The sequence below is a fragment of the Coturnix japonica genome, chromosome 7, assembly GCF_054131305.1.
Source record: "Coturnix japonica strain WE chromosome 7, WE-NBRP24, whole genome shotgun sequence".
Lineage (NCBI taxonomy): Eukaryota > Metazoa > Chordata > Aves > Galliformes > Phasianidae > Coturnix > Coturnix japonica.
In genome coordinates, this window is record NC_140669.1 from 18257032 (window position 1) to 18317979 (window position 60948).

General features: G+C 39.9%; 1 protein-coding gene and 1 long non-coding RNA gene across 6 annotated transcripts; one reads left to right on the forward strand and one right to left on the reverse strand.

Moving 5' to 3' along the window:
- Positions 1-29090: 29090 nt before the first annotated feature.
- SP3 (Sp3 transcription factor) lies at positions 29091-59249 on the reverse strand. 5 transcript variants are annotated; one of them, XM_015868444.3, is made up of 7 exons: positions 59043-59249; positions 58574-58698; positions 47494-47584; positions 46222-47388; positions 37875-38067; positions 31518-31714; positions 29091-30900 (listed from the first exon to the last, which is right to left on the reverse strand). In XM_015868444.3, the coding sequence occupies exons 1-7, from the start codon at positions 59047-59049 to the stop codon at positions 30584-30586; spliced, it is 2097 nt and encodes a 698-aa protein (XP_015723930.1). In that variant the 5' UTR covers positions 59050-59249; the 3' UTR covers positions 29091-30583. The 5 variants fall into 5 exon arrangements, with proteins under 5 accessions (XP_015723930.1, XP_015723927.1, XP_015723929.1 ...); XM_015868441.3 differs by adding an exon at positions 58270-58386 and having other exon boundaries at positions 46222-47584; XM_015868443.3 differs by having other exon boundaries at positions 46222-47584.
- LOC146760098 (uncharacterized) lies at positions 58993-60487 on the forward strand. Its single transcript, XR_014947981.1, has 2 exons — positions 58993-59030; positions 60373-60487. It is a non-coding gene; the product is annotated as an uncharacterized LOC146760098 (long non-coding RNA).
- Positions 60488-60948: the final 461 nt, after the last annotated feature.

The window sequence follows — 60948 nt, forward strand, 5'->3', positions numbered from 1 at the left end:
AGTCATTCTATGGCTCTATATTAAGTTTTACAGAGAAATCCAACACGTCTGCAGGATTCTTGGGATGCTGTTTCCATCAGCAAGATGACATCCAACTAAGACATTTTCTATGTTTCTGCAGCAGAGGCTGCAACACTCCCAGTCTGTACTCACTCAACTAATGACAATAGTTTTGTCATCACACATCTCTGAGAGTTGGACTAAAATCACCAACTGATTTTATTCTGGTTCCTAAAAGCCAGTTTGTTCAGCCCACTAAGATAAGTTTCATCATCTGTTCCCAGTGTTATAAACCACTTGTCATAGATGATGAAACTTAGCACAGCATTAGCATTAATACCATTGTAAGCCACTTATGCTTGATATCATAAATTTCCTGATGGGAGGAATTAGTTCTGTCCACACATTTCCAAAATAATGTATTAAGAGTCACTTTTCAAAGAAAAACATGCATACACTCAGTAAGACTACAGTGTATGATTAACTACAAACTACAGAGTAACAGCAGACAAGGTATTCAGAAAAACAGCTGAATACAGATAGATACTGATTTAGTTGAAGATTTGAAGAGATTATTTATGGGTACGTCAATTTTCTAGCACGTCTTTATGTTCACACACAACTGTCAAAAATCTCCCTTATTTACCTTCCTATTTACCTTATTTACCTTATAAAGTCTTCTCAGAATACAAGAACACTGAAACAGCTTTGTGTTAGAAGGATATTTTTAAAATCAAGATATTCCTTCCCTTGCAATAACAGCAGAAAACTGCAGAATCACAAACATTCTGTCATTCAGAAAAAGGCAATCAGACACTAAGAACCACATTGTGAGTAAATCCTGTGTAATTTGCTGAAGCAGAATTTTCATCAGCCTTCTGACAGCAAGAGCATGAAGGTTTTACCATCAGTATTCTGTTCTGCTCACTTCCTGTAGCTCCCACATATAATATCCTCCTATAAAATGAAATCAAAATGGCATTTATCTTCATAGAATGGCCTGGGTTGAAAAGGACCACAATGATCATCTATTTTCAACCCCCCTGGCATTGGCAGGGTCACCAACCACCAGACCAGGTTGCCCAGAGCCACATCCAGCCTGGCCTTGAATGCACCCAGAAATGAGGCATCCAGATCCTCTTTGGGCAACCTGTTCCAGTGTGTCGCCACCCTCTGAGTGAAAAACCTGAATCTCTGATGTTTCTCAGGGGACAGGTATAGTACAAATACATGACCCCCTTACACTTTCTTGTACTGAAATCAAAAACTGATACTTATCTCTAGAGTAAAATAATAATAATAAGAAGAAGAATTTTGAACACAAAAGAAGGAAGAAGGTAATTGCTAAAACAATTAAAAACAATCCCAAATATAAAATAAAAAGACTGACTGCTGTGCTACTTCAGATTAAAATTGTGTCACACAGTCCAAACTCCAGAGAATGACTACACTGAGGCCCAGTGTACAGAGAAGGTGTGGATACTGTGTAGGAATTAATCTGTTCCACTGCTCTCTCACATTTTGCACGCCTTGCTTCCACTATCTCCAAAATTCTACTGAAACAAAAGAGATTTCACCTCAATGTCATTCTAAGTACACAGCACAGCTATAACTTCAGGAAGTGCCTGAAGTGTTTTAAGCCCCATTGTACAATGTTTTACAGCAATACTTATGGATGATTGATGCACTTAAACTGTGTTCTGTGCCTGAGAAGCCTCTCATAACTCCTGAGACTATTTTAAACTATTTGAAGTCACTGGCATGATTTTATGAAGGGCATCACATCCATTCCTTAACTTAAATAAACAGAAACATTTATGGTGATAGACTGTCAGTTTTACCAGTGTATAAGCTTCACATAAACACAAATCTGCTCTCACTGACCAAGGAGCAGCAGCTTCCCATCCAAAATCCTCTAAGCCTCACGAAAATTCCCAAGGGCTCCAATAGGGCAACTTACACTGGGTGCTGGTGATTTCAGGTGCCCCAGGAGGGTGCTTTCATCTTCCTCACTCTGTGAAACATCGATTGCTCTGGGAGTAATGAGGCTTTCCGCTGGCTGCAGCCAAGCCCAGTTCCTGCATACAAATCTCAATGGCTTTTCTGGCAGGCCACAGAACATAAGCCTGGAGACTTGCAGGGTGTTCCTGGGGCAGAACTCTGGCAATAAATGGATGACACTGCAGCAGAGTGAGCTACAGACACAAATGAAGGCATTGCTGCATAGTCACAACAACTATTAAGAGGACATATCTACAAGAGCTCCTTTGTTTTGTCACCGCACAGGCCTGTGACACTTACTTTAGGATCACCCAGTAATCTGGTTAACTGCCAAGATGGCCAATTACTCTTTCTTTAGATTTTTCATGCAGAGAACACGTTCCTTCACATTTTACGATGAAGTTTCTCCCTCTTTGACAGTAACCCAGCTGAAATCAGACAAACTGGGAAAAATAAAATCAGTAAGAAGGACAGTTTTAAGTATGAACATGGAACAGTTTATAAAAATCAAGGAGTCTCCTGCGAGACTTTATGAGCATGTGAATATGCACAGATCTGAGGTTTTAGAGACAGGAAAAAGACCCAAAACGTGCTGGTTTCTGTCAGCCTTCCTGTACATCTAGACAGTGTCTGATGGAATTATTTTCCACTGGGATTCTAAAGAACTAGATATGGCCAATTGAATTGTTGTGTAATTCCATTTTAATCTTTACTAAGAATAGTTACCTCAAGATCTGTGTCTGTGACAACATGTTTTGCTCTCACAGAATTTCATCAGAAGGTAATTTAGTTGTGGAAGAAATTAAGAATTCTAAGCACTTGCAAATTCATTTTAAAGTAGAGGTTCAACTTAATTTGAATTTCAATGAAATAAAAAGAAAAAGGGTTCAGATTTCAAGTTCTTTTAAACTTGTGCACATTTCAGCAGCCTCCAGGCCTTGAGGTTTGGTTCATCTGCCTTTAAAATCCCATTTCCTGCTACTATCGCTACTCTGTTACATTTCTCCTTCTCCAGATCGTAACATGGAGTGAAATAATCTGCCTTACATGCAATTCCAACTTTTATTTCTCCTTAGGCAATAGGTACTGTTAGAAGCTTGATCAGTAGAGTGAATTTCAGAATACCTTAGTAATTGCTGGCTTGCAAGTGAAGATGCTGTTCTTAACATATTTATCTTTCTTTCAAGAAAGGAAAGGATTTTTTGGAAGGAAAAGGAAAGATTATTTCTATCGACAACTCATTAAGATGAGCAGGAAAAATGTTGCTTCTTTTGTTAGGAACAAGCATATACCTGCAGAATAGATGTATTACTAAAAACACTGCACAGCAGAAAACAAAAGAAGCCATTGGAACAAGGTTCCTTTGAATATATGGCATTTAAGAGAGAAATTCAGTAGGTATAATTAAGAAAACAGCCAAATAAAATTATTGTGTTCTGAGATTATATATGAAATGATAAAGACCATCAAAAAACACTAAAGGAAAATAGCTAATTAACTATTTGAAACTTTTGCCAGCATCACTGCAAATAAAAAAATCTCTCTGAGCAAAAATAATTGATAATAAGTTACATCAATTAATAACAAAATTGAGAGGACAACAATTAATAATAAAACTAAAATATTGATTAAAATATTAACTAAAACTAAATTAATAAAAGAGGCGGAATTTCCCTGAGTGTCTGTTTTTTATATTCAGAGATGTCTTTGTAGTAGGTAATCTGGTCATCAAGCACAGACAGAAAAAAAGCAAAATTGGGATAAAACATGGAAGCGATAGCAAGCCTGTCCAGTAAAATATCAAATATCTGCAAATCTGTAGAAAATTCATTGAAAAATAAATAAAAGAACTGCTATTTAATTTTCACCTATGTTACTCTAAAATCTGCATTTTTCCCAGGGAAGATTGCTTTACAAATAATATTTTGTTCAAGTAGCTTCTTACTATCTTACTGATTACTTTTTTCCCCCTTTTTTGGCTTCAAAAGTAAAGCATAAATTGCATTAAGAATCTGTGTAGAATTCTATTTTGCATTTATCCTTCCATGCAAGATTAATGGGTTGCGTGAAACATCATGGCTTGAAGGCCAGGGGAGGAGATTATTAAGAACTGAATGATGGGCACAATAATAAAGCTAATATAAAAACTAAGAAAAATACAATATAGGGAAACAGTAGTATTAGTTGAAGAAAAATGAACACACACACAAAAAAAATCAGATCTGTTAATTTATACATAAATATGCGTATGAATTATTTATATAAGAAAATATTAGAATCAGCTTTTTGTTTGCTTGATTTGTAGGAGTGGTTCTGTGGTACAGTTAAGAATGGCAGATGGAATAGCACTGTGAAAAATCCATATCTCACACTTCCAAGAAATCAGACTACACAACACACCCCCAAAATCCCTGTGAGAAGGCATGAGGTTCTTGAGGAAAGAATGGAAAAAGTCTCTTAAGTTGCACAAACCAGTGTAGACCTATTCCAAACTGCATGACACTGGAATAGTCATCTGTACATGAGAGGAAACACTGTGCTGTGGTCTCACGAGCAGCTGTGGCCAAGAATTAATGCTTTCTTAAATTTTGTCTTCGCTAGCTCTTTTGCTGCAAGAGTAGGTCAAAAAGCCAGCAGCACAGAGCCCTGAGGAAGCACTTCTGGCTGAAAAGAGGATATATATACTAAAGCATTGCACACAGTTTCCACCCACATCCAAATTATTCCAGAGATCTCAAGGAATTGGGACAGTAGAAACTATTCTCCTTCTTACCTGGTTGGCCTTGATAAGAAGCTATTAGGAGGTATTCCTAGAAATTCCTGTTGTGCACCTGCTCACTCTGTCGGCAACAATCCAGCTTGCTCGTTATTGTGTTCATGTTGTTGTTGCTCTTGTGATTGTGGGAAATGGCACTGAAGCTTCAAAAGCCAGTATATCCATTCTGCAACAGACAAATTGCAGATGCCTTGTGGACAAATTCAGGAAATGCAACCAAAAAGTTTACAGTGCGATTTCATATCATTTTTCCCAATAATATGTTTGCTGAATTTGAATATGTATTACCAGCAGCAGCCTCCATTTCTGGCAGTTTGTGGTTAAATATCCCATAAACGCTAACTCACTTCTTCTATTCTGAACTCACTACAGTCATGCTGACAGACCAAATTACAGTATTTTATTATATTGCATCTTCACTGTGTATTTTATTTATCTCTGTTGTGTCTTCTAGTTTTTGGCATCTATTCAAAACCTTTACTTACATCCTCCTGCTGTTTGTCCTTCTGGCAAACTGTTCCGTTTCTGTTCTATTCCGCAGGTTTTTTGTTACTGCAGTTTTGTTTCTTTTTTTTATTATTTTGTATTCAGACCAAAATCTTTTACTTCTGTAAGCTACAAAGTTCATTTATTTCACAAGCTTAGGAAGACTCAGTAGCATCAAACTGTTTCCGAAATCCTAGACAGCTGCAAAGATAGCCCATATATTAAATCAACAATTTTGACAACCTCTGAAACACTGCTTATAAATATGCTCTTTGTGGCATAAAGACAGCTTCATTCAGTAGTTAAATTTTGAAGTCCATAATTTTAAATATGTACATTGACTATATGCAATTCACAGTTCAACTGGTTTGTATGCTGTCCATTTGCTGTTTGTTGCAACTTTATGTCTTGGCTTTGTGTGGCTCATCACAGGTTCTAATAATTTGGCATCCATAAAAACTGGAAATTTTTGTTGTATATTTAAGTTTCCTGCCTAATTTGACATCTACACTGGCTTCACTGTTTCTGAATTTCCTTGAAATAGGACCATTCTTCCTAGATCAGAAAAGCCTTAACAATTAATGCTTTCATTTGGCAATATGTTATATAGCGTAGCTCCTAAAACTAAGTACATAGTCTTAAATTAGTTTGGATTTTCCTTTACAGACTGAGACAGAACCCAAAATCACCACAGGAATGGAAAAAAACTTACTCCAGTTGTTTCATAAATATTATATAATGATATAACATTATAATATATATAATAATAATAAAATATATATAATAATATAATGTATATATTATACAATCATTGAGCTTAACTAGGTAATATTTAGTTATCAGTCTTCACATCCATTACAAAACCTTGTCTTACTTTAGTGCTTCCAAACAGACAACTCTTTCCTTATTTGCTTGCCTCTCTGGAAGATGATTTCCAGACATCAGCTTTTTGAGGAGAGAGATTTTACACATTTTAGTTTAGGCAAGGTTTAAGAACTTTAAGCGCCTGAGTCAAGAAAGAAGAATGTTGGTAGCAACAACCCTCTGTTTCTTCTGAAACTTCCAGCCACACGCTTGGAAACTTAAGTAACAGAAGTGTATTATACAGACCTTGTTCAATCAACAACTCGTATCACAGAAAGCCCTATGCTTTGCTGTAATTGTTTTTATGGGACTACTGAGTTTACAGAACATACTTGGTTGATAAATTGCATTGCTTGTGGAAAGCTAGTTTCTCCCTGTGCCAGTAAAAGGTGATGACAAGCTGATAGTATGATTTTAATCAGAATCACTCCCTCATGGAGAGAGTCATATTCTCAGCCATATTCTGTCAATCATCTCCTTTGCTCCTCAACAGCAGCACAATGTCCATTTTCTCTCACGTTTTCCTGTTTTTCCCTCAGTTATCTCTCTGCTCCATCATTTCTATGTTATACAGGGCATGTCTGAATGCATACACAAACTCCTCCTATCTCTTGATTTCATTATATATCTGCTTTTTTGTTTGTTGTACTCTTTGGAATATAGTGCTGTATGGAGAACAGTGCTGATGGTAAACTTGTCCAGTCTCAGCAGGAAGCTGTTCCTTACAGCAATTATACCTGATGACTTCCTTTCCATTTTCCTTTAGCTTCTCATGAAATTGTATTTTCTGAAACCCTGTGAATTCTCCCTTAGAGTCCTACATAACTCAATGCATTCAACCATCTCTTTTCCAACCATCGTCTGTTTTCCATCATCTTTTTCATTTTGCTTGATATTTGGCTCATTTACTCATATATTACCTACTCCACTACTTTATATTTTTCCTCACTATTTTGATTGTCATTTTCTTCAAAATTTCCAGGGTTTACACAAGATCAAGGTTCACAACTCCCACTGATTTTAATAACTCCCATAGACTTTTTTGTGAGTTTTCAGCTAACTCCCTGGCAACTCAGCAAATACAGGGTCTGGGTACCATTTATATTTTGTACTTTCTTTCAACAGGAGTTTAGAATCACTTCTTTAAAGGAACAATCTTTTTAAAGCTTTTCTGTTTTAGTGATCTGACATTACTCTGACTTTTAATAGCCAAGGGACCAAAGACATTTTCTTCGAAGTTAGAGAAATGGAGTCCTGCATATCCAGATTCAGAACAAATTAAGAAAGATTAGTCATTTGCCCTTGAGTCACAACCAAATTTTGCCCTTTCTTTTTATCATTGCAGTCTATGGTGGTCTTCTTTCTTCTACTGCAGATGAGCACATCTTGAATAATGAATTACTCTGCCATCAGAAATATGCAAATCTCGCTCTTCATTAAAATATTTGGACATATCTATTTCAATTTCCTAAATCCTCTCTTCTAACTTGAGCTGTAAATGATGCTAAGACAATTATCTAACTCTACGAAATTGCCTATTGTTTGTTCAATAGAAACTCTTATTTCTATCGGAACGTCAAACTATTCCTGTGATTTTTTCACCTATCATTTCCTTAAACTTGCATGGTGTTTCTGAATCTTAGTAATAACCAAGGTGCCTACAGTTATAGAAGAAGGATACTTTGCCATAGTAAGTAATCTACCCTAACAGACCACCTGATATAAATAATAAAAAGTGGGCTGTTAGGCTCATAGTCCCTTCATCTATACCTCAGTTGTTGTATTCCTTCCAACAAGACTCCAATCTACTAGCAGTTGCGTTTGTTGGTTTTTTTTCCTTCCACCTTAACCATGCATCTCCTGAAGCATTTTCTCCAAACCTGGCTGTTTTTGTACATGTTTCATTCCAGACATCAAGCTGTCTCTCACACAGCTACAAGCACTGGTGAAATTGCAGACAGTCAGTTTATCCTACCCAGCAGCTTACAAAATATGAACACTAGAAATACCTAGTACAAATGAGAACTTCTATACAAGGCCAGACTGTGATTATCCTTTATGTAATTTCAAGGGAAAAAGCAAATGGAAGGATTTAAAATCATAATAAACTGGCAGCCAATATGTCTGCTGTGATTCTTGAGTACTCCCCATGGAGCATGTTGGCAGAGCCATGAGTCACCTTCTTGAGACTAGCGATGAAGCTGGCCACAGAGGAAAGATTTCAGAATCCAAAAATACCCTGACACTTGGATGAGAAAACAGTTTTACATCCCCATTTCATCAACATAATCTATATAGTTTCACTTACTGTGAGCAAACAGGATTACTTACATTTGCTGCCTACCATTGCTTCAAAGTCAAATAAGCCACGATACTGGAGTTACCCTGCACATAAAGTGACTTACAACCACAATGACAGATGCAACACACAACTTGTCTTCAAACTACAGCAAGGCTGTGTTTTAAATGGATTTTCACCTATAAGCATTGATTGTGATTGGAGCTGAAGATACCTGTCTCATTTGTCCACATTTTTCAGTTTTTTCCACACCATTTTACAACTTTCTTTCTCTCTCTGCAACATTTAGTCTACATGAAAGAAAACTTTACTTTAAAATTTCAGAGCACTGAAGAAGGAACGTTTGCCAAAGTTAAGCATTTCCCAACATTTTCTATTCAGCTACAGGAAGTCTAAAAGCAGCACAATCAAACAAAAAGAGCTGCATAGCTAGATAAAGAAAGCAAACATTGTAGGTGTAGAAAACAGATTGGCTGCAGTGTGCTTTATTTTCATTCTATAACTCTCGTTCATATTATGTTAAAACTTAACTTTCAGTCCTGAAAATTAGTCCAGGCAGCTAAGTTTTTATTGGAGGTTTGCCTGGAGCAGTTTTTCAGGATCAGGGCCTGCCTCATCAGGTGGTCCCAACATGAATTACACCAGATCAAAGCATATTTCTAATACAAATTTATCACAGCATGCCCTCAAATATTTATCAAATGTTTCTTAGCATGGTAATTAGGTTAGCAATTCTCAGACAACAGAATTTTAAGATATAATAGATTAAAAGTTTCACCTAAAGAGCAGGTTCCAGTCCTAGCAACTCTTAAAATACAGGATTTAACATGGTTCTGAAATAGCAATCATTTGCCTACCAAGTGAATCCCACTTAATGACAGAGATTCCTATGTTACAAACGTACAGAAAGTCCTCAGAATTCAATTACAAATATCAATATTTGCTATTCAGAGCAACGGTTCCAAAATAAAGCTCTTTAATTTCAGATTATAATTGAAAGTGTAACCAAATTATTGCACCCTGTCACTTCTGGCACCGCTGACAAACACGGGAACTAATCCTGTACCTGTTACTCACATTAACATAAATGCGAGTAATCCCTTTCAAATTAAGAACATGTAAATAAAGATTACCAGTGTAAGTAAAAATGACAAGATAGGGTGGATAAATCCCCTGAAATTGAATGATACAGTCCATTTAGTTTCTTTCTCTAAGACATGTGGTTTCACATGCCTGGCTGAAACTAGAAGTATGTGAGAACATAAGACCCTAAACAACAGACACTGCATAAAGTGCAGTCACCCAGCCCCAATAATGTTCAGTTTATGTAAAAAGCAGTTCCTGAGATCTCTCTGCATCCCTTTCAGTTCACATTCTCCCTCACAGAAGGCGCCTGACTGAAACACACTCCCTAATCTGTAACATCACTCTCCGAAGAGTAAGTATTTTTATACAATTTGTTTAAAAAAAAATAAGCAAGCCATAACTAGATTGAGCACATGCTTTCTGTATGATAGTAATAACCACATTTCACCAAAAATTGAATAAGTCTATCGTGCAAATGAAAGACTCCCTAAGCACACATTAGCAAGAGAGACTGTAGTAATTTATCATTTCAATGATCCCTGAACAACAGGATCTGTAAGTAACTTTGATAGAATAAATTGTGACAGCTTCATAGGAATTACCACAAGTTGTAGAGACAAAAAGCTGTAGGAGTCAAAATAGGCTGCAGACTGTTGTGTCAGTTCATGTATGATCAAGCACTGAAACTAACCTTGCTAAAATCAGTGAGAAGATTCACTAGAACAAAAAGGTAAAGTGACAGTACAGGAATGAATGAATTGGCCCTTGTGAGATAACCATACTGAGAAAAACAAATGAAGATTTTGTTGTTACATGAAAATATAACTACAACAAAGTCTTCATCTTCCTGAAAAAAGGGGAAAAAAAAAACCAAATCTGAACACTATACTCCTCATCGTGCAACTACTGTTAAAAACAGGGCACACATACATTCATAAACTTGAATTAACCCTGAAAGAACAGAGAGGTCCAGATTTATTATTATTATTATTTAAAAGAATAAATGCATGGCATATTCTGGTATAGAAGGAAATAGGTGTGTTAGCATTATCTGGGGCATAAACCTTTTACCCCTTATCTCCTGCATGTCTTCTTATGCTGAGATAATCAGAAGAAATATGCCAGGCAAGACAATGTTAGAAAACTGCACTAATCTTCTCCTTGAGGAGGGATTCTGGTTTTAAGAAAATAATTCCAGATTTTACAGAACTCTCAATAATTCACTTACAGTGAAATACATCAAAGATAGTGACAGCAGACAGTAAAAGTTGTTATTCTCCCCTTGACTTCTCAGCAGAAGAGCTAAAAAGTTACTGTCTGTGAAAGTGAATTAGTAGAATTTATCTGCCAGGCCCTACTCACGGATAGTCAGAGAGGAAATAATTTAAAAGAGTTTAGATATTCTTGTCTACAATTAAACAATTTGCCCTTCATGTCAATACTTAATTTACTGTTAGCATTGATGCACCCCATAATTAGAAAGCTGTTTATATATTTGCAGTTTCACATGAGTGAAAAACAAAACCAGAAAGTTAAAAAGGAAGAGTCAAAAGAAAGAATAGTTTGTTTGTCAGTGCAAAAGGCCAGTTCTGCACTTGCAGTATGCTGTCTATATGTTGGCATCCTCGTGTTAAATAAACAGTCCACTTCCTCTCCTCTGCTTACAGATCACTCCATACGTTACAAACCAAAGCAATTCAGAATGACACAGATCATTTCAGAATCTCACTGAGCTTGACAAGAACCATTAAGCGAGCCTTCCTCTTCCTCCTACTAAGTTCAGCAAGAGCTTTGCTACATAGTTCATGGAAATTAAAGGTGCCCCAACTTCCAGCACTGTCATAAGGTACAGGTATGGTCTACAACTTCAACATATTATTGGAGATCCAGTCCACAAGATGTTAATCCAAATGTAAATTGAAACCAAAACCACCAAATCCCAAAGCGCATTGATAATGGCTGATTGATGTAAGCCACACAAACTCTATTCTACATTTGTTTGAAATTTTGATCTTCCTTAGTGCTATTAGTTAACAACGTCAAACAACTTTCATATGTAAAGCAAACTGAAAACAAAGAAAGGCACATGCCTTCGTAAAATATGATGCATTGCATTTAAGAGATCCCTGTGCAGGAAGAACACTGTGAAAATGTTGTAATGTTTGCATTAACCAACCTGTTCTAATTCAATACACTGTGCTTTCACAAGTTTCCTCTCCCACTCCCATGAAATTCATCACTCACACACTGATCTTCCAAAGTGAACATCCTCCCTATCTTACTCCCTAACTATTTTCTCCAAATGTGGTCACTACCTGGTATGAAAAAGCTTTAAGAAGCAACAGAGAGTTTGAGGCAATGCTGCTTTATCCTCTTTCACCTATGAAACGCTCTGTTTTGGTGACTTCATTTCTCTAGTTTATGTGGTCCCCGATACATTTATAAAACTAATTGCAATTAAAATACAAAATTAAAAGCTGGATACTGTTGAATACAAATCTCTAATGTAGTGACTCCATCCCTCCAGAACAAGGATTACTGGCGCCAGGTCATGAACCCAGTGCAGCCACAGAAGAGAGACCACAGCAGTGGGGTCAGGCTCAAGAATTTAAGTCCTTGCTGAAAAGCCTTCTATGAAAATCCAATTGTTTTGATTTCCACATACAAGTTCTGCTTTCTGCTCCAGGGCAGTCACATGCAAGGTAGCTTTGGTCCGAAAACTCCATATTGTCACAGTACATATAAGCTCAGGAAAAGAGAAGCGCTTAAACAGCTATAGAGCTTTTAGACTGAAGTTGCTTTCTACACAGAGCAAAGCACAGAAGTTGTGTTGGTTAAAATCAGCCTGCTCAGGCAGGATAGCCTGTCTCACAGGCTGACAGTTGAATGTTCATCTCCCCTGATAAGTGCACTGAAATCTATTTCAATGCACTAGATCTAATTTTGCAGCAACAAAGTTAACCAAATTACAACTGTTGAAAACAAACTCTTTTCAAAAGTAAAGCCTGACTCCCCAACTACTGCTAATTACAGCCAAAAAATCCTTGCTTTCTTAGTCTGAAGCTGTTTAGTCTGGAGAAAAGGAAGCTGAGAAGAGACCTTACTGCACTCTTTCAATACCTGAAAGGTGTTTAAAGAGAGAGCAGGATTAGTCTCTTCTCACTGGTGACAGTACAAGACAAAATGGCCATCACAAAACTGCCCAGAGATGTATGCGCATTACTGAGACAGCCAGTGCACATACTTGTTGGTGTCAAGGAGATCGGTGGTGGACACACACACACACACATTTGGAGCAGGAAGGGAGGCAGAAACAGCAGCATTCTGAGCTCCGAGGAGGGTCTCTTGAATTAAAAAAATATGGATGTATTTTATTTCAGTATTTTATTTCATTCAGAAGATTCTTTATCCTTTTTTTCCCCCTGAATAAATGAAAAACGTCACGCCAAAAACCCCAAACCTCAGAAATCTTTTTGTTTTTAAATTCTCAAAGACCAATTTTTCTTTCCCAAAAAATAAATGTTGTTAAATACTCAGTATCAAATGTTCCTCTTCACTTTTCAACTTGCTTTCATTTTTTTCTGAGAAAATCATTTGCCAGCTTTGAGTCAAAGTTCAGGGTGGTGCCAGTTGTTCAAAGATCCTTTTCCTGACTAGTACACCGGGAACAATGAAAAGCACCATCTAGGTCAATGTAGCAAATATTTACATCTTCATACTTTACTCCCCTGCATAATGATATGGTGCCATACTTGCACTGTCTTCATCTAAAGCCTCTGTAATTCATTAATGATTCTAAGACACACTAAGAAGCTCACTTCGAAGCCTATCAGAAACAGCTTTTCCAAAGAGCATCACTAACGCTGTTAGAATCAAATGCTTCCAGAAGGTACAATTAAATTCATCCACATTTCCTCTTGAACATTAGAGAGAATGATACTGAAAGCTTTTAAATCAACAAAAATGCACTGTTACCTACACTTAAATACAGCAAAGAGCATTTAGTAATGATTCTATTTTTAACATATTGTATATGTAATCTGGAAGCCACATATCAGGATTGAATTAATCCAATCCTTACAAGACAACTGAGGGTTAACATCTGCATCTCTGCTTTGCTCCTGTGCCAAGGTGCAACAAAGAGGCCTAGCTCCAGGTGATTCTCTGTGCCGTATGTGCTGCATTTCCTGCACACACTAGGAGCTGAGAACAGCATTTCCAGGTTTACAGCTAGTTTGTCTCACTTTTTATCAGTTTAAGCCTGCCCCCTCCTGTTGTTCAGATATTTTATTTAGTTTGCGTCTTGCGATGTCTTCACACCAAGTCCCATTAACAGCGTGCCCCCAGAAAAGCTCAGGAGGAATGGAAGTATTCTGTGAGAGGTTTACAGCCAAATTCAGCCCTTTGGAGAATCTGCTCACAGAAGCGTGAAATTTTCAGATGTCTGCATAGTGCAAGGGTAGCACAGCCAGCTTCTGCTGCTGCCCTTGCTATTCAACAGATTTTTTTGTGTGGGTCTGGATTGGAGGTCAGGAGAGAGCTCCTCTTCTACACCATTTCAAAACATGAGCCAGCATGGTCACTATAAATGGGGGAAAATACTTAACACACTGACCTCCCTCCCACATGCTGAGCCTCGGCTTCTCCAAGTGGTCCAGCTGATTGTGAAGTCCCTTCTTCATTCATATCTGAAAGGTACAGCATTTGGTATGACCCCAATTTTATGATTTTAAGAGGTACGGCCAAGCTTTTCTGAAGCAACTCAGACTGATGAACCCATACTGAGCTCAGCTGTGGAAAGGCAACAATGAGCACAGGAGGAAGAGGGGCTGTAGACCATGCTGCAACCATGTTCTACGAGAGCTTCCACAGCACTGATGCTTGTATGGGAAACAAAAGAACAGGGCAGCAAGATCAGGCTAAACTTCCATCACAGATTCATTCCTAGATGACAGCTATTATCATAACTACCATATACTATATCTTCTAGTGCAAGTACAGCCTGCATACAGAGAGTAGTTCCTCACGGAGCAGTCAGACTCATGGAACAAGCGATATTTACCAAGGTTTGCAGAGGCAAAGATGTGACTCACTGGCAGCAACAGTCCCCCAGCTACAACTTCCCCTTGGAATTTGGTGCAATGATGGCCTAAGCAGTGCCATAAACATTAGAATATGATAAATCCAGTGCTGCAGGCTAATCTGTTCTAAAACTACTTTGGAAGCTAAGGGTCTACAGAAGCAACTGGCACTGGTAAATATTTTGTACGTTACCAGTATTGTGAACCACATTTCTGCCCCTCCAAACATATTTACCCAAATCTCCCAAATACACTTTCAACTAAAGCCCATGCATAAGTCTATTTCTAGGAATTAAGTTACGCATCTTCAGGATCATGGCTCAAAGTCAACAGTGCTAATCCAAAACCTACAGCTTCTTGCAGAACAACATACTTTACATAACAGACCCGTACTATTTCACTTCCACACTCTGGTCAACGAGACCATTTTCTGAACCCTTTTAGGTAATTAAATAACATTGAACCTCTTTTAAAGCCTAATACCCATTTCACAAGCATTGACAGCAAAGTTGTCAGCTGAAGTTTGGAATCTATCACACACTATTTATATCTAGCCTGCTAAAACACAATAAGACTTTTTTTCTTTTATTAACCACCAGAAAAAGATCTGGCAACATACATCTGTTTCACAGTAAAAACAAGATATTAATACTACCCAGTAGTTCAGCTGCTTCCCAGCCTTTGGGCAAACTTCAGTGCAATGAGCAGACTCCATTTTCATACTTGTAAATTCCTTAAGAGGAAGCTGGTAGAATTAACATGAGAACGTATTCATTTTCATCTAAGTTCAACTGTGTGGGTTTTTTTTCCCCCAAATAGTTTTCCCGAGTAATAAATATAAACGTTGTAAAACCATACCCCACACTATGAGTTAGGAGTTGAGTGTATGTTCATTAATGATAATGCAGTAACTGAATATTATAATGGCACAAAATGGAATCCAGATACAATTCAAGCAGGTTACACAGAATGCTGATCACAGGGGAAAGAACTCTTCCAGAGAGCACATTAGTAACTCACAGCAGCACTGGGAAAATTAATAAAATATACAGTGTTTTTTGTACTGAATATATTGATGTCCAAATGAAGAGGAAAAACTTCCTTGTTACACAAATTTACTCTGCTGCAGGAAATATACCTTCTGTTGATTATTTTCTGCTTCCCCTGGGAAAGCTCTTATCAAGGCAGGGACTTGGTAGGAAGCTATTTAACATACAAGTCTTATTGATCATTTCTGCTTTTGGAGTGAAACTGTCTTCAGTTGCCTTGATTTCAGCCACTCGTGGCTCCCCTTCTACCACTCCCCAACTGCTCTTCCAGATATCAGCACAGGTCAGACAAACATACTCTAAAAGCACTATTTCTGCAATTTAGAATGGACTAAACAAACCCTAATGCAACACCTCTGTACTTCCAGGACACTGGGAAAGGGCTTTCTGAAATACAAGTCTTGAAATTATAGCCTAGGGAAGACTTAGCACAGAGAACTTTGGTGTATCCTCCATAGGCATCTTCAAACTACAGCTGTACTCCGAACATGCTGCTCACTGTGCACAGCATTCAGAGCTAACCCTGCCTGAGAAGACAGCTGTTGCAAGCTCCTAGTCAAGAATTTGGGAGCAACTGAAACAGCAACAGATCCTGAGAGCCACAAACTCATTTGTGATTTTCATCCACTCAACTGAACTCTTTGTACCTAGGACCACGTGTAACATAACACACTAGTTGTTCCCCCCTTCCCCTCCAAAAGAGTAGTGCTCTTCCTTAAACAGGTGAGCTCATACAACCACAAACAAAAGGCAAAAGACTGTGTGTGAGATGTTCTGGGACACAAAGAGTTAATTCTTCAACTATAAATTCTATCACTGTTCAGAGATGATCTACATAGTTCAGGATATAATCTAACATGCTGCTCTTAAAGGAAGTTGTCAGTGTCTGATGGGTTTTTATTACAATTGCTCACTATAAAACGCACTATTTAATTACTGGCATGAAAGTGATTCTAGCATAAAGTAAGAAGGGGAAAACGAGACCTCTCCACCTTTTTAACAGTTAATGCACATGCGCACATAAAAATACAATGCTTTTTCATATGTATTTTTAATGATGCACTGCATTTCCTTAGATATAGGGATATATTTTCTATGTTTATCTCCTTAGATAAGATGCTGTATCAAAAGCGATATTACGATCACAATATATAATTTAAATAAATCTAAAATTGTTGAGATATAGGTCAAGAAGAGATTAGTGATTTCGTGGGCAACGTAACAGCCCATTAAATGGCACACGGTTAAGTGCTCAGCTTCTAAAATACATTATCTTTCCTAAGGCATTTCAAGTTGAACTTCTTCTAAGATAAGGTATCTATTCCTAAACTGCTGAATTAGCACTTCTGCAACGTCACGTATAACCTAGAACTTGATATTTTTTTAAACCAGTAAACCAGATTACAGAGCATCCACTCTGCAAGAACATACAGATATTGTAATATAGTCAAAATAAACTAACACAGAACATAGTAACAGGAAATACAGATATTTTTAGGAGCTGTTTTTTCAACAAAGCAGAGCATGAGTCAGAGTTTGACAGAATTTTCTTGGTGTGCATTCAGAGCCTATAAACTGCATGTGTATGTGGCTGGAAAGTATTTGTATTCATTACTTAAGAAAGGACTGAAGATGATGTAGATTGTCTTAACCCTACCGAAAACTCTCGTTCCAGTACAGATCTATTGGGAAAGCAGCATTGTTTGGAAAGAGGCCAGATCAGACAGATGGCACAGAAAAGGGGATCAGGGAAATGTTCAGTGGTGGGAAGTTTCAGTGGCAATGTAACACTTAAAGGACAAAGAAAGCGGTCAGTATCTTGAGCTCCTGATATTGACAAAAAAAAAAAAAAAAGTATGGACAAACAAGACATTTTTCTAAGTTACACCCCATAAATATGATCACTTACGTTTCTGAGAAAGAAATCTGAAATGTTTATTGGCAGTATAAAAACGCACAATTAATCTTAATATACGATCAGAAATGTGTTACTGCTTTCCAAATTAGTACAATATATATATTAAAAAAAACCTTCTTCTTTATTTTTTTCATTATTTTCAAATGATGAAGTAATGTGATTCCTACTATTTTCATGAGCTTCCATAACTTTGTTCTTTTTAAAAGTGATAAGAATATTAAACAGATTCAGTTCAGGAGCACAATCAATAAAGTATGCATTTCACATCATTCTTATTTCACGTAATGCTGCTCACAAAAACCTGAGATAAACAGACACAGCCTCATTTTTCACACACTGAGTTTATGGATGTTCAGTGAAACCCTAACGTAAAGATTTAATCAGATGCAATCAAGCTATCAAAAAAATGAGTCAAGCAGACTGAGTTTTGTTGCCAGCAACACAAAAAATGCTGATGTGGCTCCACTGCCCAGCCACTTTGATTCCCAATTTGAGAGGCTCAAGGAGATGGATGAATCTGAGAAAGAAGTGCTGGGACTCATCCATGCTGCTCTGGGAGATGGGTGGCAGTCAGCCACATGACAGACATCTGCTGAGACATCAGTGAGAACACAGCCAAACTACAGTGAAAGCAATTATCTTTTGCAGACACTCTGAACAGTTTAGGAGAAATATTTCAGAGGTCCTTGCTACCAGGACTCCCACAAATATTTCCATATTAAACCCAAGTCATGTGTATGTACATAGTTTCTGTGCTGGATCCTATCCAGCTCAAATGTGTTGGTAATACAGATCCCGCTGCACCAGTCATCATGACCCACAATTACTTTCATTTGTGCTGCCACAGATAAAGAATTAAAAACGGAAAATGATACCTCCAATATGAAATCCAGCTTTTATTGTTAAGAATATTTCCTTGTCCAGTGACATAAGATCAGTATACTAGCAGGTGGGAAAAAAAACAACTAAAAAGCTTCTCAGAACATAACAGTCATCTCACACAACAAAACTAATGCTGCAACCAAATGCACCACCCTCATCAAAAAGGTAATTGGACAGGGATTTCTTCTGAGCAAATTGTGACAATTTATCCATGTCAGAGTTTATTACCTTACTGTCATGAAACTCTGGTGTAGACTGCCAGGTCATTATCAATACACTAGTTTAAAGCAGTATTTTCCTTCATCAGAAATGCCAAGAAACTTATTGTTTTAATATTTACCAATATTATTTTGTAACAGGTCAGCATTGCTTGTTTTTCTCTTAGAAAGCACTCCGTGCTGAAACCTTTCCTAAAATATTAGGTAACCAGGGTATCAACTGGATTCATACAGCTTCACTACTGTAACATAGATGAAATGGATTGCATCCTGGTTGGGGGGGGGCAGGAGGGAAGAGCTAGTAGTAATGAAAATAAATAGCAACTCTTAACTGTATTTTCTCTTACAGAGTTTTCTAAGATCCCAGATGGTTCTTTTGTCCATTTACAAGAACAGAAATCTGTTTTTGAAATGTGGCTTTATTGTTAACAAAACAACTCATAAACACGGAGCCTCAGTACAAATCTGAACATTCTACATCCTACTGGGTGCCAGCAAGAAAGACAACAAAATAAAACAATGTGGAAACAGCGTTGCAGCACAGAGCACAAGACAAAGTTTTCCCATCTATGCATATTGAGAAGTCTCCAGGCTCTCATCATCTCACAACTTGGTTATTCCAGTGCATTTCTTCCAATTCTGCTAAACTTGGACCATGTTAGATGGTCAAATAGCTTTACTCTACACTGCACCTCAAGCTGGGGAGGAGTATCTGTTTAGTACACTTCAAATTCTTCCTTCGAACTGTCCTCTACCACTAAGCCAATGAAAAGCTGAAAAAACTGCTGTGCTCCCAGACCATGTTGTCTCATGTCTTTCTGCTCCCCTATCTGTGTCCATCTGTCACCTCTCATCTTACACTATGCAAATTCTGAGGGCCACGGATGGCCTCTTGGCACCAACCAAAGTAAAGCCCTCTGAAAGACTAGGACTCCTTAGAACAGAGAAAAGCACCACAGACCACAGCAAAGTACAGCTGTTGTAAGAGCAGCTGTCTTTGTCAGCTTAACTTCCCTTACTGTAGAAGGGAGAAAAACCCCACCCAGCCTTTCTTTCTACACGTGCCTGCTTACATCCTTTCTTAATGAAACAGCATCACCTTGACTGTGGACATTCCAAAGTACACATCAGTGTCTCACAAAAAGCCTGTCTAACACTCAATCAGTTTTTCCTTCTCATCAGAGAAATAACAAGGTAAAGCTTTAAGAGATCTTGCAAAAACAAACAAACAAAGAGAAAAGAGTCAAAACAACCACTGAGCTGATCCAGAGCCTTACATTCAAAGGAAACACTACATTTACTGTAACAAACTTTGATAAAAGTCTGATGTCACAAAGAAAAACAGGCTTTTGCTGAAATTAGTCAAGTCACCACAGTAAGAGACAGAGCACTCCTCCAGTCCCACCACTGAGTTATTCAGCCATTCCCAGCCACCTGCTGGCAGTTCACACTCCCTCTCCAGCTGCCTTCCTGGAAACCTAACATATTCCAGCTGTTCTGCAGTCCCAGGCCTTAACCCTTGTATCCCCACACAGAGCTAAAGTATTTAAAAGTACTTAAAGTACTCTGACGCACCTTCACTTTTCCTAGGTGCAATGCTGTAACATGATGGAAAGTGCTGCAATAACAGCAGAGTATCAAAGTCCTGGGCTTCAGCAACTCAGGACTTGCTCAAACACAACAGCTGTGAGCAAAGAAATAAAGGAAAAAGAAGAAGGAAAAAATAAAATAAAATAAAATAAAATTTAAAAAGCTGCTTACCTTCAGAAGGCTTCAGGCACGCAGGGAACTCCAGCAAGATACCCTTGCCTCCACTGCCAACCCCAAAATGAGGTCTGGGAAGGGCTGGATCCTGGCTGCACCCCTTCCAGTCACTCAGGGGCATTGCTTACACCTGAGCTCCCTTGGGTTGGTCCTGCCTTCCCACCAGGTGCTCAATCACTGCTTCAGGCCATGACTAAGCATTTCTGCTGCACAGGTGATTTCATGTCACACTCGCCATGCATCTCTAGAGAAGGCCTGAGGTGATCCATGAAGACCACAGAGCAAAAGGAAACAGACAGACAGTACCCATTTGGTATTTTAATTCTAACATAAAAATAAATGATAATAGTGTTTTTAGCATTGTCCTTTCTAATTTATCTCTTAGAGAACGAGATTAATCCTTGCTACTCAAAATATATTTTTAAACAAACATACAAACATACATATACATATATATGCACGTGTACACACATATTGGAAAATGACACCAGTGTATTTCCAATTAAGTTAAGATGGCACTTGCATGGAGTTTTGGAATATGCCTCATTTGAAAAACCTAACATTGTTTTCTCTTCCACGGGAGAACTCCAGAAGCATTGATTTAAACCCTGAATTACAAACTTCTTCTTTACTAAACTTGATATGCTCATAAATCGATCTTAAATTGCCAGATTCATAAAATGGGTGCAAGTCTGAGGCATAGGGATACAGAGCAAGAGACATAACTGTATCTGCTTATCTTCTTGAACAACTGCTGACCATACAATCAGGCAGCTTATGGTGACACATCCTACCAATATACTGTTCAACAATGAAGTTTAACAGAGTTGCTTTACCACGTTCCAGAAAATCACTGTCTCAACTCCCAAGAGCAGAATCTGGTCTTTAAAAGGTGCTAAGTAAGGCACCTAGAGGTACCCAGAAGATCTGCTCTCTGAGTTAGCTGGCAATTTTCTGAATATATTTTCTATTATTTTATTTTTCTTATTCAAATGGCTTCAAATGGTGATTTGGGCAGCTGGAACCTAGGGGCATATTTGCTTCATTACATATATTATTTAGTCAGCTGGAGCTGATTTTTTGTTAATATACAGATGGACACAGAAAACCTTCAAAGACCTTACAAATGTATTTTGTTTTAAATGTAAATACCACGCTGGTATCATTAATAGCCAAACTAGCTTGTTTCTATTAGCACTGTATGCCTGATATGCCAATAATCTCCAGGCTTTATTTTTCGTGATATAAATTTTCATTAAGCCCAAGGAGGGCCCTTTCTGTCTTTCCTGACTGATTCGGGTTTAATTGGCCTCTAAGGATAGTAAGCTGCTTGGGGGTTCTTTTAGAATCTGTGTGCCTCTGCTGCTTTGCCAAATATTTTTTTTATTATTATTTCATCCAGTAATTTGTTTCCATCAGCTTCTTTTCTCCATTTTCCCTGCCAGAGACAAAGCTGCTACATTTTTATCTCATCATATTTCATAAACACCCATCAGTGTTCTCTAAAGACACCTTATTTTTCAGGTAGCTCCGCCTTTTCTTTCCAAGTCTCTTCTGTTATGTCCTAAAAAATGTTTAGTTAAAAGACCTTTGCACATCGTCTCCACCACAGTCTACCTGAACATCCATAATAGATGTGTGGGCTGACCACACTATTTAACCTCTTTCCAGCAAGGCCAAGCTGAGTATAAAATAGTTGGAAAAAAACTGAGATGAATCTATAAGGAACTCAAAGAATTTCATTATAACTGTGCAATTTCCTGATTTTTTATTCTCTTCAGTGTGGGTACAGAAGCCTCTATTTCAGCTACACATTTCCATGAGCACTACTAAATCTGTTATTTGCCTGCTGTATTTCTAACTGTGCTTCCATCATTTCAGAAATAGTGCCATTCTTCCACAGCAATTAGCAGTTTTTTAAGCTGCTAGCTCCCACTTTGCTTCATCAGGCTCTATTTGCAGCCTGTAGTCCTCTACTCATCTTTTTTCTATTCTCAAGGTGCATTTCCAACCATAAAGTTTGCAGCCATCTACTCACAGGCAAACATCCAAATCAATGGCCATTCCAATGACTGAGTACTCTGAGAGCCAAGCTTTGCCTAAGAGAGCTTGTGATCTGTTACAGGTGATATTCAGGTTTTCAGCAGTGTAAACTACAGACTTTAAGCCACAACATTCTCAAAGAAGCTGTGGGCTGCCACGATCATGTCATTATTTTTATGTTCAACAGCCTTTAAAATGGAAGACGCGGCTCTTGTAGGATTTGGTGAAGTTCTAAATAACAGTAACACAAACAATAGTAGGACTGGTGCAAAATCAATAAATTATTGCACAACATTTTTTATTTCAGAGAACTTAGGTATGCACAGGAAGGATAAAAATATATATAATTTGTACCTGCTGTATCAGAGACTGAAGACAGAAGAATGGATTCCAGAGAGATAAAAAGAGAAGGGATCGAGCGAGAAAAAGTGTCAAGATGGACTCAGAGAGAGCTGACAGAAGCTGTCTGCTTCTGACTCAGATGTAGAAGACATTTCCCATTAAAACAGCTGTCTCAAATTAACACCCTGAATGAAATTCTGTATCCTCTGAACATCAATGAAAACAAAATTCCTTGGGGAAAGAAAACCCTATAATCCTTAAACTAAAACCAAATAACTGGATGGGTGTTTAAGGCTGCCATTGGAAGACTTTCTGTAGGCTTTCTTGAAATGGAGAAAAACTTTGGAGTAGATAAATGCAAGTTTAACTAGTTCATGCAAACATTTATGCTTAGCTCGCTGATTAGAAGCAGGAGAGCACGGTCTCCTAGTTCACATACCTATAACCAAATTTGGACCTTTTCACTACCCTCATCTTTTTTAGAATGCACAGTTTTCACGTTCCAAGAAGTGTAAATCCATCATAACAAGGAGTAATATTTCATGGCCTTGGTAGATTTACATATACAAAGATAAATCAAAAGACACAAGATCTCTTTTATAAGCTCAGTGAGCATCAAATACTGTACCTGTGTGTCAGACTGTTTCTGAAGTCTTGGCTTGACAGGACCACACTTTGCTCATCTGCTATGCAGTCTCTTCAGCACACACTCAATTGACAGACTGCAAGCTGTGCTGCCAAACACAAAGCAAGGAAAGAGCAGAAAACTTTTGGCTTCAATGGTCTTATCCAGCTGTTGCTGCTTCAAGTGCCCCTTAGATTAAGCACAGGTTAAATTATACTCAAAAGGAAATGTCATTTCAAATCGCAGGGATCACTAATATGTACTAACAATGCACAAATCACATTATGCATGCGTTCACCGGTCCTTAAGCGTTCAGCCTGCAAAGTGTTTACATTCAATATGTCAAATGTGAGGGGTTTTTTGTTTTTTTTGTTTGTTTTTAAATTAGGTAACTTTATAATTATTTTTTAAATGCAATGTAACGTTTTACGATTGTTTACATGCTCTGACTCCATAATCTACCGTCCTTTCCTAACATACCTGGTGCTGAACTTGAAAACCAGCCTGTTTCTAAGCTATGGAAAAGGTTATGACCACCAGGACACAATTTAGAGCCCTTGCTCATAATAACAAAGTTTCATTCAACGCTTCCATAGTCTAACACTAAAGGGAGCTTTGCTATGTAAATCCCTTACTACTGTCATAAACGTAGATGTGAGCCTAACTCCTTAATGAAAACATAAAACTTGTTTGCCATCAATAAATTATGAGTGCACATATTTAATTACACTTTTTAATGAAAATTATGGTTTTGCTTACTTGTGTAGGCTTTACGGTATGAAGTTATAAAGACTGGGTAATCTAACTTTGTGCTGCTTTTAAAACCTATGCAGTGACTGAACACAGCTATCCAGAAATAGCTCTTCTACCTTATTTAACCTCACAGAGGTAAAGGCTGCTCACAGTGACGTTGGACCACAGCTAATTCCTGGCTCCCTTTTCAATTTGTTTTCACACCTGGCCTCTTACACACAGACGAGAACAAAGCTTTGACCGCTTTTACCCCAAAGCTTTCTGTCTACCACAGATAAACGAGGCTGACAGACAGGAGGCACCTGCTGCTCTTATTCGAGAAGGCAAGAGGGCCAAGAGGCTTCTCAGAAACATGGAGAACTATGGAGAGGCAGTGAGAGGGCTGAGGCTGGGAGGTGACAGTTCACCCCCTGTAACTGATCCTGAAGCCAGAGTGAAGACGCTTCTGTACTGATACCTGGTATCATGCACACTGAGAGGAAAAAGCAGTAAAATATGCCAGGTCCTGCTATTTTAATCCTTCATATAAATATCAAATGGGGGAGATCGTGGTTTTCTTTTTTCTTCTTTTCTTTTTCCTTAAGGAAATACAAGAGAAGTCCTGAAATGTCTTAAGTATTGATATCTTTTTAAAAGGTGTGTTATTTATAGAAGAGACTTGAGTAGCTCCTTTGGAAGCATTTCAAGTTGTTAAATAATTATGTATTTAGGACACACTATATTTAGAAAAAAACCATCTATGAATGTACACGGCAAAATTACTACTAAATCCTGTTATCTCAGGCAGAAACTCTGGCATAAATAATCACAGAATTATAGACTTTTTTTTTTTTTCTTTCTCTTCCTTTTTTTTTTTTTTTTTTTTCTTCTCCCTGGGAGTTCAGCTAAGAAAGGAAGATCTGGGCCTGCGTGCGACGGTGCTCACATCTGCAGCATCCCTCACATGGCCCCAAAACTATGTCAGACACCACATACCTGTAAACCCAGCCCACACTGCTCTCAGCCCCTGCTGGACCCCAAACACCCCTACAGAGGAAAGGGTGGAAGGAAGAGGCTCTGTGGGCCACAGAGCCTGTCCTAACACTAGACTGTGGGGTCCCCCCCACAGGGCCTGGACCTTTACTCAGAAGCAGGACCTGGTGCTTAATTTTCAATCCAGGTCCTAAACCCTGCTGTTCTTGTCTTTAAAATGAAGTGATGGGATTCAACTAAGGCACCTCTCAAGTGACATTCCACAATTCAATCATTAATTCATATCTATCTTCTTACATTGTCAAAGCCTTCAGTAATACAAACTTATCATGAGGCTAAAAGTCCTCAACCTATAATGCATTTGTATGGCAAACCTCAGTCTAGCACACACTGTCGTGGCTTGTGGTACCATCTGAAGGGGCAAGCGAGCTGGCAGGAGAATCATTTAAGGGGAAAAGCAGTACACAATGCAGCAAAGAACCAAAAGGGAGTAAGGAGTGCTTTGAAAGCATCATAAATGCTGGAAAGCTTTATGTGGAATACAGATGTAGTACTGCAATACAGCCCTGCTTCAGCCACACCAAAACAATGAATGCTTATTTATGTTAAATCCATAGCAGAGGTCCCTGCTGTGATCCAAGGCTTACAGAGTAAGAGATGCAGGCAGTGCCAAGTCAGCTTAGGCTGAACACCTCTGAAACAGATGAAGAACATGACCATAAAGAGTAGAGGCTCGGAGAAGTGGAAGGACTGGAGAAATAGAGAGAGAAGCAAGTTTTTTATCTGTAGACATGCCACCAGTATGTCTAAGATTGAAGCTGCCAGTCCTTTCAGAAGAGATGAGAACGCTGTAACACTGAGTCTTGCTCTGGAACTTCCCTTAGTGGTGTCTATCTCATGTTAAGTTCAAAATCAATGCCAAGTGGGCCTTTTCAGCTGGAAAGGAATCATAGCAGAGAGCAGAAGGCTGTTTCCTTGCCGACAACTTCCACAGCATTATTTCGCCCATTTGGTAACGTTTGCCTTTGAGAATACGTACCCCAACTTACCCTGACAGACTCAGTCAGACGCAAACCAGCAGTACCCACCAGTGTGCAATATGGATTCAACTCCTAATAGCGATGCTGAAGGTGGCACAGGGTCTTTGTCTGACAGGCGTTCAGAGAAGAACAGCTGTATTTAATTTAGTTTGCAGACTTTGCTTTTTGTTTTCATTGATTTCAAAGCATGCAAACCTTGAACTTCCCTTGTATGGGCAATTTCAAGTCCCAAAGACCAATAAACTACAGGAGCCAGCGTACAAAATTTGCCACTAGCTATCACCATGACAGATCAAAAACTACCACTCAGTGAACCGTCAGCTACCTTTCTGGCTTCTAGAAGAAAACAGAAACTCTACAAATGGCTGTACTTTTCCACATATGCATATACAGAAAACTTTAAGATAAATTATACACGTTCCACAAATACTTCAGTTCCAAACGCAAAGGCTGAGACACTGTGCAAAGTAAATAATAAAGCACAGTTGTAAGTTACTTCAATCTTTGAAATAACTATAAAAACAAATAAACCATCAACCAAGTAAAAAAACAAACAAACCCCATCAGCTGGGAAGGTGTGGTCACATTTTAGTCATTTATCTGCTGATCCCTTTTGGAGCAATTCCTGATACTGCACAGAGCACCTACACATCTGACCACGATTCCAGCACATGTCCCACAAACACGGATCTTAGGGAAAATGTACCAGAATGTGCTGCAGTCGTACTGAACCGCAATTCTGGAGCAACAAATGGCAACTGCCTTTTTATAGAACAGATAATCTGCCAGAGAAGATCTGAGTCAGCCACATCGGCCTCTTCCATGCTATTCACTAACGCACACTCTGCACTTCTGGTGGCGATGGCAATGGTAGAAAGCTGGAGGAAAGAGAGCCGTATGCTCATTCATTTTTAAAGAAGCTAATAACTATTTGACAGGTGGCTGTTATGTCCGTTCCCCCACTCCCTACTAGCATAAATAACTTATTAGAAAACATACCAGTTTTCTTGAAGTCACAGGGAAGGGTCGTCCTGATTCCAGAATCTCAAAACACCTCAAACCAAAACCTGATGTTTTCTGTTCGGAGAAGCTGAAAGAAGAGCTCTTCTGAGTCTCCTCCAAGAGAAAAGCCTGTATTTTAAAACCAGTTGTTTCATTCTCCCTACAATCATGTCGCCTCTTGGCCTGGTAAGTAGCAATGATTAAAACCTTTTCTTTTCTGCAAGAATTGGTTGTACTTTGTAAATAACAAGGACCCAACCATTATTTCATTCAGGAACAAGCCCAGAAATTCTTAGATTATAACAAGTCTATGTCCAGACCTTGTACTTACTGAAAATGAATACCCTGCTGTTGAAATTGAAATTATAGGCCTTTCAAGCTCATGCTGTTGCAGAAGCAGTTCTAAGGTCTTTTTAATTAACAATTACATCAAGCTTCAAGAGATAAAACATCCAGTGATGTAAAGACTAAGACTAGACTACTATGGTTGTCCAGAGAGTACCATACCAAAAACCTATACCAAAACCCTCCTAAGAAGTACATAAAACAGCATAGATTTTACCAACAAGCAAGAAACATGGCAATACATGAAGAACTGTGATTCACAGATAAGCTCAGAAAGTCTTCTACATATGGCATAATTTTGCCATGGTATCATGACTGGCATCCTTGGTGCCAGGGATGAGCAGAGACCTTTCAAAAGTCCTTACCGTGCAACATGTGGAAACACAGCAGCATTCCTGAATGTAAACACCGTGGCTACAAGCCATTAGCAGGATGGCTCTTTTACTGTAGGCTTTCCATCAGATTTTACCTACATGTTTCCAGTTATTTCTTCCAAATCTTCTACCTTTCAAACCTACGTAGCAACAAAATATTCTTCTAAACTGTCACCACCAAAAACACGCTGTGAACTAAACAGTTATTGGAAACCAATCCCATTCCACCTGCCTAAACAAGGTGGATTCAGAGGACATAAGAACATACACAGCATCCATGGAACAGAACAGTGCAAGCTTAAGCAGAACTCTCTCTCATCTCCTGTATGCCTGCTCTTCTGCCTTCCCAACCAATTTCCACTCTCTCATTTTATTAAATAGAAGACTGGACTGATGGTGATTACCTCTCTTTTCCCTGTACCAGTCAAATCCTGATTCTCTGAGTCTCAAAAGATTGGCATTTATTTTTTCTTCCAGTAAACTGCAAATGCGGAAAATCTTCCTTTCATGACATTTTCCAGGTCTCCTCAGCTGAGCTCTAGCTGGCTTATCTTAAATGATCTTCGCCTGTTCCCTGGCAGTCTGATACTCCTAGACTTTAGACTTCAGACTTCTTTTGTCACAAATACAAGCCTTATACCTTTATTCAAGCACCACAATACAACAATTAATCTCTTTGTCTCAGTTCTTGCTGGTCCTTCTTTCACGAACATAAAGTTTCACCTCAATCTTCCAGCCTCATTTTTTTAAGCTGGCAGGCTTTTTCCCCATGTACTTACTATTTCTTCCCATGCTTTAAGCTAAAGGCCATTGTAATTCTTTTATACATTTCATCATGAAATCTGTAAGTATTCTTGTATTTAAGCATTGTGGGATCTAAATGCAACTTACTATTTCTATAGGATGGTCCCCCTATTTTCTTCACACTCGACTCATCTCAATGACAAATAAACAAGCACAGCACCTCCAGTATAGTACAGGAATGCCTGAGCACTCATGTACTGGAAAGAGGTGACACCTTACCATCTCTGCACCCACAAGGAAAGGAAACACCAACTTACATCCCACCACCCATTTCCTACCATCTGAAAATAGAAAATATCCCGGGCAATCAAGATACGTTACGAAATCACATCTTATCCGTCAGCAAAGAAGAACAGTAAACTCAAGTCAAAAGAAAAAAAAAATAGTGTTTTATTAACTACCACACTGTTATAATACACTTTAAACGTACAATAAGGTAGCCTTTAAATTTGAGGTGGTTTTAAGAGTAACAAATGAACAGATTTCCAAATGTTTGTAAATAGGTGAACTGCAGTAATTATTGTTGTACATTTTTTGGAAAATGGTATAGCACTTATAGACTGGCTATATAGCTTCATTTTGTACATTGTTCTATAATCGAAAATATAAACAGTAATTAAAAAAAGAAAATTCAGCATAATAAAAAACATATATGTTTATCAGTTAAATGTACTGGATACATACAATTTTTAAGGGAAGAAGCAAAAAAGGAAAGATGGCTGATATTTAAATGCAGATTGACTAACCAAAAACTAAACAACAAACAAATAAAAACCTCATAAAACCCCTAGTTCACTATGACTATATCCATATGTTTAGGAGTACTGTCAATATGGAAGTGATCTTTCCGTTGTACTTGCATATGTTATATTTTACTGGTAATTTACATGATGGCTTTTAAGGCCCTGGCAGACAGATGATTTTGGAAAAGGATTTGATATAAATCACTGCTGAGACGCAATACACCTTATTTTTGGTCCTCCAATGTTCAAGAGAAGGGATTTACTTCACTATAACATTTGCCTTACCACCCAAATGCCTCAACCTATACATACTTTTTTTTCTTTTTTTTTTTTTTTTTTAAGCATTTTTTTTAACATTGGTTATATTGCCCACCTTGGTTATTGAAAGAATATCAACAAGACATCATTTTGGCAAATTAAATCTTAAACATGGCTTTTCAATAGGATTTAAAAGGTGACTATCCCTAGAGCTCCATGTTAAAATGTAGTTTTCAAAATCTTACAAGAGTAATGCTTAAAATATTGTACATAGTTAACCTAATTAAAATAATTAGCTTCAAAATGACAAGTTGATGAGCTAAGTAAAGCCTACACTATGTAACATTTGCTTGGAAACTTGATTTGTCAGTTATGCATAATAAAAATTCCAGTCATCAAGAAAATTACAAAATTTCTTTTATCATAACATGATTTCTTTTCACCCATCAACTTCTTTTATCTTACAATAGATAAATACCAACATGTTCTCATTTTTTTTTTTACTTTTTTTTTACACTAAACCACACAGGATTGATGCATTTGGTTAGACTACCATTTTACCATTTCCGTCGTTAAATTCTTTTTTGTTTTTTTGTGTTTTGTTTTTTTTAATATAACTTGGTAAAATTTCATCTCTTCTAGATTCCAAAAGTACCTACAAAACCCATGCAATTTTACCATTTTAATATACTATGGAATATCATACAAAGTAAGGCATTTCAGTGTCATGTATAACCAAGTTACTGTCAATCCAAAAATTTCTGCACATCAATAAAAAGATATCTAAGAACTTAGGAACAATATTCTTCTCACTACTGTATAAAAATAACCACAATTAATAGGTATCTTGTGTAATATTTACTCCATTGTCTCGTTTCCCGAAACTGTGACAAGCTGTAAAGGTATTTCAGTGTTGGTAAGAATATCTTGATTGCTGGTGCCAGATGTATTAACAGTTCCTATTCCTGAAACAGAACCTTGTTGAATATTTGCAAGGATAAGTGTTGTTCCTCCTGCAGTAATCAAAGTATCATCAGATGTTGCTTCTACTGATGCCAGCACTGTACTGCTGGAGTGAATGCCTTTCTTATTCTGGTGTGTTTTAATGTGTTTGGCAAGGTGGTCACTTCTCATAAAGCGTTTAGAACATTCCGGACAGACAAATTTCTTCTCACCTGTCACACAAGAAAAAAGAAGACAAAAGGAGAAATATGAACACTGCATTCCAGTATCTCTAACAGATGCTCTAACCATGAAACTATAAGATACAGAATGATGCACCATCACGTGTTCTTCCTCAATTTCCTGAATTATATTAAACCCCCCTGGACATCCAGCCCTCCATTTTCCTTTCTGCTTGAGAAAAATAAAATAAAATAAAATAAAATAAAATAAAATAAAATAAAATAAAATAAAATAAAATAAAATAAAATAAAATAAAATAAAATAAAATAAAATAAAATAAAATAAAATAAAATAAAATAAAAATAAAATCCCCCACAACAGTTCTCATTCAGTTCAAACAAATGAAACTCTTTGTTAAACCTGAATCAAAGGATTTTGATTAAGGTTATTTAAATATTAAGTGTCAGTTCTGAATCAATAAGGTCACTGTTTTTTCCCCTCAGAGCTACCAAAGAGTACATGTACCAAATATTAGATGATTTTAGAGCACTGTACTACATAAAAACCAATCCAATTCAGAGATCTGTTTTCCTCTTAAAATCTATTCATCCAAGCCCTCTCCATGACATTTCTGTAGTAAAAGGCTCCAGAAGCAAAGATTGGAAACCTGTGTGCGTTCTTCGGTGTCGCTGAAGCTCATCGCTGCGTGTGAACCTTTTGCCACAGAACATCCAATTACAAACAAATGGACGCTCTCCAGAATGCCAGCGGAGATGAGCTCTCAGATGTGAAGTCTTCCCATATACTTTGCCACAGCCTGGTATGTGACAAATGTGTTGCTTCTTTTTTCCCAAGTTGGAGCCTCTGTTAAAAAAAATAAAAGTGAATTTATTCATCCATTCAGATACATTCCTCCTAAACAGTGGCCATAAACGTAAGTGAGGTCAGATATACCAACAGGTCTGCAAACAAATCTGAGCAGTTTCTTATTTTTGTTTCAAATAAAAAGTACGCTCCATAGGAAGGTGGAACTAAATTCCATCGTGATATCCCAACCCCACAAACTATAGATTCAACAGCCTGTAAAGTTTAGGTAATAGAAATGTAATCTTGAATAAAGATACACGTTCATAAAATTGGAAATAAAATCATTACAGCCGTTTGTACTACTTTGCTGTTGAAGTGCTCATATTTTAAATTAATCTCAACTTTAATTTTGGCAAAAAAACATAAACAACTGCAATTGCCAAAAGGGAAACTTGAGATTTTTTGGCAACTGGGAAGAGAACAGATGGGACTTCTGGCATCTTGGGGAAACCTGAGAAGCAGTTTGGGGTCATAGAATAAGCATACTAACCTGCGTATTTCCACTACATGGAGTGAAATAATTGATCTTGCTGATATTCACATTAATTCCTTGGTATTTCAGAAATAAAATTCTTAACAAAGAATACATCATTAACAGGCAGTATAATCCAGACTCCTGAGCTTGACGCCTATTTTAAGATGCTCCCTAAATGAAATACTAGGTGATTGACTAAGCACCAGCACCTAATACAAAAGAATTATTAAGATTTTATTTTAAATAAAACCACCAGAGAGATAAGAGCTTATGAAGAACCAGAGAAAGAGATTAGTCCAGCCAGCAGAAGGCTGCTGCTGAACAAGGCACACTCCAGAGAACAGATCTGGCTGACAGGGCAGCTATACAAACGGTAAATGCTGGTACAAGGGAGGAGACTAAAAAACGCAGCCAAGCATCATGCCATCTTACTAATCAGCAATGTTAACTTCTAACAGCTTAAGTGGATACTAAAAAATCACATTGGCACTCCTTCCTCCATGATTGGCTACAGGATTTTTAGTGGCCTCTCCAAGACGTTTTTTTCCCCTTGCATTATGATGCTCCACTCCCAGTGAACAGTCTAGTACCTGGTGGATTTGCCAAGCAACCATAAAATCCAGATCCTCGTCACTGAATTCAGAGCATCTCTGATTTACATCTAATGATGACATAAGAGATTCTGATTATCTCTTTTTTTATTACCCTTCTTCCACGGCCTCACACAAAGTTCATGTGTCTTTTCCAGCTTGTTTATAAATTCCTTGCAAACAATGCTCTGACATCTGACCTGACATCTTAACCTTTTCCATCATAATTATACTGGCGAGTATTTTTTCTTCCCCCTCACAAGTCCCAAAATCACTTACTGGATGAAACATTGCCCTTTTTACATCTTCTACTCCAACTAGTATGTCCTTTTTTGGTAATGCATGCTACATCTAAACCATCAATGTTCATACTCTTCCCTGGGCTCCCCTCAAGTCAAGACTGAAAGATAAAATCAGTTCTAATGTCAGACATTTAGCTTAGTACAGTGCCACCTACACAAAATCTCAATATTCATAAGCTGAGGATCAGCCAATCTCAAAGATATTTAACAAAATGTCTTTAGATTGCCCCATTTTCTAATTTCCCTGCCTCTGCATCACACAAAACTCAGAAGTTCCAGAAGTGTTCATCCTGCAGCACAAAGCACCCCACCCTCCAGACTCCAGGGAAAAAAAGTGATCCTCCTTTAGTCCCAATGCAACCAGATGTTCTTGGGCTCATTTCTCATTCATATCACGTGTAAGTTCTAGACAGTCTTTCTTCAGGTCTTCTTGTTCAGTAGCTCAAAGCACCCACTAACTGTGTAGCTGACTTCTGCAGCAACATAGATAGGTACACCTATGTTTCCATTCTAAAATCTTGGTAACTGGAAGATTTCCCCACGTAATCCTACTATCCTGCATCTTACATGGAGTAGGGATGGGTAATGAAACTCTAAGAAGCCTCTGTGAATTATAGTAAAATGCATTTCTGCATTGGAATATATTTCTATATACATATATACATACATATATATAAAAATATTCAGGTATTTTATACTTGGAGAACATGTAAGGATGTTATATTCTTCCCTTCTGCAATCACAGGATCATTTGAGTTGGAAAAGACCCATAAAGGCCATTTAGTCCAACCCCCCTGCAATGATCAGGGACACCTACTGCTAGATCAGGTTGCTCAGAGCCCTTGCCCAGCCTGAGCTTGAAGGTCTCCAAGGATGGGGCTTCCATCACATATCTGGCCAACCTGTGCCAGTTATTTGCACAGTAGGCTGCGCAAGTACTTTTTAACTTGTATGACACGGTGTATAAATATGGCACAAATCATATAAAATAACAACTAAGAGTCTGAGTCAATCGTTCGATGTTGCTTAACTGAACCTTTAGTCTGGACTGAAGGAAATCAAGGTTCAGCTCACAGTCAGCTTAGGTGGTAGAGCATATGTAATTCTGAGCACATCTCCTAACATGCAAGGGGATACTAGCAGACACCCTTAAGTCAAAAGCAAAGGGAAGGGTCAGAACTCACAGAATGAAACGCGCAAGACTACTGTGAATGAGTTACTGAGTGTACTTAGTTTCAAACAGACATCTGCACGTTTGCTTCATGTGTGCTCTAAAGTGACTGGATATGAGCCAAATTATGTCTGGACGCTCTGCAGCTGTGACAGACTGGCACTGCGCCGTAACATGTCACACTAAGAGGCCTTTCTTGCTGCACTGGCCAAGAACCATCGTCACCAAATAAAAAGATATGACTCAGACCTACCCCTCAACTGCAGTCTTCAAATCAATTAACTTCTAAGTATTTTCATGGCACATTTTAGCTTTATTAAGATCACAAACCACAATTCCCAGTAGCCATGCAGAATCCAATAGTTTCAATACAAGACACCTCCATCTACTTAAGAAACCAGACTTTCCTCCAAGAGTATTTCTAGGGGTAACATTAAGTATTTCAACAGTAAAGAAAAGGCATTTTAGTCCTTTTAAGAATGCATATTTTAGAGTTACATACCTGAAATGGAACTCAGAAGCACTGTTCCTCTATAGATCCAGACAATAATAGTCACATCTTAGTGTAATTCCAGATGGAATTAAGAGGATGGTGAAATTTCCACCCAACTTCCAACAAACTAACTGTAAGCTTAAGGCAGCCCATTTGGGTTCAGTCATCCTCCAAGTCATATCTCTCTCCCTGACCATCCCATAACTACTACATTATGTGTTTGAAGCTGTAAGTTTTTAATTTACACATCCACCACACCACCCCTCTTTGTTTCCTATCTTTTCCTCTGCCAAGTACAATAATGGTAACAATGGCTCTCTACTTCACCAAACTGGTACAAACATAAATCCTTTGAAGACTGCAGCATATTCTAAGCCTTTACTGAGAGTGAAAAACCACACACACAAAAAAACACACACACAAAAAAAACCCAACCCTCAATTCTCCTTTGCTCCCCCAAAAATGGCAAGAAATGCCAGAACTACAACTATACAAAAGATGAAACTAGAATGAGGTCTGTACATGTGAAGCCATGTACTGCCTTTTCCTACCTCATTCAGCGCACTGGACGGACAGTACTCATTGAATGAATCTCCATTCAGCTTTCTCACGCTGATTTAATGCATTTTCCTTATCTTACTATTTACATATTATTTTCATATCATCTTAGAATTATTCATTTCCCATGTGTTTTTGTTGCAAATCATAATACATATGCACAAGCAATTAAATTAATGTTTTAGAGTATCTTAACTTTGGCATTTGCCAACTTTCAACTTTACAGTTTTGTAACTTTAACATCATTTTAACAACACTAAATGCCTTCTGAAAAAAAAATTCGAACGCAAGTGTTCTATTGCATAAAACTCTAGAAATCGCCTACAGAGAGACAAAACAGAACTTTAAATTCCAGAACTAGAGATAAATTAACAAATGCAGAAGCTACAAAATACTATCAATGTATACCAAAGTGGTAAAGAAAACATTCCTCTGATGGCTTTTGTTCTTTTTTGCTAGACTCTGAAGGAATCCTGACGGGAAGTAAGCTCTGATGAGAAAGTTACTCTAGTAGCTGTAGGCATTTTTGCTCCTTTTCTGCTTACCAACCGCTGACTTCTTCACTGTCCATTTTCTATTACAGTCCTAATTCCTCTCAGATCCCAACTTCCTGTCCTACTTTTCTACTTACTTTAGATGTTTGATGTGTGCCAGTCCTTCCTTAAACAATGATTATAGATTCTTATCTATCTTGCCTCTGCCCTAAATCTGGCTGGAACTCAGCCCCCGGTTCCAAAGTGCGTTACACTCAGACTTCTCCAGACTTAATCAGAACCATCTCTCAGTCTGACATGTCCTCTGGAGCTTCAACTTTAAAATCTAATGTCATAGTAACTCCATTTAGGACTAAGAGGATTTTGAAGTAATAATGCACCTACATTAAAGCCACTCCAACTTGGAAAAGAGTGTGACTAAGATGGATGATGCAAAATCCCTACAGTTTATAGGAGTGTGGTCTTTGTATGTAACATTGTCAGTTTTCTCCTAGAGCAGATCTTCAGAGCAGAGCCAATGATCACCAAGAACTTAGGAATGTCTGTGTCAGGTTTCAATGGACTACATATAGGAATTCAACAACAACAAAAGAAAAAAATGATGTACAAAGATACTATGATTGTAACCACAAATACCACCAATAACTTCATTTGCGATGAAAACATATGAAAGTGATTTTGTCTTACCACAGAATCACAGAAGGTTGGAAAAGACCTCCAAGATTACCTAGTCCAACCATCCACCAACCACTTAATATTTCCCCACATCCCTTAGTACAGCATCTAAACTTCAGTTCTTGAACACCTCCAGGAATGCAGACTCAACCATCTCCATGGGCAGCCCATTCCAGCTCCTGACCACTCTTCCAAAGATATTTTTCCAAAATATCCAACCTGTACCATTAAGTGTCTTAAAACAATTTCTACTCGACATGGATGCCTAACACATTACCTCCCTAGGCTTGAAAAGAAGATATCTAAAACATACACCGAAAAAAAAAAAAAAGAAAGAAAAAAAAAAAAGACTAGACACTATTGTCTATATTTAGTGTGTACTTTAAAATTTTAAAGCCATGGACACACACAGGTCCTTGAACCAGAACTCAGTAATTTACAGTATAATTTCTTTTCCAAAGAACCTCTGAATGTCACATGGTCCAACTTCCAGGCTCAAAGCATAGCCAATGAGATCACAATAAACGTGGCCGCATTTGCTCCAGCTCTTTCATAGTACTCACAAAAACAAGACTTCCATAACTCCAGTATTATCAAAATGAACATATTTTAGTCTACTGCAAAGTCTTCAAACAACTACATCAAACACAAAGTTAGGCTAAATAATTTTACTTGCAAATGGCACCTAATATCCCCACTTCTTCACATATCTGAAATGAAGTGTTTTAAAATAAAATAAAATGTTGCTAAGAAAGAAGAGCTGAAAAAATACTTTCATGATACACAGAATGATAAAACATAGACCCCTGAAGGGCCCTGAGGTCTCCTGCTAATAAAAGCTTAGAATATGTATTTACCCTATCAACAATAAATTTCACTGAAAACAATCAGTCAACTAAAAAAAAAAATTCTTTAGATCTAATATACAATCCTGTTAGGAAACTAAGAAGAAAACCAGGATAGCTGTTTCTACAACAAACCAATGCAATCAAACTGGAAAAAAAATAAACGATCAATCAGCGTGGAAATGCAAGAACATGTTGTTTAATCAAGCCCTTGACATATGATAGGAATCCAATCACAGATGTGCATATTCCAAAATACTTCATTTTTGTACTATTTAGAGCTACATTCTACTCTCCTCACTTGTACTAGGTGGCATCTAACTCCAGATTTTTCCAGTTGATCTTAATGGAGTAACTCAGAGAAGATGGAATAATCTCTCCTTCCACCTGCTAGCCCAGAAACAAAGGTAGCAGACCTTCAGCGCATAAGCTCTTTTGCATAAACCCACAGTTTTCTCTTGTTGTAGATAACTGTTGTTACCTCCTTTCCCCTCCCCCCCCCCACTATTTGTTTTCATCATTTTATGCATTTTATCACATTGCTAGTTACATACCTTCCACCACCTTCTTTGCAGTTGGGACATGTGCAAGCAACTCGTCGCAGTCTTTTTCCCTCTTGATGTGGTTGGTCCCCTTCCTCATCTACTACCTGTACTCTCAAATGTGTTAGATCATTGGTATTCAGTGTAGAATCACCACTGAGCTGCCACTCTTCTGGATCAGGCTCCTCTTCTTTAATCCTAATATCTGAAGAAAAGATGGAACACAGCCCATTAACTAAAGAAAGAAACCATAATGATCAAATATTTTGCTTTCAAGTGTTATGTCAGTCAGATGTCAACATGCTTTATTGCATACTGACATTGCTTCTGTGCCCCTGTAACCTGTAAAATATAAAGTTTATCTTGCTATACATTTCAAAGTTGAAGACATGCTGTAACCAAGTATTAAACTTCAAATATGAACAATTCCTGGTATGTAATGCTGTCACCTGGAGGATTCTGGTTGCCTGAAAGATAGGAAAATGAGGAACAAGAGGTTGGACAGAGGTTAAAAAAAGTGAACGCATTAAAAAAGTAAAAGCATTTTTCAGCCGATCTGGAGTAGGAAATTACATTTCTACAGGACTTCTCAGTTAATGTGACGTAGAGTACAAACACAATTTATAACTGATCTTTAAAATTTTTTCAGTATGCACTGTGACAAATATAATAAAAAAATACATCAAATAAAAAGTTTTAACCTAAAAAAAGGCAGACACGTAAGGAAAACAAAGAAAAATCATTCCTTTGTCCTCCTTTTCCCCTCCTCATCTCAAATTTAAAGAAAAAGAATAAACAACTATTCATAAAGAAAAAAAACATTCAGGGAAAAATGTTGTTCAGCATAAGAAAGAAGTAAACAACACACAAACTACTTAAAGGTCATTTAGAGCTAGTAGGCCAGTCATTGCACTTTCATGAATACAAAGGTCTCTCAAGTCTCAATTTAGAGGATGCACATTCACAAGCACATGAACTCTGACTCCCCATCCCAAACAAGCTACATATCCCTAAAATAATTCATGCCTCAGGAAAAAGACAAAATATTTTACAAGTCTTTCATCTCACCTGAACTAAAACACAGGCGGAAAAATCAAGTCCAAATCTAAAACCCACTGTGCAAAACTTACAAGTCCAATAGGAACATTCAAAGCTAAGCGTTTGTCCAAAGAAATTAATCCTTCTAAAAGAAGACGTCTACACTCATGTCATTAAAACACAAAACTCAATGCTCTATTGTCTACCATCACTATGATTGTATGGCTGAACATAAACATCACACGGCTTTTTAATTTGTAACATAAAATAAACAGAACAATCTCAAAGAGTAAGTATTACATACTGCATCTAATACCATCAACAGGTAATGAGCAGCTATCAGCTGTTCCTTGGAGCATTCCTTCTAAACAGCTACACACAGCTACAGAGCATTTATTCTGTCTAATCCAAGAACCAATTACAATATCACAGTATCCCATGAGACAACTATTTTAACAAATTTACATTTTAATAGGAACATCTTTTTCCCTTCAGAAACTCCTCTGGGTTCCCAATGAGTACAGAATCTAAATCTGTATTTACAAAAACAAATAAAAACAGTTTCTAAATGTCATTTCACATAAAAAGCTGTACCCGGCCCTTCCTCAGATCAGCACTGTAGTCTGGATTTGTTTTGTTGTTGTTTTTTCACAGTGAAAATGATTAGCCACTGGCACAAACTAGTACTAATACAAGCCATGAAATGTTTTTCTTTACGGGGCACCAAGAGCCAGGAAAAAAAAAAAATAGGGATTATTAAACGTATAAATAGATGGACTTAAGGCATCTTGAGGAAGAGGCAAGAGCCTCAATGACTCTTACACAACAGGGCACGTAACGAATTCAAATACACTGAGGTGGTAAGGCTGTCAGCAAAGGCCACTGCCAGCCTGCTTGTGTGCACCACCCAAAAATATCAGTCATCTCCACGTCGTTTTTTGGGACTACATACATTGATCGCTGACGTTATCACATGCAAGCACTGGTAACATCGAGGCAACTTTTGTTTCCCACCAGTTAAACCCAGGTCACATCTGCCTTATTACAATTTATTTCTGTGCTTCCAAATTTCCACATGTCCTTGCTTCTTCATTAAGGTCCAAAGTACATATGAAGGGGTTAATACAGCCAAAATACCATTTCAAATGAGTTCTTGGTATATGAAGACGTTGGACTTGTTTCAGCTTTTATTCTCCTCTGAAGGATGGAAACTGTGATTCCCATGCACACTTTCATTCCAAAGGGACTATTCTATAATCACAGAACACTGAGAGCTGACTACAATAAGGAACAAGTTTAAGTGCATCTGGTGAATAAAAATAACTACAAGATTCATTTTCAACACTTTGGAGAAGATTAACTAAACCGATAGGATGAAACTATGCAAGTGTAAGTGCCAGCTGTACTGTTCTTGACTACATTTCAGCTACAGCCATGTGGAAAGTTACCACTGCCCACTGATACAGTCAGGTTGACAACACTCAGCAGAGAAGCAACCACAGAAATAGGTAAGGAAAGCAGGAGGACACAGAATTCTTAATCAAATATTCCTACATAAGAGTATTAGAAAGCTACTAGGGTCAATTGACACAAGTGTCAGCAACAGTTCAGAAAGTCAGAACTTTTTGGTAAATATTCTGTTCTCTATTTACATGAAAGGCAAATAATTGTCCTATCGCTATCTAAGAATTAAATGCTTCTCACTGACAAAAAGTCAGCAAGATGCTTAAATAATAATAATAATAAAAACCTCTACTACAGTAAATACATAATAACAGATCACCAGATTAGGATAATTTTCATTCAGTAATTTTAAAAGAAGGCTGAAGAGCTTTTTGCACTTTTAAAGCTGTAAATCAGGGACCACGTGAGTGCTTCAGTAGCTTAGAAAAAAGGCTAGCACTGTGGTAACAGTGTAAAAGGATAAACGAAGACTTCAGAAGCAGAGAAAGAATTAATGCCACTTTCTACAGCATTATGAGAACTAAGAGGTGCAGAAGTTTTTTACTATTGTTTTTCAATCAGCGATGACACCATTCTTGATAAAACATACTTGAGACTTCTGCACAGCCAAGTTACTTATTCAGATAAAGGAAAACATTTTGATTAAGAAAATTTAACTTCAAAATGTACATGGAATACATGGATTATAAAACAGCATGATGTTTAAATGCAAATTGAGAACTATCACTTCCGTAAGACAAAGAACGAAGAGGACATATCACTGACAGTGCACATTTCTTTCTCCTTTCATCCTTAAAAATTACTACCTTTTGAGACAATGTGCCTCTTATGAGCCATATTCCTGTGCTGACAGCCCATCTACAACTCATCATCCAAACACTGACGCATCAAGAACTTTATCTTCATGCAGGCAATTGGAATATGATCCTGGTGAGCACTCCTGGCATTACTAAAAGACTGACCGTGCCCTTGCTATAAACTTCATACACCTTTTTATGAGCCAGATGCACTAACAAGTTTCCTTGAGAGATGAGAACAAAAGTATGTGAATCCTGTGAAAAGATGGGAAAACTGTACAGAACCTGAAGTGATGGACCTAAAATTATGAGGCTGCACAACAACAGAAAATGGGTTCCCCATCCTTCTTTTAAGCTAAAGCAGTAGTAGAAATAAAATCCATGCTCTGACTTCACAGTTACTTCCCATACATCCTCCACTGCTTCATCATCAACTTATCAAAAGGATATTTGAAAAAGGAGCAAGGAATGAATATATGAAGCTGTATAATATTTTGTTTTACAAACACCCTCAAACATAAATAGGATATCCCAAAACAGATCTTGTTAGATGAAAATATTTACATAACTTCATTGCTTCAGTTTACTTGATGGAACTTTGTAAGACTTCCTTAATAATCAGATTTCGTTTCATGCTAACACCATGCCCTTCCCACAAAAGCTTGGCTTTAGAAATAAGAAATGCAAAACTGAAAGTAAAATCAATAAAGTCACGAACCAAAAGACTGAAAAACAGCCGGAAGTTCCCGAGGCCCATACAAAGCTATGCTTCAGGCAGCATTCTTCACTATTTCACCAGAAGCATTAAAACAATGAAACAATAATACCAGCAAATAAAATTGTAGATATTCTGCTTTTAAACTATGTTTGAGGGTTTAGTGTTTAACCTAAACAGATGTTAGACCTCAGCCTTACAAGACAACAGCAGGTGAGAGAGTGATCACCTGTCACCTTAGTAACTATTCATAGAGGCAACTATTTACCTAGAAAACTGCCAATTTTTTATTTTTTAAATTTTTTTTTTGCCAGATTTATATTAGCTGAATAATTTTATCATGACTTCAGTTTTGACAGGACTAGAATGAAGTCCCCACCACAAATAGCCATCTACTCCCATTCTCTATCAGCTGGTGTACACTGGCCAACAGGCATGGCTACAAGCTTCACTGGCAGCAGGCAGATGAGTCCTTAAACAGCTGCATATAATCCAGCAATATAAGAGCCAGGACATAGAAATTAAGACCTGTTTTGTTGGGACATTTGAAGACAACTCTTGAAAGGGGCTCCTCTGAATTTATTTCAACCACAGACCAACCTGGAAAACCGCAGTTTTTTATTCTCAAATAAATTTATCTTCCAGCTGGGTAGACAAGCAACAAAGTTCCCTTTCAGGCCAATGCTACTTCTTTTCAGGTCACTTGCTCCTTTCTTCAGATGCTACTGGAACAATTGAAAGGCACATTTAAAAGAAAAAAATAAATAAATCCAATCCAGCTTCTTAAATAAAAAGTGAACCAACCTGGATCAGACCTGGTATCATTTATTTTTTTCAGGAAATATCCAATTAAAAAATAAAAAATTAAAAAAAATTAAAAAAAAAACCAACATGATTCAGTACATTAAGAACTTAGACACAATTACAATCAGATTTTGATTAACATGGCTAATTCTCCTTGTTCTCGACCAAATTATTTCAAAGAGCCAGAACTTCAAGGATCAGAAACATGAAAACCAAGAGAGTGCATCTCTGCACCCTGCATTTTTCTGAAATAAAATGTTTGAGGACTAAATCTATTAATATAGTGAGAAAAACAAATACCTTCCTTGAACAGGCGAGCTGCTAAAGTGTAACATGAACCGCGCTCCTAATGTCTCTTTTAGTTACAGACAATGCAGTATTTTATTACAAAGCGCCAATAAAAGGAGCAGGCTACCAAATACATTTTTCAGGCTTCAATTCCTCTCAACACTGGAAGACCAAAGCCAAGACCTTTAGTGACTATATCTCCTTGCTGGAGTTGAACACAGACGCTGTTTGATAACAGGTAGTTGTTCTGAAAAGCAAAGCTGAAGAAAGTCCCAGTTATAACTAACCAATACCCTTCCCTTCTCCACCTTACAAAAGAGATGAAATACGAGCCCTAGAAACGGCTTGAGTTAAAACAAGCTCATGCAAGGCTTTTTCACGACAAACTCAGTGCAGTGAAAGTCTCCCTGTATACACACCTGGTAAAACAGACATTTTGGTAGAAGCATAAATACTGGACATTTTTCAAAGAAAACTACACACTTACAGGAGAAACCTATTAGCTTTGTATTAGGGCTGTGGTGACTTTCCATCATGTAAGCAAAACGTAGGCTCATGGGAACAGGGAGGATATCCTCTACTGATGACCTGCAAAGCAAGGCTTGGAAGAACACCCCTTACACAAAACTGTAGCTAGCAGCATCTAAAACCAAACCTTCAGTTTCCACAGTTAACAGAGCAATCTGTGTTATTTCACTTGCAAATAATTACCAACCACCTCTGACCAAAGATTAGGAATATACTTGTTTTATTTTAGCTTCAAGTAGAACATTTCTGTTAATGAAAATAGAAGCTACAGCCTAACTGCATTTGTTACGGAATTATTATTTTCATTGGTATTTTTACACACATTTCACTGAGATGAAGCGAGAACATATAGGGAAATCCTTCCTACCTTACTTCAGAAGTTGCCGGTAGTTTACAGAAAAAGAGGGATCAAAGTCTCACCCTTTAACTTCTGTCATTCTGCCATCCCTTCCACACACCCTTCTCTTTTGATTTAAATTTAAAATTAGTTATCATCTGCAGGAGAGAAGGGCAGTGTATTTTCCACAGAGGAAAACCAAAGCAAAGATTCACTATTTCCTCCTATTTGGGTATTTATGCTTCAATCTGAAGAAGGGAGACAGATCATGTTGTAAAAAAAAAAAAAAGGAGATGACTATCACTGAACAGAACCTTGAAACAGACAAAATACCACATTCATATGGAAAAGATGCTGAAGGTCAGCCACTGCTCCTTCAGAAATGTGAGTTTTCAGTAATACAAAGCAGGGACCAATTAAATTCTCCCAAAGTTTATGGGATGGAAGTTCTAATATCTTCCAGTCTGTGTATTTTTCCTACTTGTCTAGGAATACTGTCACTAAAAATTTCTGCCCTATCTTAAATATAACCAGTTATATTTAGTTTCTGCTATTCCTCTGTTGCTTCTGCATGTTTAATCACGTTTCATATACTCCATTTACTCACACATGGAATTCTTTATAACACAATACAGTTCAGGAACGCTTGATGGAATTATTTTGCATTTGATAAGGAACCAGCATTAAAACATTCTCAAGGAATGTCAGTAGACAAACTAATGTACACAGCAGCTCAACTTTTTCACTTCTTTTGTTGCATTTCCTCTCCACTATGTTCCTTTTTATCTTTACTTTCAAAATTATGATGTTAACCTTATACGTATGATCCCATACCAAATATAAACCTCAGAAGTGAAGTTCTTATCCTCCTTGAATTTCCTATTAGCCATAACACCCTCTTTCCAAGAGACAGAAAGACGTCCATCAGTGCTGTCATGCACAAGATGTGCTTTTTGTTACCTCATGGATCTGTACCTAATGCCCTTGTAGGTAGTAACAGGGTATGACAGAGACAAACCAAGAATTTCTGTGGTGGCTGCAAATAGAAAACTCATGAACCAAGATCAGCCAGCAAAGTAAACGCTACTGGAAGCCCATTCCTCTGTTTGGTGCTGTTGTCTAGAAGCCAATGAAGAGCAGGCTCATCTAGGTCTGGGTAACTTCTCCTTGCTAAGTCCATAATAGAGAGGTCATTTCCACAAAAAAAGTACAAGAAAAACATCCCAATTATTATTTTACATTGCAAAGGGAAAAGCAAGCTTCTGATACAGAACAGCATGAACTACATAAGTACTATAATCACTATGTCTTAATTCATCTGCTTCTCTAGACATTTCTACTTAGTAATACATTCTGCTCACATGCTTAAATAGGCATACAGAACAAAACATTTATACTTCATGGTAACACACATGCTTTAAAACCTTAATGCGCCAGAGCTTCAGATCACATAATTATAATCAAATAGTGATTCCCAAGCTACTTTGTGCAGTATTTCCCTCTAAAATTACTTCTGCTACCCACTCTGTCCCTCATAACTAGCCTCAGCACAACTCCACAATGATGAGATTAAATGGCTTCTGATAAAACAAGTATTGAGCCTCTACTATCTCCTTTCTTTTGGGTAGCTATGCTCTGAAGTACAAAATATCACATCAACAAGAAATAAACATGCATGTTTATTCTTTCATTGCATTACCAAGCTCCTATTTTATGAAAACCATATTTCTTAACTGCTTAAATTGAAAAAAACATGCTGTGAGGCTCATCATTAACAGCTGTACGTTCTGAAACACAATGCAAATAAGTAGTACTGGAAATTCATATACGTTCTGAAGTCCTCCATTTTGATATTCACATGCTTGTTTCACTTCTCCTTACATGAGTTTTGTACATCCTGGTTACACATACAGTAAATCAGCAGGAAATGAATTTACCAAAACTTTAGATTGTTAACCCCTCAGAGGGACCACAAACTTTCAGGAAAAAGAATGGCAAATAAATATTTGTATCTTCCATGGAAACTTCACCTTTTCGGTAGGGGTACGTTAATGACACTGCTGTCCTGGAAGTGTGGTTGATAGTTAGGTTTCCAGCACTTAAATTTAGCACCCAGGTTTTCTGCATTGTGAGACTTAAAAGTATGGAAGTGCAGTTAACTAATAAGAACAGCTCAGTTCAGGAGGTTCTGCTAAAAGAAGTGGAGTGGCATCACCATTACAGTTGCTTCTTAAGGAACAGTATTTTCAAATAAAATCTATCATTACTTCAACCCACCATATTTCCTAGGCTTCTGAAGCAAAATGACGACATTACAATTATCATCGTTCAAACCAACTGCATACAATAATAAAAAACAATTTTCTGCAAAAAGAGAAAAATAAATACCTGCAGGACTGCCAGCATTTTCTCCTTGATGAAGCTGAATACCAGCAGAATCTATAGAGTTTACTGTAACTGTCTGTAGATTTGGCAACTGAGCAGTGCTTAGACTAACTGGAGTTGATGTCAGTGCCCCACCTGCTGCAACTTGACCAAGAGTGAGAGTCTGCACAGGGGTTAGAGTTATTTGTTGACCAGGTGCATTCTGAATTTGCAGGTTCTGCAAATTCTGAACTCCTTGCACTTGAAATGTCTGCCAGGTTATCTGCCCAGAAGGGGTCACTGTTTGTGCCTGAATTAAAAAAGTCCCGGGATTCAGCTGCAGTTGAAGATTCTGAAGAGTTTGCGGAGATATACTCTGACTTGCTTGCACACCGTGGATTGTCTGTTGCGTGATACCTTGTACAATCTGGGCTTGACTGGTTGGCTGCTGAGACTCTTGAAGCTGTATGTGTTGTACAATTGGCTGCGCTGTGGAGACCTGAATATTCTGAGCCTGCGTATCATCAGAGACTGATGTCTGAATGTAATTTCCCTGAAGATCAGAACTGTGAACTTGACCACTAGTTGTGGTCAGGTTGTTTGCATTTTGTTCCAATATACTTGAACTGTCTATGGTAACGGGCAATTGCGATGAAGATGATGTTGGCACAAATAAGTCATTATCAGTGGCAGTTTCTGTAATTTCTGGAGAAACTTGCTCACCAGTCCTTTCAGAAGTATCTGAACTATCCATGGCCTGTCCAGTATTTATCAAGTGCCCATCTGCATTAATGCCTGCAGTCATGGTTTGAGAACCACTGCCAAGTCCCAGAGAATCTAGATCAACGCTATTGATGGGTACAAAAGTAATATTTCCTGGCAGTCCAAGAGGGACGTTAGCAACTACTTGCGCTTGGCCAGGAAAAGACGAACCACCAATTGCAACTCCCTGAACCTGGACTTGACCAGACTGCGATAAGATATTCTGAATATTACTTGAAGGCGATCCAGAGGCAATGATGGTTTGATTAGAGCCAGGAATGATCTGAATTTGACCAGTTTCTTGATTTATACTGCTATTATCAGAAGAGGCTGCAAAGCCCAGCTGAACTTGCTGACCATCCGCTGTCTGGATCTGGGGTATTACTTGGTATTGAACGTTAGACACTGTACCATTCGACGAATCTGATCCTGGTGCAACAGAAAAGATTTGTTGATTTTGCAAACTCTGAATAGGAAGGACATACTGCCCACTTGAAGTTACTGTGGCAGCACCTGGAATCTGTACTATATTACCAGCTTCATCCTTTATAGTGGTAGGAGCTGCAGACAAGACCTCCCATCTACTTGGAGTTCCTGCTAATTGCACAGAAGTCAAATCCCCTGTCTGAATAAAAAGAAAAAAGAAAAGAGAAATATTAAAATGAGAGACATACAAATTACATGCTAGAACAATCATGCAATTTAATACTAGAGACAAATATACTACCAAAAAACATGCAGTGCAACCCATGTAAACAACAGCAACAGGATTAGAACTACAAAATACAGATTTTGTAAGTGAGCTAATGCCTAAGTTGGGGTAACCAACCTGTGGTTTCAGAGCTGCACGTAGCTCGCAAGCAGATGAAACGCAGCACCTGCACCGTGACTACACCAGGTGACCAGTAGCAGGATTACTCTGTATGGGGGCTGCTGGGTAATCCAAACCTCTGGTTGTGGGAAGAAGGGAGCTGGCAGGGGCTGCTGAAGTAGCCAACACCACATTGCCCTTGAAGTCAGTTACTCTTCTTACCTAGCCTGACACCCACAGCACAGCAGAGGAGGAATTTTTGTGAAGCCGGCATTGCCTCTATTACCTAGAGCTCCATTGCCTTTTGACTCTGAGTCACATATACTGTATTCGTGCACACTGCGACTCTCAGCAACACAGAGTGTTAGGAGGTAACTTAAGTCATGCGGTTGGAAAGCTTGTTACGAATAACACAAAATCTCAGTATTTATAAGCTTATATGAATTACTGTTTCACTGTGCAAAAAGGCCTCTAAAATTAAGGACCTTTATACCGAGATCGCAGTTGGATTAGGCATATATATCTGTTTGAAAAAAACAGAAAACTCTATCTTTGTTAAGTCAGAACAATAGAACAGGTCAACATTTCAGAACAGACCCCCAGACAGTGAAAGTTTAAAGAACCTACAGATCAATGTAGTATGTTTTTGCTTCTTATTCAGTAAAAGAAAGATAAACTGCCAACTTAACAAAGCAGTCGTTTTCATAATAAAGTATTTCGACTGAACTTCCTGCAACGCTTAGCACAGATTTGCGTAGTCAATCAACTTTGTATTGTAAACAACCACAAATTTAAAAAACACGTGTTTAAGTTTCTCCTCATTCTGTACTACTGCACTACAGTAAACCAACGGAATAATTTAACATTTAGCAAAAAGTAACTTGTCTCATTACACTTTAACTGCAAAACAAATTTAGTCTCCTAGGCATAGCCCACAGTACATAGAAAGAAAAGCTCTTTCTTGTGCTCCTGTGTCGATCCCATGATCACTGCTGTTCAGCAAGTTACCAGAGCATATCGCAGCTTCCTTCTACAGATGCATGCCAACTTCCTTTAGAATAAAACCTGGGTGTGCAGAAAATTTAGCGTACAGCTTATCCTTCTCTAATAAGGCCCTGAGATTTAATTTAGCCAGCCAGAATGAATTCTGTGGCATGCATCAGATTGAATTTACTTCACAAGGCATGTAGGGGCTTCACTAGTTTCACTTTCTTATCCTGTTCTGAGCTGCAATGCCAAAATGTTTACATATTCACTAACTATACTTTTTAGGCTGAAGCATTTATCAAAAAATAGTTTGACTGTACTTGGCAAACTTCTTTTCCAATAAAGAAATCCACCATCTTGGTTCTAAATTCCACAAGGGCCATACAAACAAAACTTTTCCACAAAGAAAAGAACACAAGCCTTTGTTTTGCCCTGAAAGATACATATAGTCTTTCAATTACTTAGTAAACAGACACAGCATCACCAAAACAAAACCATTTCTCCTACTACCACGTTAGCTTTACTATCTTGTGTTTAATATTCTTCCCAGATACCCGGTACTGGTTGCTGAAATACTGCTAACAAAGTTCTTAACTAGTCAACCCACTAGCATGTTTATACATTTATTCACATTTATTATGAAGATTTTTATAAAGCACCAAAAAACCCATAAAAGCCATAGGTAAACAGCATTCAGAAAACATGGAAGGCAAAAATATGGTTATATATTTAAGATGTGTTGTTATAAAATAAATGTGGAACATAACATGCTGATATTACCTGCCAGAATAAATGAAAAATAAGCAGTAATGGGAATGTACAAGGGCTGCCATAAAAGTAATTTTGTTATTATGTTGGTCCACAACATCAGAACTGGATGTAAGTGGTGTGGCAGCCGAGGTTGAACCTTCCCACCAATATCCCATTACAAGCTGTTGCTGTGTGACAGATGGCAGCAGAGGGACAGTCTGATAAAATGGCATCTGATGTGGAAGTGTGTATGAAATGAACGTGTGTCACTGGATTCTTCTGTGAGGAAAAAATTGCAAATTCCATTGACATTCATCATGGTAATGGAGACCAAACAGTGGCGTGCACTTGAGCAGTGGAAACAGCAGGTCCGCTCTGCTGATGCAGATGTTGATGAGCACAACATGCAGGCTCTTGTCCTTGGCTGGTGAAAATGCATTGCTGATGGAGACTACTATATATTAAAGAACAGTGTTTTGTAGCTGAGAATATGCTCTACCAGACAGTGTTACTGCGTTCTTTGTATCTGTTGTAGTTTCCATGGAAATAAATTGGAGGCATTACTTTCAGAGTAACCTATGTAACTCCTTGCTGATTTATGACTAGGTACAACCAGAGGTTGAATGTTTAGGTGGACTGACTTACTAAGCAACAGCATGTTTGTACATATTCAAAGGCAACCTGTATCCTTCACAGTACAGAAACAACCTACTTCATTCTTCCCCTCCTCCCCAAACAAATGCTGATTTCCATGCCCCCATTCAGTGGTCTCTGCCCTTTTCTTGTTGGGTACACAACTTTTGTCACCTTTTTGAGATACTGCAAAATCTTTCCCAAATGTAGAAGTCAAAAATGGTCACACACCTGGATATGAAGCTACTGGCATTTCATACGTTATGCGTAGCATAATACAGTTATTCACACGCTGTCCTTAGAGCTGTCAGTATCTGAGCCTACCAGAAGAATCACGAGGGAGGGGCAAAAAAGAGGGTGAGGTTTTCAAGAAGCTATCTGCCAGCTATCAAAATTGCTACTATTACAGCTGCATGATGGAGTATTTGAGGATCATCTTTAACCTCAACTGGTCATCATCATGTAGCAACAAGTGATGTTGTTATACCTTTTCTCAATGATTCCTGAGCTAGTAGGACACGTCTAGGGTTCATTCGTGGGGTCATCTTTCATTGCACCCTCAAGCAATTAAAAATTGTTGTAGTAACTCAGAGCTCTACCACTGAAGTATAAGCAGCAATGTTTGCAGCCCACTCACTCATCTTTACAGCACTCCTAAAAGAAACTTGTTTCCTTGCTGTCTCACAGCCACCCATGAAAAATACTTTAAGAGTACAGATAAAGCGACAGCTCTTTTCCTTATCAGCTGATACTCAGGCAGCAGTTACTGCAGCTGTTCCTTTAAGAGAAAGCTGAGTGGTGGCAACCCATGCTCCGTGTGTCAAGAAGCAAGGACAGGGACCTGTGGAAAGCTCAGTACCAGCACTGCTCAAACAAGTGGGAGAACACCTGGAGCAACCGGGAGCTCACTGAAAGCAGCATCAGGAAACAAGAAACAGCAACAGAGCAAAAAGAAAAGTTGGAGCCAGGCACAGGAAGAATTAAAATGAAGTGATACGTCCACCTGAAGAAAGGTCAAGTAGCACCAAAGAACAGAAAGCACAACTGCTATTCAGCCTGTCTCTGCCTCCTTAACAAGCCTTGTATCATCTCTAGGCAGAAGAACAAAGAGATCTTTCTGAGCCAGAATTGTCGTGCCTGAAGAACTGTCTTTCTTTCTTTCTTTTTTCAATTTAAGAGAAAATTAATGCAGCATTAAGTCAAATGTTCAAGGAGGGGAGAAAAATAAATACAGAGGATAGAATACCTTTAAAAAGAGCCTTAAAGCACACTGATGGAAATTGAGGGAAAGATATAAACCTGTGAAAACTATAAAAATACAAAACATCCCTCACCAAGGTAAAGTCACACCAGTCCTCACAGGGATGTGTTGTAGGCAGTGTTGGATACATTGGCCAAATGTGCCCAACCAGACGTACATTACTGACCAGCTGCGTCCTGCAGCTAAAGAGCTCCCCAGGTTTATCTGTACTGGTCTGTGGCATGCTGCCCTTTGCTGCAGCTTTCAGTAAGTCACCTATTCAGTCCTAAAATAAAGTAAGGGCAAAACAAGCAAGCAGATGTAGACAGATGAGTCAGGAGCTCCTGAACATTTAAAAACCATGTGCCTTATGAACAAGATTGGCCAGTGCCTCATCCAAATTATAGTTTTGTGAAAGACTAAGGGCTCTAACGCGTGAGTTTAATACCATGTGTTTACCAAGCTATAGTAAACTATCTGTGCATTCTTGGGTTATTACAAATAAGATAAAATACACTTGCTTCAACTGTCATTAAACTATGAGCTAATATGTTCTATCTTGTAATTGCCTTAGGTTAAAAACATGCTCAACATCAGTTACTGTGGTTCAAATGACACAAAGCTGCTAGTTAAAGCAAATTAATTCTGTTGTATGTTTCGTAAGCACTCAATTCAGAGAAATACATTTTCCAAATCAAAACTTCACGGAGAATCAAAGAACGCTGCAATAAAATATTACCAGGGGCTGATTAAAATGTTATTTAGGAAAAAAACAATCCCTATCTGGTGACACACACTTAAAATTGCATCTCACTTAAAGAAGGTTCACGTTCTGTTGCTTAAGGTGAACAACTGGGCTCAAAACTTTTAGCAGTTTTCTTTTATCACCTTTAGTCCAGAAGCTGCTTAAATTAAGACAATCCCTGACATTAGCAGAAACAAGAATGTTTCAGTATAAATGAATGAGACGTGGCAACAAGGCACCAATTCTGAGCAGATTGCATGTAAATTCATTTATCAATTATTAATATCTACATATGTATTAACACCCATGTAACTGCATGCCAAATAGAACTCCAAGTAGAAGCTTGCATGAAATTTTCCTCATGCTTTGGAGCTCTGCCAAATCAGCAAGGTGATGAAGAAAGAGGAGCTGGGGTCAACCAGCCTCAGCTTAACTACGAGGAAGGCAATGGAACAAAAAACCTTGAAAACCATTTCCAAACACAGGAACAAGAAGGTGATCCGAACAAGTGAGCTGGGACTTACCAAAGGGTAAGTACAAACCTGACAGCCCTCCATGATAAGATGACTGGCTCGGCAGATAAGATCTGGTGTGGGTATTGCTTACAGCTGCTTCAGTGATGCTTTCAACAGAGACCCTCACCCCATTATATCCTCATAGCCTGATGAAGTACAGGCTAAACAAACATATAGTGAACTGAAAGCTTGCACTGCTGGGTTCAAAGTGCTGCTACCAGCAGCAAAAACGCAAGCTTGGAGTCTGGTCACTGAATCCCAGTGGGGTCACAACTGGAGCCAGTACCAAAATTACCTGTAAGTCACCAAATTACCTATATGATGAAAGAGGGTGCATCTTCAGCAAGTTTGCAGTTACAAAATGGCTAGGGTGGGTGATAAATGAGATGATTCAGTGGGACCTCAACGGGAGAGAAAATAGGGCTGGCAGAAACCTCAGGAATTTTAACAGAAGACAAAAGGAAATGTGAAATCCTGCACCTGGGAAGGAGTAACTCCATGCACCAGAACAGGCCGTGGGCCAACTGGCTGGAAAGCAGCTTTGCAGAAAAAGACATGGAGACGCTGCTGGATGCATTCATCATAAGGCAGCAACATTTCTCTGCAGCAAAAGCAGTCACCAGCACCCTGCACTTCATCCCCAGCACAGGGCCAGCAAGTTGTGGAAGGCAATCTGTCAACACTGGTAAAACCGTATCTGGAGAGCTGTGCCCAGTTCTTGACTCCCCACTGGAACAAATGGATGGTCATATTGGTGCAAATCCACCAAAGGGCCACAAGGATGATTCAGGGTGGAGTATTTGATGTACAAAACCAGATAAGAAAGCTGGCACTGTTTAATATTTCAGAGATAGTGGGGGCAAGGGGGAAATGGGAGGACCAGGGGGGAAGATTATCTTAGCTATGTTCATAAATATCTGATGGGAGGATATAAATAAAACAGAACCAGGTTCTTAGTAAAGATCAGTGAAAGGACAAGAGGCAATAGGTAGAAATCAAAATATAAGGGAAACTGTTTGAAGAATTGTGGTTTTTTTTCCACTGTAATGATGACCAAAGCAACCAAAGGTTGCCCTGAGAGGTTGCGGAATCTCCATCCGTGGAGATATTCAAAGGCCAGTGGATACAGCCCTGAACAATCCGCTGTCACTGACACTACTTTCAGCAAGGAGGTTGGACCAGACAACCTTCCGAGGTCCTTTCCAACTTCCAACAGAGAGAGGCAAGACAATCCCAGTCAGGCTTTTCTACAAAGGATAAACACATTCTAATGCATCTGTTCACCTACAGAAACCCAGCATCAGAAAGCTCTACTGTCCAAAGAGGAGAAAATGGATACTGAAAAAAAATGGAGCTTCCTCAAAATATGAAATGCAATAAAAGTTGAGAAGTATGGATAACTAATGCACAGTATTCATCCATATTTCTGCCTAGTGTAAAGACCCACATATTTCTCTATCATATCAGCACAGTCACTACGTCCATCCAGAATGAGATTAAGCCAGTTGCTTTTGAGAAGGTTAAAGTAACGTTCTAAGGCAAAAATAAACTGTTATTCCAGATTTGCATTCATTTCTGTGAGACACTAATACTCAATTCTAAAGCTGAAGATATGCCAAAACAGTCTTATAACACTCCTTTATTTGCAAAGCATACAAAGAAATGCATTGTCTACAGCACAGAAATGATACTTATCTTCCTCATATTGCTAATTATTAACCTCTCCAAATGTTTTCTACATCTTGTTGGTAAGTACTAGTGAATCATTCTCTACCTTTTTTTCTAAAAAACAAATGTATAATAAATCAGTGCAGCCCACAGTGCGCTGTTATCAACCATCTACAACTGGGGCAGTCAACTCTGACAGCTCCCATTCTTCGGAAGCTGTCAGGGCCAACAGCTTCCTCTGCCAGCCTGCCACTTCCAGCTCTCCCAATCTTCACTCCCATCAATCTTGCACCCTTACCCTCACCTATCCCAGCAATGCCCAGCATGGCTGTAAGAAGGACCCTTGGGAGTTCAAGAGCATCTCCTTTGCCTTGTATTGCAGTAGAAGAGCACAACACAACTGGTTACCATCCCACCTTTGCGGCTTCTAAAACAATCATTTGGTCACCCCAAAACCATTCAAGTGATCACTGAAGTTTTGATAGACTGAAATTTTGGAATGCTTCCTCTTTTGTTCTTTCCTCTCTACATGGCTCTGCCATTTTCTGCACTGCTTCGCCTTTTCACTTAATTTTAAAATCTCTGTAAATGTTGCAAATGGAACAAAACTAAAATATTTACAGCAAAATGAAAAAGAAACCTAAAGATGAATATTTAAGTAGATTTATTAGTCAGCAATAAACAGTGGAAAAAAAAAACAAGACCCAACCTAAAGCCTCTCAAGCTTCAAAGTCCCAACGGAGAGAAAGGCATCCATAGAGGTTAAAATACATGAGCTGTCATTTCTAGGTCAGCCAGCAGGGCACCCCATCCCAGCACGACTTTTCCACGCACCAGCAGGCAGCAGGATTCGAGGGGAAGTTTCCATGGCAAGCATTTGACAAACCCTGGATACAGCAGTACGCAACTGAGGAGAAGATTCCCAGGTCACAGCAGGCCACAAACTTACGGCCATCCACACTAAAACCAAAACTAAGCAGGCAGAACACAAAACACGGGTGACAAATGACCGCAGACAGAGCAAATCACATTTGCAAAGCCAAAGCTGAAAAACTGAGATGCCCATCAACAATGACAAGATCAACAGTAACGCCTGCTAATTTTTTGCTATCTAAAAGTAAGCATAGCTCTAACCAGAACCTCAGGCAAAGCTGAAAGCCTTTTGAGCTACAGAAAAGCTCTCCAGTTCACGGAAGAGGTTTAATTCTCTCAACAATCTTCTTCACTTTCTTTCCATAGCAAGCAGTTGCCTCTTCTGTTACCCTTTTTACTTCCACACTAATCCTTCCAGTGCCATGACCTTGGTGTCCAGCAGGCCTGGGCTCAGGTACAAACAGAGAATCACAGAATCATTTCATTTGGAAGGAACGTCTAAAGGTCACACGGTCCAGCCCCCAGGCCCAAAGCGGGGCCAATGAGCTCCAGCTCTTTCTGAAATCCCAGACACACGATATTCCCTGCACTCCTATGGGAGTTTTGTTGTTACTTTTAAATCATCCTCCAGGTCTCTGGGGGAACAGCTGCAACATACCATTTCAGCCAGGAAGGCCATGTGCAGTAACTGGCTAGTCCAGCGTACTGGCTCCAGCCCCGCTGTTTCCTACCAAGTGAATGTCAGCAAAGCATTATCAAAATAACCCTGTAACACAGCACCGCTATCCTTATACATAAGTTCTTCAATTAATTCTAGAAACAAAGCCTACTCATTTATCATCTCCAGTTTATAGCTTGAGAATTCTACTAGACGTTCAGGAGTCAGGACCACAACACAGGTCTGAAGATTCTGGGCAAGAACTGCCACCCAGTTGCCAAGTTAAGCACCATCAGCCATACCATACTCATCCCAATACAGTACTGGAGAAGGGATGACCACCACAAACCCCATGAGGACAATGTGTCTGTGCCCAGCCTTGCACATTTCATTTTCCCTACAAATTATGAGGTTACCTCCATTTAAGCCTGTTTATCTCCTCCCCCTGTGTCCTACCACTCTTTAAGTTACATTCTGGAGATGAGAAATAGCTGTATGTCACTAAACCCCTTTTGTTATTCTGTTTTTTACCAGGAAGATGTTTCAGGGATTCACTCATTCACTCCCCTCCCTTAATTAAGGTCATCTTCATTAACACCAGTGTCCAGTTCAGCTACTGTTGGCACCTCCTTCAACTTACATTTAAAGCCCATTAAAATATTTTGAATCATTCACGAGAAATGTTGTAGGAGTGAGAAATCACTAGAATGATATAACCTAACTCACTGCAGGTTTGTTACAGAGGCCTATCTGCATGTACGGAAAGCAGTAAGCCTGCATGGGTATCATTTTTCACTAAGGTTTTGAGCTCTCACCAGTTGTTTCTGCCTAGCCCCGTAAAGTCAAGCAAAACAGGAATACAAAAGTACCACTTCAAAACCTGATCACCCACTTTGAACTATCGGGGACTATTTGTCATATCCTGTTCTGGTACCTTCAGACCATTGTACCATGCCAAACAATAAACCCATCCCCACCATGCGCAATTCCAGCTTTAAAATGAGAACAACCTTAAGACAGACATAGGAGAAAGAGCTACCACTTCAGTATCATTCATTTTCTAATGTGTGTGTTTATGCAAGAGACAAAACCAACATCCACTCTTGTGCATCTGCTATTATGAAACAAAACCCAAAGCCAGCAAAAGGCAACTGCTTCAACACATGAACAAGCTTAGGAGAAAGAGTGCCTGAAAGGATGAAAGAATTTGAATATATCTTCATAATTTCCCCTGTGCTTCAGTGTCCCTTCACATACAATAGGCTGTAACACAGAGATGAAAACACAGAGTATTTTAACAGTTACCACTTGAGCCTGTAGCAAGCTGAACTCCGTCATTACCGTTTTCATGTTTAAAATAAATAAATAAATAAAGAGCTGCCAAAGCCACGTGGTCCATCAGCAGACTGCTTTGCAGGGGTTTTTTTTTGCACTACCCTGAAAACTGAGACCACAAACCCCCCAAGAGGCTGTCGTACAGCAAATTAAAACAAGCAAAATAACAGGAAATTTGCTTTAAGAGGAGAAAAGAAAGGAAAAAATGAGCGTTTTTGCTGGTTTTCCTTGTAAGCGAACAAACAAGCAAAAAGCCCCGCAGAGGTAATATAAGACACGAGGCCAAACGAGGCTCCATCACAACGTTTTTACGGACGTTTAAGCACTCTCCCTTTTACATATCGACATCTTTAGATGCCGTTTGTCTTAAGACACCCCACACCTCTGCCAACCTCACGAGCCTAAGCCAACAGAGAGAACAGGTCGACCGACTGAGGAAGGAACGAGCTTCCATCAGGCTTTTGTTACCGAGACGCTAACCTAGCCCACACGCGGACACATCCCTAGGTGCAAGCTCCATCTCATCGCGCACGGTCCCAAGGTCATCGCGGCTCCTTCGGAGCAGACGGCACAGAAAGATAAGGACGGAAATTCGGTCGGCGATAGGAGGGACCGCGTGGTAACCGCGTCTCGAAAACACAGCGTCGACACAGGAAGCAGCTCTCCGCCGCCGCGCTGGTTCCTAACAGCCATTTTACTGCTAACGACATCCTTCCCGCCGGCCGCCTTCATTTTGTGCCGCCGCCCGGCGCGGCTCCGGCTCCGGCTCGCGGCCGCTGGCTGCGCCCAGGTGGAGGTGGGGCGGCCTCGGGCTCCGGGCACCGCCGCGTCCGGCAGCTTTCCCGCCCGGCCCCCGGTTCGAAAGTCAATGGCGGCGGGGGAGGGGGGAAGCCAGCCGCCCGCCTCCTCCCGGGAGCCCGGCTCCTCCTGGAGAGGCAGGGGAGCCCGGGGACCCCTCTCCTGGCAGGTCGGCCCTGCGATCGTCCCTCCCCCCGGGCGGGCAGTGCCGCGCGTCCCGTCCCTCCCCCCGGGCGGGCTGGCTGTGCCGTCTCTCCCCCCGGCAGGCCGTGCGAGAGCGGCGGGGCGGGCACTCACCGCTCCGGCAGAGTGAGAGGCGGCGGCGGCGGCGGCGGCCTCATCCTCCTCCGGCGACGGCGGGCCGATCTTGCTGCAGGTGGCCGCCAGCAGAGCGAGCGGTGACGGCTGCGCGTCCTACCCACAGTGGGCGGGTTCAGGGAGAGAAAGTGGGTGGCGGTTAGCGCGGGACGGCGGCCGGGCTCCGAGCAGACGCGCGCACAGGAAGCGGCGGCGGCGGCACCGGCGCCCGCTCGCAACGTGTCACCCGGGGGAGGGAGGGGGGGTGGGGGGGGGAAGGCGGCCCGGCCGGGCCCGCGCTTACCTGGGGGGCGGCCGCCGCGGCGGAGGCCGAGGCGTTGCCGTTGCCGTGTTGCAGGTACTCGCCGTGGCCGCTGCTGTCCACGTCCAAGGCAGCCATTTCCTCTTGTTTCACGGGCTGCTCGGGAGCTGCGGGCACGGCGGGGAGGGGGAGGGGAGCGTCACTGACGGGAGCGATCACCCCCTCCTCCCCTCCTCCCTTCCCTCCTCCCCCCCCCCTCTAACCCCGGCGCTCCCCCCGCCCTCCCGCACGGAGCCCTCCTCCTCCTCCTCCTCCTCCTCCCCGTGCTGCTGCCCCTGCCCCTCTTCTCCCTCCTCCCCCTGCTCCTCCTGCTGCCGCTCTCAGTGCCGCTCTCGCCTCGCTGCCGCGCGGACGCTCGGGGGCCGGAGCGGGGGGACGCGCCGGGGCCGGAGCAGGAGCGGGGAGCAGGAGCGGGGAGCCCCGCGGGGCGGCTCGGTCGGTGCGTACGTACCGGTCATGGCGCGGGTGCGAGCGGGCGGCCGGCGGGGCGGACGGCGGGCGGGCCGGCTGTGGCTGGCGCGCAGGCCCCGCGGGCCGGGCTAGGCGGCCGCCGCCGGGGACATGCTTATTGTGCTCACGGGCTGAAGCGGCGGCGGCGGCCCGAGCCTACTCCGGGCTTTTTTTTCCTATTTTGATTGACGGTGCGGGAAAGCCGAAAGGTGGGGCTTGCAGCGGGAGAGGGGGCCCGGCCGACACCGCCGCCCGCCCGCCCGCCTGCCAGCCCGGAACTCCCGCCTACGCTCGCGCGCGCGCGTTGATTGGCCGCGCCTCGGCGCCGGCGCCGCTCGCACTGGCCGCCCGGCCTGTCAGTCACACGCCGGGGGCGGGGGGGGCGCCTCGCGCCGAGGCGGCTTCCTGTTTGCCGGGGCTGCTGCGAGGAACAATGAGCGGCGGCGGCCCCAGCACCGCGGGCACCGCGCACACCGGGACGGGACGGCGGGGCCCTGGCCGCGGGGTCACTCGGAGGCTGCGTCCCCCGCGGTGCCCGTTGGGGCCGGCCCGGTTCTGCGCTCGTTCTCAGCCACCTCGGTGTGGTGCCGGCGGCGGAGCCCGCGCTCCGGCAGCGCTAAGATGTCGGCCGGCGATCCCCGGGGAGCACAGTCGCCCGGGCGGCCGCCGCTTGACGGGCTGCCGTGCCGGCCCCTGGCGGCCGCTGTCGGGGTGGGCTCGGGGCCGCGGCGGTTGCGTAAGGAGCTGGCGGCTGCTGCTCGCACCTGGTGTCCGGCCGAGCGGCTCCAGCGTCAGGCAGAGCCCTACAGCAGCGTCCTGCGGGCAGGAACATAACGCCTCGCCTCGCAGAAGGGGCCGAGCAGGTCGTGCACACGGGTTTCTCTCAGTCACAATAAGGGATGTTAATATTCCCCTTGCCATCTGCCCGCTATGTCCCTCGTGTTTTGCGACACGACGAAAACAAGGAAACTGAACTCTGCCAGGAAATGTGCGTGAAGCACTGTGTGCGTACATAATGGTGCAGAGATGATGGGCAGGGCCTGCTGCTGTCACACAGCAGAGCTCATGAGGGGCTCCGGTGAGGGTGCACCACTCCAGCGTGGCCTCGGTTGCCCCATATGTGAAACATGATGCAGCAGCACGTAGGCCATGGCAGCGAGCGGCCTTCAACTTCTAGGCTCCCCCAGTGCGTGTTTTTTTCTTAATTACCTTTCATAGAGAATGTTGGAGATCTGTGAATGAGGTTTAAAGGCACTGGACTGAAGAACTGTTATCATTGAGAATTCCCTGGGGGATACGTTGAGCATATTCATATCTATCCGTGTTTGTAGGTAGCTGAAGCTATTGGCTACCCAGGGAAGTCTGCTGGCAGTGACAAGGAAACCCAGAACTATGGCCAGGATTGTCAGCATATTCTCTTAAGAGAGAATAAACAGTGCTTCTGAATCAGCTCATCACTATGACTTTGCAGTAAGTGCCCAGCCTTAGCCCAAAACTTTCCTGGTCTGTGATAAACACATTATGATAATGTGAGCGTAATATCAGGAAGTCACGATGGAGGAAGACGGCAGTATCTTCCCATTAGCATAAGATCTGAAATTTCTTTTACAGCATTAGCCATTTTTAGTGAGTTGGATGATACACTGTCATCCTGCAACCAGAGTTATTACAGGTAATTTAAAACTTATGAAACAGTTTATTTATAGATTGAACTGTGCCATAAACAATTCCTGTTTGCATGCTGAAAAGGTGGGAATGATATTAAGAAAACAGGCCTTACTACTTAACAGGGTATTACTAAATAGCATCAGGTTCTTTCGCTTTAGAAAAAGTGTGTGGTCTAGGACTTAGACTAGAATTGCTTCTACAATTCAATGTATTTTGAGAGCTCTCATGACTTCAGCAAG

Coding starts and splice junctions, on each gene's coding strand:
- SP3 (XM_015868441.3), bottom strand. Junction 47,585..58,269: donor CCTCTCACTCTGCCGGAGCG/GTGAGTGCCCGC, acceptor CTTTTTATTCAG/ACAGGGGATTTGACTTCTGT. Junction 38,068..46,221: donor AAATGCTGGCAGTCCTGCAG/GTATTTATTTTT, acceptor TCTTTTCTTCAG/ATATTAGGATTAAAGAAGAG.